General features: G+C 33.3%; 1 protein-coding gene across 5 annotated transcripts; it reads right to left on the reverse strand.

Annotated features, from left to right (window-relative positions):
* Nucleotides 1-25,447: 25,447 nt before the first annotated feature.
* On the reverse strand, nucleotides 25,448-51,168 carry Ald1 (fructose-bisphosphate aldolase). 5 transcript variants are annotated; one of them, XM_088226187.1, is made up of 9 exons: nucleotides 51,124-51,168; nucleotides 37,011-37,167; nucleotides 35,925-36,016; nucleotides 34,963-35,137; nucleotides 33,021-33,224; nucleotides 31,717-31,832; nucleotides 30,852-30,951; nucleotides 30,134-30,333; nucleotides 25,448-26,437 (listed from the first exon to the last, which is right to left on the reverse strand). In XM_088226187.1, the coding sequence occupies exons 2-9, from the start codon at nucleotides 37,120-37,122 to the stop codon at nucleotides 26,342-26,344; spliced, it is 1,095 nt and encodes a 364-aa protein (XP_088082313.1). In that variant the 5' UTR covers nucleotides 37,123-37,167; nucleotides 51,124-51,168; the 3' UTR covers nucleotides 25,448-26,341. The 5 variants fall into 5 exon arrangements, with proteins under 5 accessions (XP_088082313.1, XP_088082321.1, XP_088082292.1 ...); XM_088226195.1 differs by lacking the exon at nucleotides 51,124-51,168 and adding an exon at nucleotides 42,684-42,739; XM_088226166.1 differs by lacking the exon at nucleotides 25,448-26,437 and adding an exon at nucleotides 27,803-28,287.
* Nucleotides 51,169-52,205: the final 1,037 nt, after the last annotated feature.

The raw sequence follows: 52,205 nt of genomic DNA on the forward strand, positions 1-52,205 counted from the left end.
GGCACAATTTTGATTTAAGCACAACAAGGACTCTTAGCTAATCTCACAAAGAGATAAAACGAAAAACGAACCCTCTTTTCGAATATATAAATAGCTCAAAAAAGTCCGAAATAAATAACATGTGTCCTTATTTACGAAAAACGTTTGTTCAATCAGCTAATAGCATGCAAGCCAACGTTCAGGCAGGGCTACGTCTGGCGGGTCCGCTAGTTTCTTATAAAAGGGAAGTTTTTTTTTTTTTAAATTTTTTTATTTTGATAGTGTAATTATACATTTTTACAATTTAAAAAAAAAATCACTTGTTATATTTTTACTAAAACTAAAATCCCACCATGCCACTTTCTGTAGCTTGTTGGTGAAGATTATATTTATACTAACTTAATAATATTATTTACATTTATAAAAACAATGAATAACAGATAAAAATTAACAGCCGGAAAGATCAGAATAAACATGTTTATACAAATAATAATACATAAATTATTTTTTTGAATCCAATAAAATATATAAAAAATTTAAATATTTATAAATAAGCTACTATTCATGAATAAACTTTTGATCGAGTACTTGTTTTTCTAACCCTCGGGGTGCTAATAAATTATCAAATGTTGTACTAACAATTAATTTGCTGTGGTCATGTAGTTCCTCAGAAGTAGGTAATTTCTATAAAAATGTTTATTGTTTGTTATTGTCATTTTCGTCATTCTGTACCTACAGGGTCAAACTAAGAGGGCTAATCGTAGTATTTTTTTCATTCTTGATATATATCAACAGAGATGAAGAAACTTTTATTTTTCGAATTTCCGTTTCTTATATATTATATTTTTTTGAATGATTGATTGTGTCTGTCATGTACGGGCCCATTTCACACGTATCGTGCCAATCCATTTGGCCCGGTAAATCAGGTTAGGTGGATACTTATTTATTATGTTATTTTCCAGTTTGATTCATTTAGTGTCTACTCGCGGGTGAAAATTTTGCTAAAAAAAATCGAGTGAAGATTAATCGGCCTCGTGGTGTACTGGTTCGTGTGTTTACTTGCCGATTGATAAATGAAATAATGTAAAAAATAAAACATGAAACAGTCTTAAAATATTTAAGTTTGTCCAAATGTTTGTAGACAAGACTGGATTTCACCCCGTCGGGAGTCATTAAGGTTAACAAAATACAACAGGGATGGAGAATACCTTAAATAAGGGAATATGGAAGTCTAGGCATTTACAGGGATTATGACTTGACATTGGCTGTTTTAAGTAGCCACTTTATACACTGTATAACATTCACCATATTGCCTATGTTTGAACATCCATATTTCTTCAATTCTTCTATTTCTTGATTTTAGTGAAGTTAAAGAGCTTTATTGTTGTGAAGAGATTCATCTGACTGAATTATTTCACAAACTAGGCAACGCCTGAAAACAATTTTGCAATTTGATTGACATAAAATATTTCTTTAATTAGGGTTTTTTACAATAGAATATTTCAAAGTCCCCCAAAGGTAATTCAACGGATCAGTAGGAAGAACCGACCGATAAGAAACGGAAGAGTACTCGAGACGTAACACGCGCGGTTATTTTAAAAATATAAAACTTTAACAAATCATAGCGCTAATAACACGATAAATCTTCTCTTATTTTTTATAATTTTGGCTTAATTTATTATTCTTTCAAAAATATATAACAAAACCAATGAACTTCTCCATTAGATCACTAAGCAAGACATTATCGCTCTCTTCAATCCGTGCATCATATCCGAGGAGGGTGATCACACCTGACTCCAGGCATGGCTCATCTGTGGACAGCCTCCCTCCATTTGGAACGGTCTTATGCTCTTCGGTAGGCATTCGTCAGTAATCTTCTTCTTTGGCCTTCTGCCTTTCACTGCTGGATATAAGCCTCTTCCATATCCTTCAATTTCTTTCGGTCAGTTGCTGCTTGCAGCCAATTTTTGCCCCCTACAGCGTTTATGTCGTCGGACCATCTTTTTCGAGGTCTTCCGACGCCTCTCTTACTCCCCCAAGGTCAGTCTTAAAATTTTAGGAGTCCATCTTGTGGAGTCTTGACTCTTAACATATCCTGCTCATTGTCATTTTTGTCGTACTACGCGATCCACGATATCCGCTATTCTGGTTCTGTTCCTAATTTCCTCACTTCTTGTTCTTATACCGAGCATGGATCTTTTCATGGATCGCTGTGGACATTTGAGCTTTTCTACATTTCCTTTTTTAAGACCAATGCGTATGTAGTCACTGGCAGTACACATAATTCATATGTTTTCTTTTTCGTCAGTAATAGTTTTAATAATTCAGTGACTAAGCCGGTTGTCGGTTGACGTCAAAGCGACCTTGTCTCTTCGACACTTTCCAGGAGGATAGGTTTCTCCCAACTATCAGAGTTCGCCCTGGAAATGCGTCAAAAGAACTGCAGGATTATTTTCTCGCACATGAATGTAAGTCTTTCTTTTATATCTAGTTTCTGGAGTATATATATTTGAACGTCTGGCTGTCTACGGAATCCGAAGCAAGACACGCGCATCATTTAATAAGATAAAAAGAGACAGTGATTACCAGGCCATCATTTCCTTACCTCAGGTTACCTCACAGTGACTCGAGGGTGGTTTTTTACACAGCATATTAAGGGTTAATGTTGGAAGTACCGGTAGTCGGTACCAGCGCTGCGCTGGATGATCGACCTTTATATGCAGGTGTTTCCCGGGAGGCGAAATTCAAATTTGGAACTCCGGTGACGACCGCGTGTTTGGTTGGCTTCCCGCCAAAACTCACCACTGCCAAAATATACATCTTAATATACTCTGATGGTGTGGTCTATTTAACATTTGAAAGGTTTAGATAACGAACGGCTTAGCTTATTTTTTTTATTAAATTGAAAACATATTATACATAATTTTATATAATATTCTCAGAGAGTTTTAAAAAAGAACTCATTTAGAGACATACAGAAAACAATATTTATTTAAAGACGTTTTTATATTTTAAACTATAACATTATTTACAAAAGCAGAATAAAAATTATTATACAATTCAAATTAAAAGTGTATGAAAGATATTAAAAAATAACAAAATAAACATAATACTAGGTATGGAAATAAATTCAAAATGATGTATACATTATACAATCTGGGAAAGAAAAATTAAAATATATAAAAGTTTTAAAAAATTACATGTATGTATATATACAAACTGAACCAGTAAGAGAGGGCAAATGTAAAAAAATACAAGAATGAAAAATTAATTTTTTAAATTAACAAAATATGCGCACACCCAATACAGGTTAAAAAATATCAAAAACGTATTAAAATTACGTATACATAATACAAGCTAAAAAAGTATAAAAAAACAAAAATAATTTTTCAATAGTATTAAAAATTACATATACAAGCAAAAACGGTAGAATATTAAAAGTTATATGTTCAAGATGCGCATTCTCTGGATAAACAAACATTATTTATTCAAAGTCCAAAATAATGAAACAAACATTAAACATGACTTATTGTGTATGCAGATAATTGGTAGAAATTTGAAAATTCGGTAATGTATACAAAATAAAACGCTTATATTGGATATAACTCTACTTTTATCTTTTGAAATAATATGTGACGCGTTTCGTATGTTTAGAACATTATCAAACTGACTTAAATATTTACTAAGTTTCCTTGTATACTAAAAATAGTTCCCAATTGATTTAATCAAATCGATAAAATGTGACGAAATAATGTTATAAAATCTGAATGAATTTCTATCTTAGTTGACATTATTTATTTATTATTATTATTTACATATCAAAAGCATACAAAAATTAACATATAAATGATCAAGTCCTACTGAACTTCATAAAATGCAGTTCGTCAGCAGGTGCTTATAGTAAAGGTCTAATATACAGGTTGTTCTTTAAGCCCTGTCACATCCAAAACCACGATGATCAGTATGAGGAAGAAGACATATTGGCACATTAAAATATTTTTTTAGAATGAATAAAATTTACAAAAAAAAAAATCAAATAAAACAACTGGTTACTTACTTCAGCAGGGAAGAAACAAGGAGGAGGGAGGGGGAAGTCTGATACACTGTCAACCGCGCGGCCACGCCCCTCCTTTCTCCCCTACTGAAGTCAGCAACTATTTGTTTTTTTAAATATTTTTTATTTTTTTAAATTCTGCGTACTAAATATTGTTTTAAATATGCTAATATGTCTTCTTGCCCATACTGATCATCGTGGTTTCGGATGTAACAGGGTTTAAAGAACAACCTGTATATAATTAAACAGTAATAATTGTTAGTATATAAGAAAATATATTAGTTATTGACTTAACCAGCTTGCGCTGTCAGCATTTCACATGCCTGATGATGAAGACAAAGCGTAAACCGCCAACGAGACTATGACGCAAACATTAAATAACTATCCACTCCTTGTAAAAAATCTGGTCCTTTTCTAAAGATTTAGTAATCAAAATATTAGGTTAATCCATTGGGTTTTAACATATGTATTTATACTATTACATACGACATATACAATGTGCTTATGTATACATCATACATGATATGTATGTAAGATTTGTCATCGGCCTCGTGATGTAACGGTCAGCGCGCTTGCCTAGCAAGCAAGACGTCTCAGTTTCGATTCCCGACATGGTTGATATGAAATATTTATTTAAAAGGGTTTTTTCACACCAGTGGCTCAATCACAAATAACTATCGGCGTGCTAATAAGCGACGTGATAATAATTTTTCATCATGGTTGTTAGTTATATTCGCAATCACAATGGAACATCCCTGAACAAATTAATGTGTAATTAATGTAATTATTAAATGTCAAAATATTTACGTTTCGCGACGTATTATTCTTCTGCGCAATCACATATTCAAATCTAACTGGTGCAAATATCGAAAATATTCCAAAACTGCTATTTTAATTAATTTATTTATTATTTATCATGCTATTTATTGCATTTAACAGGTGGAACAAGAAAAGCAGTCGCCCTAGTAATTGTAATTTAATTTTCAATTTTTTGTAAAAGACACTCCTTTCTATTTTGCAAATGGATTATATTTTATTATTTTAAATAGTAAACGCTGATTTTTCGCCAATGAACTGTATTTATTTACGAGGAAAATAAAAAAAAAACAAATCGGCGCGAGCGTTGGCTTAGAGATTGCACACGCTTTGTCTTATGACTGCGATAACTTAACCATGTTCATTATTGTTCATTGTGATCGCTCAAATGCTTAGCACGTTTTTAAGCACGTCGATAGTTATTTGTGATTGAGCTACAGAATATTTCAAAGTCCCTGGGCCCCGATTACAATGGCAAGTAAACAGAGTTATCTTCGACTGTCTATAAAGATTTTTTTTTTTTTGTGTACGAAAATGAGTATATTTCCACGAACACTTAAAGTGTCTTCATCGGTTACCTATAATTGGACATTTTGAAAAGAAAAAATGTGTGCATATTCTGCCTTTCATACAGCGTAAGACTGATAATCTACCCTTCATGTAACAAAAATGATCAAGATACGCTATGATTGGTGTACCAATGCAGTGTCCTATGCACCATTCGGTGCCGAAAGGGAATGAGGAAGATTTATAAACTTTACTTTTTTTAATATTACTTTTAAACTATGTTTACAATAATAATAATTAACCTTTATTTATTATAATATACAATGTCATGAATACAAAAATAATAACAAAGGTATTCATGGTTAAATGGCGGACTTATTGCCACTTGCAATATCTTACAGTCTAACCAAAACTAAATAAAAAATACAATAATAAAAATTTATTTAAAAAAAAAAGTTTAGAAAACACAATGAGTTCAAACAGTATACAAGATTATGGGGTCTATTGCTTACATTAATTATAATTCATGCAATTTTAATAATTTAATTTGTACAAATAGGCAACAGCCGTTAATAAATAAATAAATAAACAAGTTCTGACCGTTTTTTACCAAATTTTATAATGAGAACCTAATTTTTCAAATATATTATACTGGTGACTGAAACTGAACCCGCCATAGCAATCCTAATTATTGGATCTTACTTTCCCTAGCAAAAGTTTTATAGTTTAGGAGATATGTCATTATACTTTATTGAGATTTTTCCAAAACTTGACCTTCAAGCATTCAGAACATTAAGTTTTTTCATTATTAGTCATCAGTCATAAACATTTGTGATTGAAATACGACTGAACTTTGCCCAAACTAGGGTTAAAAAATAAAATATTACTCTTTAAAATAAAATACTTAAAAAAACTTTACGATCAAATTCAACCTGAAATACGAAAAAAACTACGGTGTTTTAATAATTTATTCTACTTTAATTTAGTTATCTAGTTTGTTACCTTTTTTTTTTTTAATGCGTAATATCTTAATTTAATAAAAAACAGGGAGGGGGGGGACAGCTCTTTCATAGATAAAACCATTTCCATATCGTATTTTATTATATGTTTAAAAACCGGAAGAATTTAAATAGAATTTGGCAGATCGGTAGATTGCTCACAAAAACGTTAGATCTACCGAAAAATCAGAAGGGTTGGATACGCTGGTTGCTCGTATCCCCTGTTCAGAGTGGTTCCAGTGTAGTCTGATTCTAATTAGATATTTTGAAAACGTATTTAATTTAAAAACTACGTTTACCCATCGACATCGTGTCAAAAATGAAAATATAATCGTTGCACACAAACAGTTATTTATTTATTTATTTGTTTGACGGACTTATGCAGTCCATTATAACAATGGTAAATACAATTTCTTTTTTCATTTAAATTATTTATTGACAATTCTTAATGGAATTCCATTGTAATGATGTAATAACTTATATTTACATATGAGTTATTAATTTAAAAAATACTTGGTACACTTCCACTTATTTATTTTGACCAATTAGCGCTTTCCAGTAGCGTGTAGCAGTAGTAGCAGTAGCGCGACCAGTTTGAAGATGTCCATTAGAGGGTGAAAGCGCTAATTGGTCACAATAAATAAGTGGAAGTGTACCAAGTATTTTTTAAATTAATAACTTATTAGGAAATATAAGTTATTACATTATTACAATTTCTTATAAAAAGTACAGGCACTAATAAAATAAAATACAATGAAAAAAAATTAAAGTTAGGACAAAAAAAAATTACTACCTCAAGAAAAGATCCAATCTATCTTAGTTAATTATTGATCTATAAAGACTTACACCAAAAAAGTCCAGATCTTGTCTCGAGTTTACACAATCGCGACATTGGTGCATGCAAGCCATAGTTTGTGCTGTGTTGATCGAGGAACAGCACATCATTATTTTGCAACCGGCGGATCGGAACATTGAATCTAAACTCACATTAAGGCAAAGTCACAAAATTCAATTTTATTTAAAGCAATTAAAAAGTATTACGAAATGGAAAAAAATATTTATGAAGAAAAAAACATATCAAAATTTAAAATAATGGTCAAGACATGTGTGATAAACAATTTATAAATTAAATACATTTGCAATGTTATTATTAGAACACACATAACAATATGTATGATATGTGTGCCCTATTTTAAGATTTAAATAAAAAAAATAAAAATACACATTTAAACATTGCAAACTCTTTTCTTCTACATTTTATATTATTGAAAAACAGTGGACTTTTTTAATTGGCTTTATTATTTTTGATATATTCCTACTTTTTTAATGCAATTGCCGTAAACACCCTGAATAAAATAAAATAAAATTCTTATTCGGGATTCTAGTTTTTGATAATAAAAATAAGCACTACATTCAAATTTTCCTCCTCGACTCCAAAAGTGACATGTGTTCTAGATTTAGACCATCGAGGTTTTAATAAGTTTATTTCTGATTTATCGAACTTGTCACCTTGTATTTAGCAGAACACTTTTTCACTTCTAGGCCACTTTGAAGCTACTTCAAAGAGCGCTGATTTAATACAAAACCAGGTCAAATTAAAGCAAATAAAAGAAGCGTACTATTCTCATTCTGTCAGTGTGCAGACGGATGAAGAATACGGTTCTGTGTGTGAAATAGAACCGAAATCCTAGACGGGTGTTTTTGACTAGATGACTGCTCTCAAGTAAAAATCCTATATAAGGAATTCGAGTGAAGATAAGATAAGAATAGTAACATATATTTTTTTATATTTAACAGTTTCTAAGATTCTATTGTCGGTATCGTGGTGAAATGGTCAGCGCGTTTGCCTACCATGCAAAAGGTCTCGGGTTTAATTCCCGACATGGTTGACATAAAATATTTATTTAAAAGCGTGTTTCCACTCCAGAATATTTCATAGTCCACTGCGATTGGTGTACCAATGCAGTGCCCTATGCACCATTAGGTGTGGAAAGGAAATTATGATGAAATAGTCGAAGAATGTAAAGATTATGTAAGTTAGGTTTGGTCAATGTATTGTACATCGTTGATGCCGATCTATTAGGAGTGTCTTAAGCCTGTTGATTAGCTTATTTATTTTTTTTTTAATTAGAAGTTTGAAGTTGTCAAGTCCAGGGCCTCGATTATAATGGAAAGATAAAGACGTCCTACCTTCACCTTGACGGTATAGTTGAATATAAATTCCCTCTAGGGATTATAAAGATATACTACCGACCCCCACCTTTAAATTTTGGGTAAGTACATCGATATGAATCAAGGGGAAGCGTACGTCACGGTACACATATCTACGCTCTAAAATAACATAGCTTCAGTATGACGTCATAGTTGAAGATGAAAGTCTCCCGACCGACTAAAAAGGAATAGTACCGATACCCTCACCATCAAGTTTTGATGTAAGCACATCATTTTATACCGATGGGTCTAGAACCCCTCGATACGTTTATAAAGTGTCAACATTTTGTTCCGACGAGAAATTTTTCCTTTAATTACGATTTAGATTTTTTTAAAATGGTTTTGAGGTTGGCACTTTTTTTCTTAAAAGCCTATTAAAAATATGAGAGAGAAATAAGTAAGTTTTGAAGTCGAATTAAATTCCGACATAACTGTCACTTAAATAAAACAAACGCCTAGATGTGAAAATAATGTCGCTAGATTCTGCCCTATTAACAAATAAGAGTAACTAGCCGTTAGAAAGTTACCACTCTAAAAAAATAATTTAGTTATTATATTTTTTCCATATGTTTTACTATCTTTCCGAGTGTATGTATCGAGACGTTAAGAGAGCCGGCTTTGTAGTCGATCGGTAGATATATGCTGACGATCAGTAGGCATACCGTCTAGGTGATTTCCAAAAGTCATACAAAATTCATGTACGAGCGAGCACTTTTTGCTTGAATTGGGATTTTTTGGAGTTTATAATCGCTTTGAAGTGAGCACTTTTTATTACAGAAGCATATATTTAAAATGTTAATGACGTAAAGAACGCGGACTAATTGTTTGCGGTCATTCCATTGGCTTGTTTCGATCATATGATGTCGATATGACAAGTAGGTAGAACATACCGAGGGAAGATACAGATAGTACAGAAGTTAAGTATACCGTCTAGATAAAGATAGCGTTCATAATCGAGGCACTGGTCCCCTTAAACCAGCCTTTAAATTACATATTTTCTCTAAAATATTTTCCATCTCTGTTATAATATGTTAAATAAAACTACAGTTGAACAAAACCAGCCATCCTAATTGAATTATTGCCTTCCTAATAACGGTATACTAGTAAAATAACAAGGACGATTGAGTTTTTATATCTATTAATTACAAAACATCGAAATACATCTACCTCGATAAGTTACCGAAGTAGCGATACATAAAAACGGGAACAAAAGGAAGTATTTACAATGCGGAAACTGGATTCATTGTGATTTGTATCATTTCCTCTTTGGTTGAATGATTTTTTTTATTTATTAATTGTGTGTTTAGTTTTCGACAGTAGCTAAATAAGGTTTTTGTTGTGCCAGATGGGTTTTTCCATACATCAAGGTTAGTATAAAAAGCTTATTGGTCACATTTAGTCACGCTTGTTTAACGGTATAGCAAAAATAATAGAAAAAATGTATAAACAAACTGATGATATTTATACACTTTATGAGTTTTTGTTCAGTTTCTTGTATATTTTATCTTTTTCATATAATAGTCGTAATTGACCTATATAAATTTTAGTTTATGTTTATTTATTTATAAATACATTTCACATACTTATTTATTTATTTTACAGAAACAAACAGTCAACAATGATATAACATCATTAAAAATTCGGTTTAAAGACAGACCAAGAAGTTTCTAAATAAAAATCATGCATATTAAATTGTGGTACAACAAAAGGGTGTGTTTATGTGTATTTGTATGAGAGTAAGTGTATAGGTGTGTATGTGGGAGTAAGTGTTCAGGTGTGTGTAAGTGTGAGCATCATTAAATAGCAAGTGGGATCGTATCGCAGCCAGAAAGAATGAGTCTTAATTTATTTTTAAATAAATTAAGGGGCGTGTTAAATATATAGATTGATGAAAAAAAAGCATTGTAGTTAGAACAAGAACAATAAAGGAAAGAGTGTTGTGCATAGTTAGTGCTACAGACAGGCAGATGGAATAAATACTTAATTAATACGTATATTGCAACAGAGATAAAGAGCATTTTAGAAAAGTTAATATGGAAGTCTAGGCATCTACAGAGCTTATGACCTGTCATTGGCTGGTTTAAGTAACCACTTTACGCACTGTGTAACATTCACCATTCCGCCCATATTTGAACATCTATATTCTTTTAATGCTTTCGACTGTTGATATTTGTGAAGTTAAAGAGCTGAAACCTTTATTTAAGTGGGTGAGATTCATCTGATTTAATTATTTCACCTTCATACTAGGCATCGCCTGGAAATTTTTCAAATCAAACCGAACAAATATGTTAATATTAACAGCTCCCCAGGGAGTTAAATCCAGTCCTTCTCTACAAACATTTGGACAAATTCAAAATCTTGTTGACATTACTACTACTACTACTACTACCATCGCGCCATTTCCCCGAAGGGGTAGACAAAGAGAATGGACCGCCACACACGTCTATCCTGGCATATATTCCAAGCTTCTTCCACATTCGTACATCTTGTCATACATGCCCTTCGGTTCTTTCTGCTTTTGACATGACCAGAGTTAAGACTTAGGTTTATCTGATCATGCCACGTCTTCCTTGGTCGTCCTCGTCTCACGTTACCGTTCATTTTCGACATCTATATGGCGAAAATGAATAAGTCTATACTTGTTTTACCCTTCTTTCGTCGTCCATTTGTTCTACGTGACCGAACCATCTCAGAGACCCTTTCTTAATCTTATTTCATATACTTGACTCAGATTTACACTCTCGCCTGATTTCGTCATTCGTAACCCTGTCATACATTGGTTTCCCACACATTTGTCTAAGAGATCGCATTTCAACCGCGTTCACTCGGCTTTCATTCTTCCTCTGACAGTTCCATGTTTCACTTCCATACATAAGTGTTGGGACGAAAACTCCATTGTGGACTGCCAGTTTAGCATCGATTGACATATTTTTATTAGCAATTACTGTGCTTAGTGCGCCGTTTATTTTGTTGCCCGCATTCACTCTCCTTTCAACACCTTTGTTAACATACATTTCATGTTAAAAACACTCCAATAAATTTCGCTTGTACTAGGGGTAGGCTCAGTATACGAAGGGTCGGCAAGCCAGAAATATTAGTTTGCCTAATGTTGCAATCGGTTCCTATAAGGGTAAATGCCTGTTCTAAGAAACCGATTTATCTTTTAATATGGTTATCGAAATAGAAAAACAGTTATAGCCCAAAAGAGAAATATACACATGTACAGTATCTCTCTCTTCAATCCGTGCCTCATGTTGAGGATGGTGATTACGCCTGACTCCAGGCATGGCTCGTCTGTGGACAGTCTCCCTCCACCTGGAACGGTCTTGTGCTCTTCAATGGCATTTGTCAGTGATGGTTCTGATAATTCAGTGACTGTGCCGCTCCATCTTGTCGGTTGACGTCCACGCGACATTGTCCCTTCGACACTTCCCAGGAGAATACTTTTCTCCAAACTATCAGAGTTTCCACTGGAAATATGCCCAAAGAACTGTAGGATTCTTTTCTCGCACATGGATGTTAGTCTTTCTCCTATGTCCAGTTCCTGGAGAATAGATGCATTCGTACGTCTGGCCGTCCACGGAATCCACAGCATTCGCCGTCAACATTGCATTTCGAAAGCTTCGATTTTTTTCTTTTTAGATTCCCTCAGTGTCTAACACTCCACACCATACATGAACACTGAGAAAACCAAGGCCTTCACCAGTCTCTTTTTGGTGTTAATGACTATATTGCGATTCTTTCAGATCTTCACCAGCCAATTCATAGCACTTTTGGCATACAGTTTACGTTAATATACTAAATTAAAAATTAAAAGTAACCCATGTTCAACGAGTTTTTCTGAACAGTATGTCGTTCGCACTCTTTTCCGACGTCTCGGATCGAATTACAGCTTACATTATCAGGGTTGATTTGAGTATACATATATCACACCCCCAGAAGTATACTCTGGGTTGGTATTCTGAATTTTCTCTACCCCCTAAATAGTGATTAATTAAATGATTTTTGTTTTTTGAATGCAACGACACTTCAGTTAACACCACAATGATGTATAAAGCTGTTTTGTAAATTTTAAATATACGAGTACATGAGAAAAAAAAACATAGGATATAAAAAATAAAAAAAATAAAACAATAATATATACTAATTAAAATTTAATGTAGTTTTTACACGTGTTCAAAAAAATTCTTTAGATTTACTTTAAATTTATTTATTGTTATATTATTTTTATAAGTTCATTGGAGAGATTATTATAATTTTTTACACCTCTAAAGAAAAAGCTATTTTGACCATGACTTGTGTGGAATTTAGGAATTTTAATATTATGCTGGTATCTGATTGACTTATTCATCACAGATTCTTTTATTTTTTCTTTTTTATAAATTTGTATAATAGAATTTATTTTATAAAGAGTGTCTACTGTATGAACCTTAAATATTTCATGTAGACTTTCCGTATTGAATGTTGAGGGTTTCTTTAAAATTACTTTAATAATTAATCTTTGCACTATTTTAAGAGGGTTTAATATATAGTCAATATGCACTACCCCATCCTACAATACCATATTGTAACAAAGATTGTTCAATCGAGTAATAAGCTATTTTAAACACTTTAAATACTTTGTTTAGTCTAAAAAATATTCAGTACGGATGTACAAACCAGCTAAGGGAAAGTAACCCTGACAGAAAAATCCACCAGAGAAGGCAACGGGAAACCACTCTGGCCATCATTTCCCAGGAACCACTACGGCGAGTACATCCAACAAGCAGTTGTCCTGGCCTCGGAGTAGCGCAGGACCAAAATGCTTTCGCTGTAGTGATCACCAATGTCTCAGGACCTGATAAGGCAGCGCAAGAAGAAGAAGATATACTTTGTTACTATACTATTTTTTCCTAGTATGGTTTGGCGCGGAGAAGGATGGAAGAGGCCTACGAACAGGATAGGACGGCTACAGGCTGTATTAGAGGAAGAAGATATCTAAAAACACACCTAAGGCACCTACCTTAGTATTTTGACAATGTCTGATGCGAATTAACACGCTTGATTGAGAAATCAGAACGCCAGTCGAAATTTCATCTAATTCTTAAAACTGACAATAATTCTTATTTTGATTAGAATGCATTAAAAATTACAATTCAATTTAAGTTTTTCCATTTGTTTATTTGCTCGATAAAATCAAGGGTAACTCTAAACCTTGTAATCAATAATTGATTTCTCGTATCGATTTTTTTATCTTGAGAGATTAACTGCGGTGAGAATCATTGACACGATTAACTTATTTATTGTATATATTTTTTACGTTAACACTCATCATAAACATAAAATTTAATGGGTAAAAAACGGCTCAAGAAGCTGTTAATTTTTTGCCATCAATTAATTTATTCATATCAAAATTTATTTCAACAGAGAGGGAAAACATTTTTGAGAAGGGAATATGAAAGTCTAGGCATTTACAGGGCTTATGACCTGTCATTGGCTGGTTTAAGCGGGTACTTAACACACTGTTTAACTAACATTCACCATTTTTCCCATCTTTGAACATCCAAATTTCCTCAACTCTTCCATCTGTTGACTTTTGCGAAGTAAAAGAGCTGAAACCTTTATCACGTGGGTGAGATTCATCCGGCTGAACCAAATCACCCTCTAGGCAAAGCTTAAAAACCATTTTCCAATTTTTATACTTCTTTTACCTGGTAGTTAATTCAACAATGTTTGAGTATATCCAAATGCTTGCAGACTGGCTGGATTTCCTCCCCAGGGAGTTATTTATATTTAAATTTAAATAAGTAATATAAACTTAAAAATGAATAACTCCCTAGGGAGCTGTTTAAATTCACAAATATCAACAACAGGTGGAAGAATTGAAGGAATATATATGTTCAATATAGGCAGAATGGTGAATATTACACAGTGTAAAGTGGTAAATTAAACCAGCCAATGACACGTCTTAAGTCCTATAGATGCCAAAGACTTCAGCATTCCCTTCTCTAAAATGATCTTCATCTGTAATGTTATATTTTTAAAGACGCCCAAGAAAATATGGTTGCATATCAATCTTGTCGGGAATCTGACTTTTAACCAATTATACCACTGTGCCCCGACGTTTTTATTAATATATGTACATCCCTACGGAATATTTTTGAGACTAAACAATTAATTAATTCAACAATGTTTAAGTATATCCAAATGTTTGCAGACTGGCTGGATTTCCTCCCTAGGGAGTTGTTCATATTTAGATTTATTTCAACAGAGAGGAAAACATGGGCAGAATGGTGAATGTTACACAGTGTGTAAAATGGCCACTTAAACCAGCCAATGACAGGTCATAAGCCCTGTAAATGCCTAGACTTTCATATTCCCTTTTAAAAAATGTTTTCTCTCTCTGTTGAAATAAGTTTAAATAATGAACATGCTTAAGTTATCGCAGTCATAAGCCAACGCGTATGTAATCTCTAAGTCAACGCTCGTGTCGATTTGTTTTTTGTTTTCCTCGTGCATAAATACAGTTCATTGGCGAAAATCCGGCGTTTACTATAAAAATAATACAAATTGTAATGATACTAATGACATATTCTTAACTTCCTTTAAAAACGAAATTTCCAAAAAAAATCAAGTTATGATGTTGCGCCTTGAATCCGCAGCCGATATTATGCAGGTTATGTGCAGTTCTGTATGTAGGCACATTATAAATGTACACTGTATGGTCAACTATAATTTATTTATTTATTTATTTATTATCATTATATTACATACACAAAATTATAATTTATGTAAAGTTGCTTTGACTGTCTAACTAGGGTTATTTACCCCGTTCTAAAACAGTCAAAAAATATAAAAAACAGTAATCAATTTATAGAAACAGTTATAAAGATACAGGACAAAGTGAAAAACAAAGTAAAAAATGGAGTAAAAACATGGTAAAAAATGTAGTAAAAACATAGTAAAATTGTAGTAAAAACATAGTAAAATTGATAAAAAAATAAAGTAAAAGATGTAATAAAAATTTAAAACAATAAATACATAGTTAAAACAAGTTAAAAAGTCATGAGGATCTTAAAAATTAAATCAGTAAAAAACTAAATATATATATTACAATGTGCAACTGATTGACCAATATCAAAAGTAGATATATTTTTAATGATATGTATTACATTTGCATTTTAGTAATTTTATAAATTTTGTATGATTTATGTTATGTATAATATTTATGTGACAACATTTACAATATCAATATTATGTGGAAGCCTCTAATTGGACTTTGTAATATGTTTTTATAGTATAATCTTATAAATTTATACATGTCTCTTAGCTTTCCAATGTAGTGAAATAAGCAAAATAGTAAGGAGTATCTAATACAAAATTTTGCCATTATTAATGCGTAGATAAACGTATCGAGGGGTTCTAGACTCGTCAGTATAAAATGATGTACTTACATCAAAACTTGATGGTGGGGGTATCGATACCATACCTTTGTAGTCGGTCGGGAGACTTTTATCTTCAACTATGACGTCATACTGAAGCTATGTCATCTTAGAGCGTAGCTATGTGTATCATGACGTACGCTTCCCCTTGTTTCATATCGATGTACCTACTCAAAACTTGATGGTGGGGGCCCGGTAGTATTTCTTTGTAATCGCTAGAGCGAATTTATCTTTAACTATACCGTCAAGGTGAAGGGTATGACGTCTTTATCTTCCCATCATAATCGAGGCCCCTGGAGTATAATATCTACTTCATGTATGATATGTTTATTGATAATAATAATAATAAAAAAATCATGTTTTTAAAACATCATTCTGTAGATTTTAAATGTTAAAAGTTTGTGTAAGTTTTGCGAACGCGCCAGCTCTAGTTAATCGACCAAGTTTTATTTAATTTAAATATCGGGCCGCACTAATCTTCTAAACTACAACAATGGATTTATGACATGACAGACAACCGATTGAAACATTCATTGTTTTCCGGTATCCGAGAAAGATGGGACAAATGGGCGTGCATACATCGGTTTATTAGTTTAAGGTCACAAATCACACACGTCAATTATTAAAAGCCTTGGCCTAATCACGCCGAAGATCGTCTACCTGGGAGGCGGCAATAAAGGTGCCTTTTCCGTACCTATAAGGACACGGGAAACCCACATTAAGGGACTGACGAATGACAGTTACCTTACAATAGAGCCTTCTAATAGTTTTACAGATAAATGCCATTATTGCCTCATCTATTTTGCATATTAATTTAACAGTCAATCGATGGTTAAAACGTTAATGATTAAATTACCATAAGGAAGTTTAACTTTGAAAATATACGCAGATACACAATGTGCCACAACTTTACTATTTAACCAATAGTATGTAGGTGAAATAATTCAATTAGATGAATTTTACCCGCATAAATAAAGGTTTCAGCTCTTTAACTTCACAAACATCAACAGATGAAAGAATTGAAGGAATATAGATGTTCAAATATAGGCAGAATGATGAATGTTACACAGTGTGTAAAGTTGCCACTTAAACCAGCCATTGACAGGTCATAAGCCCTGTAGATGCCTGGACTTCTATATTACCTTCTCTTAAATGTTTTTCATCTCTGTTGTAATATGTTAATATAAACAGCTCCCCAGGGAGTTGAATCCAGTCCTTGTCTACAAAAATTTGGACAAACTCAAAATATTGCAGATATAAATTTGTTGCAACTGACGGAAATTTGTTGCAACGGACGTTTAAACATAGGCAGAATGGTGAATGTTACACAGTGTGTAAAGTGGCCACTTAAACAAGCCGACGACAAGTCATAAGCCCTGTAAATTCCTAGACTTCCATATTCCGTTCTCAATAATGTTTTCCCTTTGTTGCAACAAATTAAGATAAAAAATATACCATTGATAATTAAAAAATGGAACATAAATATAAACTAAAAAACATACCGATAATATTATTAATTGAAGCATAATATAAACTAGAAAATAAACTATATAATTTAAAAGTACTAATAAGATCATAAAAACAAATATAAATTACAAAACATAAAATATAATGTTTAAATAAAAAGAACAGGAGATATATATAGTTATAAACGGCGGCCTACGTGGTGTAGTGGTCAAGACGCTTGACTCAAACGGAAGGTTCCGGGTTCGATTCCCGCGAGAACACAAAAAATGATATGATTTTTTTCAAGCCTGGGTGTTCTGTGCTGTAATTGGGCCTCCTGGCCTGTTGTGGTGCAAAAAAAGTGAAAAATTGATTCACAAATTTGTTGAAAAAAAAAGTCTGACTAAATTATGTGTGTGATTGTGATATGAATAGTTTGGCTTCGCAAATGTTAAGTTTGCACTGTCAAATACTTGTATAATTTATTAATATACTCGTATAACGGATTCCCGTTTTAAAATTATTTGGAGAGACAGTTTTGAAGCTCACTATTAATAAGATGGGTAGATTTCTGTGAAAAGTTTATTTCATTTATTCATTCATTCATTTATTCATTTATTAATTTAATCATTTATGCATTTACTCATTTATTTATTGATTTATTCATTAATTAATTCATTCATTCATTCTACCAATTATTCATTCATTCATTCATTCTTTCATTCATTCATTCATTTATTTATTTATTTCCTTTTTTATTTATTTATTATTTGTTTATTTATTTATTTATTTCCTTATTTATTTATTTATTATTTGTTAATTTATTTATTTATTAATGTATTATTTTTTTTATTATTTATTTTATTTTTTATTTTTTTGATTAATTAATTGATTAATTTATTTATTCATTTATTTATTTATTTATTTATTTATTTATTTATTTATTTATTTATTTGTTTGTTTGTTTGTTTGTTTGTTTGTTTGTTTGTTTGTTTGTTTGTTTGATTGTTTGTTTGTTTGTTTATTTGTTTGTTTATTTATTTCATCGGCTTACGCCTTTGACAAAGTATAAAATAATATTAAAAACAATTATAATGAAACAAAACATCTGAACACAGTATTGAAAATAAAGATACATGAAATAAAATCAGCAGAAAATAAGGAGATAATAAAAAATAAAAAAATGAGAAAAATTATAACATAAGTATTCAGCAAATTAACAATAAATAAAGGGTTTAAATATTAAAAGTATTGAAGTAACAGAGGCAAGGTATCGTAGCATAAACAGTAAAACAAGTATAACACTTAGTACATTTTTATAATTTAGAAAAGAAGTTATAAAAAAGTAATGATTTTAATTTGTATAAAGATAAATGAAATAAATCTCAGTTTCCATGTTTGATTGCTAACACTTGGAACCGTGGAAAAGATGAGTATTTAGCATAGTTTGAACTATGCAAATCAACAGCAAAAGAAGTATTTTGTCTCGTCCCACGCAGTCTCACATAAAAATTCACACAATTTAAAAGTTCGCGACTGTCAAGAACATTATTTAAGAATTTGAAAAGCAGCACTAAATCTTATATTTCCCTTCTATCACTAATACATATTAATTTTAACTGCTTCATTAAACATTTAAAGTTAATTAAGCTATTCAATTGGAATGTTTAACTTGAAATTCATAAATCTTAAAAACTTGTGTTGGACCTTCTCCACACTGTATTTTAGTACCAATAAATGTTTGAGTTCCGGTGGAGATTTTTGGCTTCAATACCATCATAACATTATACCATCATAGTATTCACTCGGTACCAACTCGTTCATTTTTAACATGGAACTTATCTTATTAATATTTATTTATCTTGCTTATAATGTACACGGTTTAACTCGCTCGAACGATTTTTACTATGATCTAAATGCAGGTATCATTTTTAATTGTACATTTAGGCCGGAAATAGATTAGAATTTTTCCGTACGATGCGATAGTCCGACCCGAGTGTCAGAAAGCGTTCAAAATTGAAATTCACATCCCATTTTTTACTTTTTATTTAAAAATAATAATAATCATGGTTTATTAACAAAAATTACAATTTCTATATTTACTACATACATACTGAGGTAATAGATTTCTCTGGATTATGTCTAGTCTGCCTAACTAGGTACAACCTGTTTTAAGGCAGACATTTTTATACAAAATAAACAATAACATGACTACCTATAAGTTAATTTATTATACAGTTACACAATATTGATTTATAAATGTATTATTTTAGAAGGTTTTTAAGTAAATTTTCCGATTTTTGGCTACCTAAACCCAGTTTTTACAAATATACTTAGTTGAATCCGGGTCATGGTTTTGCAATCTTTGGGTAACATATTTCATATTTTGGGACTCCAAAATCTGAAATTTCTTTGCCCGAATCCAGAGTTTGTGGTAGACCCCATGACCCATCCTTTAGTTTGACATCTGGTAGTGTGGGAGTGCTTCATTTGGGATTTGGTAGAATAATTTACTTTCACAAACATTATTATTCTAGAGATATACAATTGCCTTATATTTAAAATCTCGAATTCCTCAAACAAATTGACGTTGGGGTACCTGAAGGGCTTTTAAAAAAAAGTTAAACATCGATTTTTGAGCAGATTCCAGAGGTTTTAATATTGATTTATAAGTGCCTCCCCATCCTATTATGCCATAAGTTATAAGGCGGCCTACGTGGTGTAGTGGTCAAGACGCTTGACTCACGCACGGAAGGTTCCGGGTTCGATTCCCGGTGAGAACACAAAAATTAAAAATGTGATTTTTCTCAAGCCTGGTTGTTCTGTAATGTAATTCACCACTGTAATTGGGCCTCCTGGCCTGTTGTGGTGCAAAAAAAAAAGAAAAAAATGAAAAAAAAAAAAAAATGAAAATTGAGTTACATAAAATATAATATAGTTGTTTGAGTTTAATTAGGGATAAGATACTTTATCATCATCATCATCATCTTTTAATGTCCACTCACATGTGAAAATATTTATCTTTTTATTTTAAAAAAAGGTGTTCCTGAAATAAAATTTGAAATAGAAATTTCTCAGGTATTTATCAAAATAAAATATCAATGTTTAAATTACAAACTTCATTATCAATTTATTTATTTATTTCACAAAAATCTTTTTATTTTTTCTTATATCTCACTGGTACAACCCGTGTCGCGGCATTCATTTTTTAAATTTTTTTATTACGTTTTAGTTAAAGTAGTTGGTATTTATAATAATACGAGTTGAACCCGGCAATGGTTTGCTATTGCTAGATTAGAGTACATACTCGTATATATTACATACTAAATGAACAGAATCAAATGTTTAAAATCAACAATTATTGTATTTAATTTAAATCAGATATGTATATATATACATTATTCTTTTTGTGTTTCGGTTTACGTAAAAAGTAGTGAGGGCAGGAATTTTTTTATAAATAGGTATTTGAACATTGTTTTCCTGTCACTGTCTTGCAGATGCCTCCCTGATGCTGTGCAAAAAAGACAACTGCATGGCGGACCTTTTATGCCTAACTGAAATACACAAAATAGACGTTTCGCTGTCCCATTTTCAGCAGCTCAAAACTGAACTGACAGTTCTACCTTTCGTGGTAAAAGTACAATATTTTATTTATTTTATTTTATTTATTTCGAATACAAACAGATGTACAGGTTAAATGAATATTTTAAAAAAAAAAATTATATAAAATGTATACATAGTAGGGCCTGCCATCCAATTATATGTATTCACTAAATAATACTGTAATAAAGCGATGACGGCTTGAAGTTTAAACTATATAAATAATAAATATACTATATATTAAAATAAGATAAATATGGACAAAACAAGGAGATAGTGGAAAGGAAAAGAAGGAAATTGATAAGGAGTGGTAAAGGATGATTGAAGGAAAGTGAGAGTGGAAAATTGCATTTGATTTAATGATTAAACGAATTATGAATGAAGAGCATGAATCAAGCCCATTAATTCTCTTCTGTACATATTGTATGGAGTGTTAAATATATCAAGACTATTAATTTTTTTGTTAAATGTTTCACATATACGAGGGATTGTAGAATGTTTCCGATGATTAGTTTTAAATTTACGAATATAGAAAATATCAGAGAGTCTAGTTGGCCTGGAGGGGACACGGTAAGCAAGTAGATTAATGAGTTCCGGGGAATCGAATTTATTATTGACAATTTTATAAAGCAGGAGCTGATCAAACATATCTCTTCTGTGTGCTAATGAAACAAGGTTATAAAATTTTAAAGTCATATGTTACGTTATGTTGAAATATTATTATCTTATTGCCCCCTTTTTGCTTCCAATGCCCCTGTACTTTCCGCAAAGCCAGTATTGCCTTTTTGGTTCACTTCAGGGCCCTAAGGGGGCGTATAAGCTCAGATTGGGAGCCTGTGGTGTAGTGGATTGTGTTTGCTTTGAAACTAACATAAATATGAAATTATTCCTTCTGCTGTGACTTTAGAAGCGTGTCCACGTGTATGAGTTAATATTGGCACTTGTCCTACAAACTGATTCACGGCTTTCAGTATTAATGAAATTCTGCAGACTTTGTATTTTGAACCAAAACTGAAAATTAATTGTACCTGTAACTGTAAAATATGTTTATGTAATTGTTCGTAATTATTTACTCGCTAAAACTGACAAATTCTTTCAATATATCACACACGACAAACAACAAAAATTAAATACTTAATCGAGAATTTGAAAAAAATTAAAGATGTTTTGTAAAGACGCCCAAATGTTTGCAGACAGGCTGGACTTCCTCCCTAGGGAGATATTGAGATCTAAATTTGTTGCAAAAGACAGGGAAAAAGTTTTTTAGAAGGGAATATCGAAGCTAGGCATTTACAGGGCTTATGACCTGTCATTGGCTGGTAAAAGTGGGGACTTTACATTTGGATATACTCAAAACATTGTAAAATTGACTAACTGGTAAGAGAAGAAGTATAAAAAGTGGAAAATTGTTTTCAGTAGTAGGTGAATTGATTCAGCCGGATGAATCTCACCCACATGATAAAGTTTTCAGCTATTTTACTTCACAAAAGTCAACAGATGGAAGAGTTGAGGAAATGTGGATGTTTAAACACATGCAGAATGGTGAATGTTACAGAAGATGGCAGATTTCAAAAAGAACTGGGAGTGCGGTTAGAAGTAGCAGGCGCCACATTCAACACTTTGAAGGCCATCTGGAGATCGGATATTTACTCAGTTAAAACCAAATGCCGCCTATATAACGCCTACATAACACCTCTACTTTACAGATGCGAATCGTGGCACCTCACTAGGGCCCAAAACCGTACAATTCTGAGTTTTGAGAATAGGTGTCTCAGAAAAAATTTGGGTGTGCGGTGGTTTGACTTTGTGAGGAATGAAGTAATAAGAGAACGGACGCAGCAAACTCTGGTGACAACTGTCGTCTAGTGGAGGCGATACGGTTGGCTGGGCCACATATTGCGGATGCCTCCTGAGAGCCTTAACCACGCTTGCCTACTTTACAAGGTATCAGGTTATCGGCGTCCTGGACGTCCACTGCTGACTGTTCGTCGGCCGTTCATGTCAGAACTACAGGACGAGAACCTGACTTGGGAGGACGCAAAGGAGTTGCATTGAGGCTATTTGTGGGTACCATATGCTCCAACTAGGAAGCGGACATGGAATGATGATGAATGTAACACAGTGTGCAAAGTTACCTCTTAAATCGGCTAATGAAAGGTCATAAGGCTTGTAAATGCCTAGACTTACAAATTCCCTTCTCAAAAATGTTTTCCTTCTTTGTTGCAACTAATTTAGATTTTTTAAAGTTTTGGATTTCTGAAATTAATCCCCGTGTAACGTGTCAAGTTCTCTTCTGTTCTTCTCAATTAGTTCTGCCGATTAGCCCATTGACGCTTAGTACACCGTAAATCTTCCACAACTCTCTTATCATTGGTAAATTCATATGAACTAGTGACGTCGTTTAAAGAGTTCATTTTTATTTTTAAAAATTAAAATGTTTTTTCCTACATTTTCAAGAAACTTTACCGTATAATTTAATCCTCCGTTCCTGCCGCGCATAAAAAAACATTTTTAGTATAGAATTTTCCGTAGGGCTGACGTTCCTCGTTGAGAAAATTCAGACCGCGTAAAAATAATGTTGGATTCTGATGGCGCCATGTAAAAGTGGTATATACACATTTCTAACTTCATTGTTCCACTGTTTGCCTGATGAAAGGCGCACTGTGAGAAAAAACCAAGAGAGACAGACTTAAATATTTATATATTTCGACGGCTTACGCCTTTGACAAAGTATAAAATAATATTGAAAAACAATTCAAATGAAACTAAACACCTTGATCGCACCACTTGCCCGTTAGCAGATGCACGCTCGAATTGCTGGTTCGCAGGATGCGATATCCTTTATTTGCTTTGCCACAGAACCCTAAATACAATGACTGCAATCACCTACCTTTTTCTGGGTTCTGGCACTTTTACTGTCTGGAACTTCTGTCGCGGCGGTCAGGATCAGATCCGATCCTGTTGTCAGGAAAGAGGGGCACTTGACGAATTACGCAACACGGTGGATTGAATAGTTATTGATTGCAAAATATCTTCTTTGCGATCGCGGTGAGAATATAAAATCACATGTACACGTACAAGCCCAGTTCAGTTGTTGTTATGAAGCCGGAACAATATAGGTACCCACGGTAGGCAAATGCAACATCTTAACCAGGGCCCCGCAGGTAGTAAATAAATCCGAACGCCTCATCCCAGCAAATGTGCTATATATATATATATATAGTTGTGTGCAGAGTTAATGTGGTGTAACCACACCTGTACACAAGTATGGATACATTAAATAAAATCATCAGAAAATAAAGGAATAATAAAAGAAAATTAAATAAGAAACTATAAAATAGGTATGCAGCAAATTAATAATAAATAAATAGTTTAAATATAAAAAGTATTGAAGTAACAGAGGCGATGTATCATAGCATAAACAGTAAAACAAGTATAACACTTAGTACATTTTTTATAATTTAGAAAAAAAGTGATTAAAAAGTAATGATTTTAATTTGTATAAAGATAAATAAATCTAAGTTTCCATTAACATATTACAACAGAGATGAAGAACATTTAAGAGAAGGTAATATAAAAGTCTAGGCATCTACAGGGCTTATAACCTGTCAATGGCTGGTTTAAGTGGCCACTTTACACACTGTGTAACATTCACCATTCTGCCCATATTTAAATACCTATATTCCTTCAATTCTTTCATCTGTTGATGTTTGTGAAGTTAAAGAGCTGAAACCTTTATTTATGCGGGTGAGATTCATCTAATTTAATTATTTCACCTACATACTAGGCAACGCCTGAAAATGTTATTTTTTCAATTTCTATACTTCTTCATGGACCAGGTGGATTTATCAACAATATTTTGATTTTGTCTAAATTTTTGTAGACAAGGACTGGATTCAACTCCCTGGGGAGCTGTTTATATTAACATATTACAACAGAGATGAAAAACATTTAAGATAAGGTAATATAGAAGTCTAGGCATCTACAAGGCTTAATGTCAAAAGCCATTGAGAGGTCATAAGCCCTGTAGATGCCTAGATTTTGTCTTGAGTTTACAATGTGACAATGGCGCGTGCAAGCCATTGTTTGGGCTGTGTGTGTTGATCGAGGAACAGCACATTATTTCGCAACCGGCGGATCGGAACACTGAATACCACTCGTTCCAGTAACGATGGTACATCAATTAAGCCATTCAGCAAATCAACTGTTTGACTTTTGGAAGAGGTGCCTTGTCATTATGTTGAAGATGAGGGGATTCAAGATCGATGGACCTGATGGACTCCTATCTTTACATCAAAATATTCACTATAGTCTGAAGGACTTCTGACCCTGTTTCTCAAACATGCAATCAAAATAAATGAAATTCAAATTGCTGATTGCAGTCTAAGAATAAACATTAAAAATAAATACGCAGATTATGTTTATAGAGGTTTTATTATATTTATAAGTAAGTTACATACAACAAGGGTGATTCGAGTGTTTTGGGGACCTGCATTTCTCCTGTGTTTCAATTACATACAATTATTATTATAAATTGATCGAAATTCCTACACATAAAACTAGACTTTATTTCCAGTACATTTAAAATCAGTAAAATTAAAACACGCATCCTATTTAAAAATACATGAAGAATTTTATGATACAGATTTTACTTCATTTTAAGGAAAACCACGGGCGCCAAAAAAATTAACAATTATTACTACAACATCATAGTTGTGAATTATTTAAGCTAACCGTCTAACCTCCAAGCAGTAATTGATTACATAAATATTTCAATATAGTAACAAGTCGGAACAACAATAGATTTTCAAAAATATAAACAACTGTAAAAAAATCATGAAAGCGATTATGTATAATAAATAAGAATGATAGTTTTAAAAGAAATGTTCATAGTTGAAAATTTTTCCATAGATGTCACTTCGGTAAGTAAAAATAAAACATTATTTGATCGAGATCAATGAGAACAAGACACCATCTGTGAGTTTCTGATACGTTTTGCTCATTTTAACAATAATTAAAGTGGCAATACTAGAAAGTAATTATTTTTAAATTAAATCATCTTTAAATGGCTTGCTAAACTTTTAGCAGGTAACTAAGATAAATGATAATCTTTGGTGAATTATTTTCCAAACATCATTTTAATTCGCTATGTTGCCAACAGATGTCAACGCTACATTTTAAGAAACGAGTAAGCCATTCAAGAGATAATGAATAATGTTTCCATGGCATTTATTACTAAACATTTTGCGTACAAGTTTGTGGCAATGTTTTGACTATTTTTAGTTTATTGCGGTATGTTCTAGAAGGATTTAGTAGGCGTGGTTCTGAACGAACAAGGATGCGTCAGCTCCCGCACCCACAACTGAACCGGCAACGTATTTACCCAGAGAAGCGTCTCCGTTGGCCTGAAAAAATACAGAAAAAAAGGTAAACTTACGATGCTGGGAAGGTCTTACGAAGGTAATATAGTACGCAAAAGATCATTTTAAACCATCACGCTGTTTTGATCGACTCCTGCGAAATTCAGTTCATGGTGCATCAGTAATTAAACCCCGCAGTTGTGATGAAATGCACCTTTGCATTCCGAGCATGTAAACGAGTTACTGACACCCACTGGTTCAGGACAAACGGTGCACATTGCTGAAGCCATCATTTGTATTACTGACAGGCACAATATTAATAAAAGAGTTTGATTTTCGATAATTTAAAAAGATTTACACAGTGAAACATCAATTCCGAAACAGACAAGTAAATCCGAAATGCGTACTTTATTAGTTTAAAGAAAAATAAGAGTGTAATTTTGATTTTAAACTAGTAAAAACTATATTTATTTGCAGAAGATTTAAGCGTGGCACTAAACTCTAAACGATTACAGCATTACAACAGATGATATAATATGAGTTTGTAGAGATTTTTCGTCTTTTCAATAGAGGTGTCTATTTTTTTTAATTAACAAAGAGCCACAGCACATCATGTAAAAATAATGTATTTTTTCCTCAGTTGGTTTGGTTGTGTGGTGTATAATTCATAACTTCCTTCCGTATCCTTTATTTCCCACCTGCTGACAAGCCTCTAAAATAGACCCGGTTTGAACCTCGGACCCTTGATCTGCGAGACACTACGACGAGTCATCATTTTGCACACTGCGTAACAGCCACCATCTTGTCTATGATTACACATCCATATTTCTTCAGCTGTTTCCATCTGTTGACTTACGTCAAGTAAAGGAAGAAATCTGTTGAAATATGTCGCACCCTCAGAAGTACTTACGAGAGCGCAAGTCTTAGATTTGTCTGTTTTGAGTTATGAATGCAGTTGAAGAACATATTTTTCCTCCTCAGGAGAACATTCGTGTATCTCTATGATTTATTTTGAGGGAGGTAAACCACTAACTTCATTGACTACTTAAAATATTGCTGATATAAAAAGGCCTGACTACATAGACTACTTAAAATATTGCTGATATAATTTTTTTTGACTAATTGGACATAAAATAATACTGATATAAAAAAGCCCGACTACTTGGGTTTACTCAAAATATTTCCGGCATAAAAAGGCTCGACAACTTGACTTACACAAAATATTGTTAATATATAAAGGATCGACTACTTGGACTTACACACAATATTACGGGTATAAAAAGGCTCGACAACTTAACTTAGACTTACACAAATATTACTGTTACAAAAAGGCCTGTGTGCATAAATTTTATGAAAGGAGAAGTGAGGTTAGGATTGGTTAAAATAAAAGGACAAAATAAAGCAAAAACATAAAACATGAAAATATTTATTAAAAAAAACAAACATGAAAAAATCTTAAATGCAAATCTGTATAATTTGGATTAATATGCATGCTTTTTAGTTTTGAAAAGGCAGATTAAAATAACATCAATATAAAAAAGTAAAAATAATTCACACAAAAAGTGTAAACAGTGAAAACTATTTATTAAAAAAAAAAAATACTAGAAAATTTAACATGTTGGAATATAAATAATTTTAATATTTATATTTGAAGCACTTTTATTTCAATTTGAATAAAAAAATGTTACAACAGGCAGTCTTTTCAAAATGGAATAGTGCTGAGATTTCTTTTGTTTTTCTATGAAATCAAAAACACAAACATAAATTGGAATGATAACAAATACAAAATTGTTTATGAACTAGTAGGCGTGTGATTGGACAAAGTTAGATTTTGAACCGGCCAAAGAACCGATTGAGCCAGGCGCGTATTTGCCTTGACAAGCTAATCCATTAGCCTGCGGTCGATTGAAATTTAAAAAAAAGATAGCAATGATTGAATGGAATATAAATGTTTTTAATTTTTTTTAATTTCACAATAAAAAGAGGTTGTTAAATGTGGTGTCGCATTTGTGGCACAATGCGTTTGTAGGTGGGCATGCATTGTGCAGAAGACATCGGGCAGGAAAAATGAAAATGCAAAACAAATAGAATTAGAAAAATTAAACAAAATTACAGTTATAAGCATTAGGAAAAAAAACAATTATAGTCCTTAAAACATAACATGATTAGAATGACAGTTGTCAGCAAAAGTGACGACATTACTTTGTAGTAACGTCTAAGGAGTGATTTATATTGACACACGAAAAATCATTAGTATCTGGCATGTTAATTAATATTTTTAATACAATGCTTGACATATAAATCAACATAAATACATAAAATCATTTTTAAACAAAAAAATATTAAAAAAAAAACCTAATTATTAACGACGTTCTTACAAGGTTATATCATTTTGCAAAAACGTTAGAGATGGGACAAATTGATCGAATAAAAAAATAATTCATTTGATGTTGTTCATGAAAAAAGTATAAATGTCTTATTTTTTGGTGAAAAATTGGCTTGTTTTTGCATTAAAGTATCAATTTTCGGAAACAGAGTTTCGTGTTTACATTTAAAAAAATGTTAAAATTGATTTGATCGGTACATGATCAGTGATCAGTAATTGACATTAGTTTGGCAGCTGTCATTTTAATCAAGCTATATCTTAAGGACTATAGTCGAGCTTCGTTGGGCCTTAGTTGGATCTGTTGAGTGCATAATTTTTTTTTTTAAGTGAAAGCAAATATTATGTAAAACTACAGGGTCCTGCAAATGATCTACCAATTTTAAATTGGCGCAGAGGCCAATGGACGAAGCTTTGGAATTGTTTTAACTTCCCGAACCATTTTAGTTTCCATCATGGCGTGGAATGGTGTGAATGTACATTTGTAATCAAAACTTTTTAATAAATAGCGACTCTGTCACTGCTACACAACGGTTGTTTCGTTAGCATTTCAAAGTAGGTGACACAGAAGAATACCCAAGTGCTATGGAAGGCGGAAGTCTTTTAACACAAGCCAAGGACAATTGCCCAACTAAAGGTTGCTTTTTTGTCGTACAATCACATCAATACCAGAGGCGATAACTCTGCGAGTTATGAAAAATTTCAGGGGTGTATCATCATTTTTAAAACAAAGTTATGTCAATACGAAAACAAAACCCCAAACCGCCTTATTTCATACAGTAAAATAAAATATAAATTACGATACTTGTTTCATTTTTTTGCGTTTCAAAATCGGTAGATCATTTTCACAAACCCTGTACAAAATAAAAATTAAAAAGCGTGCAAAATTAAATTAACTATGAAGAAAAGATTAATTTGTAAATAAAGGTAATAGCATTAAAAGATTTTGTGTTGAAAAAATACTGTTTTCTTAGGAACATGATAAAAATTTTTTATTTAAATGTTAACAATGGAAAACAAACTTCTGAAAAATGCAAGTAAATATGTCTACAAACACTGGATATTTGTTAAAATGTCGAGTATATCTGGTTGCTTTTTGTCAGCTACATATGACAATTGTCAAAAATCGAGCGTATCTGGTAGAAGCCTGCGACATTTGACGGTCATTGAAAATCTAGCAAACATGGGAGCAAATCGCCATCGTCAAAATACATTTTTAAAACCTAACTTATGGCGGCGTCAAACTTCCGCATTGCAAAATATTCCTTTGGCACGTGGCACTAGTGAGGTCATATTATTATTTCAAAAAACGTCGTTTAAAAATTTACATAATAAAATGAGCCAATTCTGGCACTAACCTTGGCCCTCTTGAGCAGTTCTTTCTGCGCGAGCGGAACGTTCTCGGGCTTGCCTGCCCACGCACGCAACACGGAGGCTTGCAGAGCGCGTCCGTAGCTAAAGGTCAGCGCCCACGGCTTGCGGCCGATGAACTTGTTGATGGCGTCCAGGTTGACGGATGCTTCCTCCTCTGACTGCCCACCAGACAGGAAGGTGATACCTGGACAAGGATATTAATGATGATGAATCAACTCTACCGGAAGAACTAAAAGGTTCAAATTGGGCAATAGCAATCTAAAAGATGCACCTAAATCTGGTCGGTTTTCAAAATTTGACAATGACATATTAAAATCCCCGGTCGATTCAGATTGATCATTGCGGAATTACCACAGAAACTCAAATCCTCATGGTCAACTGTGCAGTTACATTTACATTGCATCGGCAAAACGAATTGAAAGGGAATTTGCGCAAAAATGCGCGATTTCTTTGTGGTACTTCATTATTTCTGGACTGGACTGGATCTAAAGCTTAAACTAGAATATCTTGCATTTAAATATCAATTGGTCGAAATACTTGCTGTATTTAGTGTACCAATGTAGTGCTATTGAATCAATAGGGGGCAAAAAATTATATGATGGCGACGACTTAATCGAAAAGCAATGATTTATACCTTTATGGATTAAATTACAGAGGGGTGTGGAGAATATGAAAGTACATATTTTTTATTGAGACTCTTACCAACTACGGCGGCAGGAACGGTTCTCTGCAGAGCGGTGACGGTGGCCTTGGCAATATCAGCGGCAGTGTACTTCTTGGAGCAGGACTGGCCGGCTGTGACCTGGTAACACCAAATAATTGTCATTGCTCTATTCAACTTCATCTGATATGACTGCATTTGTCTCTGAAAGTCTTTTTAAGGGCTACTGAGGTTGGCTTGCCACCCGTTTACGCTGGGACGGCCGATTGAGAGGAAGCAGGATGTCGAAGCCGCACTATCCCCTTTTGTACCGGGTCAGTTACACATTTAATATTAATATGAATTAAAAAAGTTTATTATTACGCTATAATAAACCTTTTTAGTACAAATAAAACCATCACGCGGAGATGCATAATCATCACTGAGAATGAAAATTCATAATCATCATAATATGATCGTAATTAATCATTACTAGCCAATTTGTAGCATTCATGGAGGAAGACACAAATATATGTTTAAGAAACTCATAAATGTTGATATTGAAGTCACCCAGTTGTAGTAATTACCCCACAATATGTGGAATAATTATGTTTTTGTGTTAGCTCTATGTATATGGTAGTGTTGTGTTGTCCTCGTGTCAATATTGTGTATGTCAGTTACTTTTGTTAGTGTAATGTCATTATTCTCAACGTGTTCTTGTGCTTTTATTATTTCTTTATTTTGCTAAAGACGATGCTCATTTTTTACTGTTTTCCTGTAGTGCGATTCTGAACGCTTTCTAGGGTAAGCTGGCATGTAATTTAGGTACTAATTACGTGCTAGCAACGGTTTCTCAACCCTCTAGAGAGTCTCGAAAGTCTCGTGATCTCGGCGAGTGCCAGAAAGGGTGATGGGGATGGTGCTTACCATGTTGGGCTTGAGGAGTGTTCCCTCGAGGTAGACATGGTGGTCACTGAGCGCCTTGTACACGGCGGCCAAGACCGTCTCAGTCACCTTCTGGGCGCGATCAAGATCATGGTCACCTGTGGTGAAAGAAATTTAAGATTATAACATTATTACCAAAAGAGCATAAAAAATTTGTACAGCAATAAAACATTCTAACCTTGTGTGCGAAGCATTTTATTGAATAACCTGAAAACTCCTTGGCCTACAACTCGTATGGTGCGAGTCACTCGCCTGAGCAAATGGTCATATAAAAACGCCGTAACTTTTTGCCTACTATTTATCCACGGAAGTATTTCCTGAGCAATAGGGTTGTTGATGGTTGGAATAAGCTGCCACAAGATCTGATCTCAATGGGTTCAAAAATGGACTACAATTGTTTCGGAAAAGTTAAAGTGCGACAACAACAAACTTTCGTTTAAATAGATTTAAGCATATCAGCTTTAAGCTGCTCGCTTAAAATTAATAATAATTATAATTTATTAGGGAAAAAAATAATACTTTCTCACAAACAAGGAAAAATATACTTGATAAAACAGATTTCAGAAACAGAAAATACGGAACAAAATAAAACACATTTTAATAACATTACTGTCATTCATTGTTCAATAAAATTCAACACATACTGTTAAGTAATCTAATTTCCATAATTTGTAAAAATAATCATCCAATTTAAGCATGTTATAGCAAAATATAACTTCATTTTTTGAAAAAAATAATAGACATACTAGCGGAAAAATTAAAATATGAATACAAGCATGGGTAGAGAGTAAAAAGGGTCAACACATATCGCAAGAAATTTTTAATGACTTTGGAACTTTTCAATTTGTGTTTTTAACATTAACATCTTTTCTTAATGGTGACAAAATATGAAGTAAGCAAACGCCTAAATCAGCAGATAAGATTGAATACGGGATAATGCTGAAAGAAATCTTTGAAAAAATTGACCTTTTGCATTATTCATTTGAAAACAAAACACCAGATGGCCCGGATAGGCATCTGACTGAAAGAATGATAATATTGATATATCAACTCTTGTATTTTATGTAGACTCGTGCGACATCATAGTACAAAAGGATTAAAGGTAGTTAGTTCCGCACAACAATTTTTCAGTGTTCCTGGACTGACAATGGAGGTGTAGGCTTACCTTCCGTGCGAGAAAAACGATCCAGATACGCAGCAATTGAAGAGCCAATGCCGTGCCCCCGCGTCGCCGGGTGCGGAAAGGGAAATAATGAAGAAGGTTTATAATAATATAATTAACATACCATCGGGGAGAACCTCGGGTTCCACGATGGGCACGATCCTCTGGGATTGGCAGATGGAAGCGTAGCGAGCCAACACGTTGGCGTTCTCCAATATGGACTGGTAAGAGGGAGTGTTCTTGCCGATCTTCAGCACGCAACGCCACTTGGCGAAGTGGCAGCCATCCTTCTTGTACTGGGCGCAACGGGCCGCGAGGTCATCCAGGCCTGAAAAATCACAATTTTATTTATGAACTTAAAAAATTCACCTCTGTCTAGGGGGCGATTGCATATCAATATCTTCAATGGAATGTATCCCAACGGTATGCTTAAAGTTTCTACTGCAGTGAAACTGGGAAATTACGTCCCCAAAATTTGCATTTTCCCAAGATAATTATTGAAGTTCTATTGAATTTTGTATTTCTTAGTAGAGATGGTTAAAAAAATGTAACTACTATTTCAAAACAGTTACCCTTCCAAAACACTTAAAACAGTTTCACAAACTCACCCACTGCACTAAACTGTTTTTTTTTTAAACGTCTTCACGTAACAGCTTAATTTGTGAAATGGCAACTGTTATTGCTATTTTTATGAAAAACCTGAAATGCCCATCTCTATTTCTTAGTACATTTAAAACCCAGTTGCAAGTTTTTTTTCCCACAATTAACATAGGAGAAATATGCTATAGGTACCGGCTGAAAACTGACAGCTCAAGAGTCTGAGTTAGTATTTAGTCTCTATTATTATTATTATGGATAACTTATATAGCGCCATTTTCGTAATATAATTCCTCAAGGGCGCTTTACAAAGTGATTATATAAAAATATAGATTATATTTTATTCTGTTTTAATTTCAGAAAAACAATGTACTTTGTCACCACATGCTAAGGATTTATTCAAATGATATTAGAGAACAAGTGGGTTTTAAGTTTCTTCCGAAACATCACTTCACTCTCACAGTTTCGCACCTCTGCTGGGAGAGCATTCCATGCCGTGCGCGTTCGGGGAATTTAGTGCGCTGGCTCTATCATTATACCATAATGTTGGTCAGAAAAAAAGTAATTTTAAGGACTGTTTTATGGACTCTTATTATTTATTACACTAATATTCAAAAAGTTGAAATAAAAAAATGGTTCAAGCATACCTTTATAATTTTTTTTTAATGAAAAAAAAAATATTTTTCACTAACCTCCAATTAAATGTTGCCTTGAGTTACATTTTTTAGTCAGTCCCTTTAAAAATTCAATTTACCAGTTTTACTGTACTATTTATCAAGGAATTAAGAATATTTTTCTACTGACAAGTTGACATGTGTTTAAAAGAACCTAACGCTATTCTTATTCTGAAGAATGGGAGTCAGCGTAATTTACTCGATTGCACGTGACGGGCCCCCGTAAATTAGTTCTCGCCCTCCAAGTCCAGGTCTTTAAAGAGCCTGGCCACTGAGTGGAGGGTGAGTGTTCTCATAATGATATATCTTCTCCTCTGAGCCCAGATCCTTAAAGTATCGGGCAATAAGGTAAGTGGCGAGCGCTCTAACATCGTCAGGTTTTATCAGTGGTCGCCCGAGGATGCAAGTTCTTTTGTGATATAAAGCATCACATTCACATAGAATGTGTGTAGGTGTTTCCTCACCTGTGCTGAAGAACCTACATCTAAAAGTTTTAGAAAGCAATCTGCAGTGCCCTGTAAGGGCTCTAGTTATAATCTAAATTTGGTTTCAAACTTAACACTAACTATATATTTTTTTTTTTAAGGCGGCAACATTCCTTTCGTAGTGTTGCTATTGCACCTTACGGCGTAGCGCACATTGTTACCTCAACTGTCAAATGATCTGATGCATGCGTTGTGACTACCCTAAATTCTCAAATCTTAACAGTCATATTAATTTCCCTTTCGTGTTAAAAGGGCATATGTGATTTAAAGTAGCCATCTCAAAATTACGATCAAGTCATTAATATCTTACCCTGGGTGGTGCACTCATCTTCAGATCCCATGAGTGGGACGACACCTTTGTCGACCTTGATTCCGGGAATGATGCCTCTCTTGTTGAGCATCTCCACGAGGGGAGTACCGTCGGCTGCCTTCTGGTACAGGGTCTCCTCGTAAAGGATGACTCCTGAGATGTTCTCGGAGATGGCCTGAGGGACAAAGAATAACCATCAAATAGGGGCAAGTGCCGATGAAGAAAAAATTGTTATAATAAACGTATCAATGGATATCCTTTATAGTACATGTTTTTCTATAAACGTTGCATTTGCATTTAGGCAACTATGAGGTTTACCATTTTTTTTATTCAAAATTTGAACAAACTAATTTGATACTTCATGGTTGATAGTGATGTGAACTTTGTTTTCACATTTGATTGTTTTTATTCAATCTAAACAAAATATTTCATTTGATTACTAAATTTCTCCGGCGTATAATAAAGACACGTCACTACTTGCTGTGTATCAGATTAAGCTATTTTTGTGTTGCTCCACCCCATCCCGTGTTTAACTGTTATAGTACAATTTTTTTTTAAATTAATCACACAATGTGATACGTTCTACGTAGCGTACAAAATTCATGAAAAAATATTTTTGAATTTTAATACGCCATAGACGTAATTCTGAGAAACAAAATACGTGTTAGATGTACATGCCGTCCAATATTGTTCTATAAAAAATCTATTTAGAAAACTAAAATCAACATTTCGTGGATTCAATTTCGGAGTCAGCTCATCCTTGAGTAGAACTGTTGGGTGACCGTTCTTAGAAAATTAAAACTATGGTGATTTGAAACTGACTGCACTCAATTTCGGTAGTTTGGTACTTGGCTTCTTGCAGAATCGAAAGTACATCGAGGCTGATCTTTGAACTTTCATCGGGAAAATAAATTGGCAGAATTTATTTGGACAGCTGAAAAGAGATATGAAAATGTACTAACACTTTCGGTGTTGAAAAGCAGTTCCCTGTAGTTCCGGCGGTGTTCTTCATTATTTTCGACTCCAATGTCCTGGAGACGCTTGCCCATTGTGCCTGGAAATAAAAATCACTTAATTTACTATGATAATTTGAAATACATTTGTATATAATACTAAACAAATCATTTCTGCGTCAAGCCGGATAACTCCATCTATGAATACCAAATTAAGCTCCTCGCTACTATCCGTGGCCCTGTTATACGGGGCATATTCAGAAACTAAGTGTACTAGATTTTTATTATTTTTTTAGAAAGTGTATTTAAAAAAAATAACAGGATATTGTTGATACACTTGTTAATTTTTTTCCACATAATTGCCGTCAAATTCAATGCATGGGGCAAAAGCATTTTTATACCCCTCACAACCTCTTTCTGCACCGGCTCGTCGGTTGAAAATTTAATTTCACCCGTGTGTGCCTTCAGGGTGGTGAAAAGGTGATTATCTGAAGACACCAAGACAGCGGAATATGGGCGGTGGTTTAAAACATCCCAACCATCTGAGTCCAAGAGCGCCTTGGTGGCTAAGGCTGTGTGACTGTTGTATGGCGAAAAATAAAAGTAGTTATTCGTATTGTGTATGTAATAAACTTGATAAACTTTCGTGTACCCACAAGGACCACCAGACTCCAACACATGTTCCAGTGTGAGTACAATAGGACAAACTTTACCCACCATTCTCCCCTCCCCCAGTGAGCATCCACAGAACAGCTAATAATTATGCTGAGCTGTTGGTCTTGCTCCACACCACTCCTGCTGCAATCAAACCAGCTATCCTATGCATCGAATGGACATCCCCTCAATTCACCTCTTTTTAACATGTTTCTCTACTCATCTTCACTTTATTTCCTTTTTCTATCTTTTAAAAAAAATTATTACATGTTTAGTGTAATAGTAATAATTTTATTTTATGTTATTTTCTATAATGCTTTATGTTCTTATAACTGAATATTGCAAGGGCCCTCTGGGCGTTATTTAAATAAATTAATTCATCTTTTTAAAGCTAAATGTTTGAGAAAATGCAAAAAATCGATCTCAGCCCACCCTACTTACCGGTGGACTCATCAGCAGCAAGAATTCCCTTTCCGGGAGCCACGATGGCATAGGCGATCTTCTTCAGCTCCTCCTGGAGCTCCACAGAGGGGTAGTTGAAGTATGTGGTCATCTTGAAGGGTTGAGATTAGGAACTGCTAATTAGAGAACCGAAGAACTGGAAAGATGAAAAAGCTCAGTAAGTTAACAGTAGTTTTTTAACAGCAAAGTGCCTTGAAAAATAAATGTGAACATCTGGATTATCATTTTCTAAAAGTGCTATGGTAATATGGGCACTTGCAATACCGGGTGCCAGGCCTGCCAACGCAGCAAGCTAACACGTCACCAGCAGCGGCAAAACTAATTCCAGCGTTGGTTTCGGTTGTCCCAGCATGACATAGTTAACGACTCTCAACATTAACGTAATAGAATCAATTTACATTGATTAATTTGTCCATCTCTAACGTTTTTGCAAAATGATGTAACCTTGTAAGAACGTCGTTAATAATTAGGTTTATTTTAGTATTTTTTTTTAGTTTTAAAGCTGATTTTATACATTTATGTTGATTTATATGTCAAGCATTGTATTAAAAAAATTAATTAACATGCCAGATACGAACGATTTTTCGTGTGTCAATATAAATCACTCCTTAGACATTACTACAAAGTTATGTCGTCACTTTTGCTGACAACTGTCATTCTAATCAATTATATTTTAAGGAATATAGTAAATAATGTCAAAATACTAAAAGAAAGCTCACCGTTTTTTTTTATTAGCGCATTATTATTAGTGAAATAAAAATCGATAACACGCGATTAAAAAACACGGCCAAATTAAATACAAACAAAAGAAATAATATATGTCAAAATTATTTTAGACTACATTTTTAAGTTTTGTTTAAGGTTTCGGTTAAGGATTGGCCGAAAGGTGACTCCGACTGGCGACGGTGCTGCACTGCGCTAAACCTGACTTCAGACCAGGGAAATATTCACGACGGGATCCTGGTCTAGTACGTGGGGCCAGGTTTATCAAACAGTGTTGTTTTTTTTATAATTAAAAATAAATAAATATTAGAGTTCTTATTATACACTCAAGTATTTAAACTTTCAGACCATTTCCTAAAAGTCGTAAATAAATTGTGCTGGAAAAAAAGCAATCGAGTTGTGGTAGAGTGGGATTTGAACCTGGGACTTTTGGTTCGTGAGTCCACAATAATATCACGGGACCACAACCTGGGGGATTTAGTGGCTATGTGATGTTTTCTTCTTTATTCCCTTTCCACAACTAATGGTGCATAGGGCACTGTACTGGTACACCAATCGCAGCGTATCTTGATCATTTTTGTTACAAGAAGAAGGGCTGATCAGTCTTACGCTTCAGTTGCCAGTCCTATGAAGGGGACTATGAAATATTCTAGTGATGAAACATAGATATAAATAAATATTTCACATGAACCATGTCGAGATCTCTTGCATGGCAGGCAAACGCGCTGACCATTACACCAGGAGGCTATGATGTCACATGGGTATAAATAATACAGCTCCGAGTGTAAAAAGAACCAGAACTCCGGACGAGCGTTAGAGTCAATGTGTGTAGTGGTTGGGGCGTTCGCTTACCAATCTTGAGAACCCAGGAGGGTTCAATTCCTGGAAGGGTGGACGTGAAATATTAGTTTTAAAAGTGGTTCTACACTTAAATATTTCAATGTTTCTAGACTGGCGCATGAAGTGTAAGAATGATAACCTTACTTTTCTGGTATGCCCTATGCACCAGAGGATGATAGATAAAAATAAAAGGGCATATGTGCAATTATTAAATATATAAATATTATCAGGAATTATACTCAGATATGATTTATTTTTTGAAATCTCGATTTCTACACTACATTTTGACAAGATAACATTCATTGGGGGTTCTGGTTGTATTCAACAAACATAACTGTATTCGTCATACACCCGGACAAAGCGAAATGAGTTTGAAAAAATCGAAGATTTACGATGCTAATGTTGATGGGTGTAAAAAACAGGATACTGAACATGACTAAATTAAACAAATTCTTTAAAAAATACACGTATCAAGTCAGAATAATCGGCGCGCGTGCACGAGAAGATGTAAGAATTTAGAGGAAGCGATGTCAGTATGCAAAGCTAAAATTATGTGGCGTTCCATACTCTCTGCCTACCTCTACGGTGAAACGGCGTGATGGATTGCTGACGAAATTCTTGTTTTTGTTAATATCAATATGAATAGTTCTGCATCATTTGAATAAATCCTTAGCGGTGACAAAAAATATCGTTTTTCTTTAATTACAAATTAAAAAAGTTAAAATTCAATTTATTTCTTTATATAATCACTTCGTAAAGCGCCCTCGAGGTATAATATTACGAAAATGGCGCTTTATAACTTATCAATAATAATAATACAGTAATCGTACAACAAATTATTATACCTTTCTTAAAAAATTCACACATCGTCACTTACAACATTTAAATTTTCTCATGGAATTAAATCAAACCAAATAAAGGCGTATTTATTTTCAGTGTATTTGATTACAGTTGTACCTACATAGCAAATATACGGATAAATTATATTTGTTCTGATTTATTGATTAGGTGTTCTATTTTGGCAGTTCATATTTATACGCATTATATTTGAAAGACACGAACTATTGCGTCGAATTTGATCGCTTCAGATGACAGTCCTGTTAAACGGCGAACTTTGCGAAAATATATTTATAAAACGAATATTTTATATCAACTCTGTCTGGAATCGAGCTCCAAACCATCGCATGGTAGCTTAACACGTAACTACTAAACTACACGGCGGACAGAAATGTAAAATTATTTAATCTAAAAAAGTATTAAATATTTCCAGATCACCAAACGAAAAGCCGACCCCTGTGACTTGCGCAGACGATTTCTTGCACGTATCGCTGTGTTCAGGTCACCCTATCGACGAAAATATTTTCATAATAATTATTTAGTGAATTATAGCAAATAAATCATAAAAAAGTCATCGCGTGCGCTTGGCTTTGTTATGCGTAGCTCTACGTCGTTCACTATGGCAAAGACTTTTAAAATCCTTTACTGTACATTAGTGCGAAGCAACTTAGAATATGCATCACAAATATGGAATCCTATGTACAATGTGCAGATATCACGCATTGAAAATAGTCAAAAAAAATTCGTAAAGTTCATGTGTTTCCGGTTGAAACTTGAGTTTAAATCTGACCAGTATATTCATATATGTAAAAAAACATCACCTACTGCCTCTGCAAAAACGTCGTGAAATAGCGGATATAATTTATTTACTTAAAATTGCCTCTGGTTCAATTGACTGTCCTGAACTACTTTGCAAACTTTCTATCAATGTTCCTTCCAAAGTTTTAAGAAATAACCCTCTTCTTCACATACCTCTTGTTTCATCTAATTATAGGCAAAATTCATATTTATGGCGAACTTTTAATAATTTTAATGTAATAAATAAATCATTTAACATAGATTTATTTGAAAATCTTAATAACGTGCGGCGTTTGCTTTCGAAATAACTCGTAGTATTTTTTTCTTTTCTTTTAAATTTACATTTAATTACTATTCATTTTATGTTCGAGAATCTTTTTTAACTTACTGTGATGCTACTTGTGAAAACCTGTAATTGGCTTATTTGTTATTCGTTTTGTTATATAAATATGAGATAATTATGGCTGTTGGTTATCCAAATAAATAAAAATAAATAAAATAAATAATTATTATTTGGATGGGTCGTGGGGTCTACCGCAAACTCTGAATTCGGGCAAAGAAATTTCAGGTTTCTGGGCCCCAAAATATTCAATATGTCAACCGAACATTGCTTTTGCAATGCTTTTGCATGACCCGGATTCAATTAAATAAATTTGTAAAAAATTGGTTACTGGGTTTAGGTAGATAAAAATCGTTAAATTTACTCAAAAACATTCTTAAATAATAAATGGTATAAATTAAATTGTATAACTATATAATAAATTAACTAGTAGGTCAAGACTTTGAACTGATAGATGACTTTGTGTACCTCGGCTCGCTTATCTCCAACAACGGCAGTTGCAGACCTGAGATTGGTCGCAGGATTCAAATGGCCAAAGAAGCAATGAACCGTTTAAAGAAGATTTGGCGAGATCGAGGTATATCAATAAACACAAGAAAGCGGTTGATGGAAGCCCTGGTATTCTCCGTTTTCCTATATGGGGCTGAAACGTGGACAATGCGTGCCTACGAGAGGAAGAGGATCGAAGCATTCGAGGCGTGGTGTTGGAGAAGGCTGCTGCGAGTGACTCGGACAGCCAGAAGGACAAATACATCGATACTGGAAGAGCTCCATATTACAACTCGTCTATCAGTGGCGCGTTTGAGAAGGATACTGTCTTTCTTTGGACATATTGCTAGACGTGAGCCAGACAATCTAGCAAACGCAAGAACGTCTGGCCGAGTTGAAGGTAGGAGAAGCCGGGGTAGAATCCCATATAGATGGACTGACCAAATAAAGGTGGCAACGGGGCTAAAATTTGGTGAGTCAGTTTGCCGGGCTGAGGACAGACTGGAGTGGAACAGACTAATCAGAAGTGTTCATGGTGATCACGATCCTCCGCATTGAGGGACCGACTTGGAAGAAGAAGTATAATAAATTAACTAGTAGGTAGTAATATTATTGTATAATTTGCATAAAAATGTCTGCCTTAAAATAGGTTGTACCTAGTTAGGCAGACTAGACATGATCCAGAGAAATCTATTGCCTAAGTGTGTGTGTAGTAGATAAAGAAATTGTTATTTTTGTTAATAAACCATGATTATTATTATTAATAAAGACTTATTTGGTACAATCCAATTAATTAGCGCCTACTGTATCGTCTTTGTGGTACTGAAACTAGGCCAAACAATAAAGGTTTTAGCTCTTTAACTTCACTAAAATCAACAAATGGAAGAATTGAAGAAATATGGATGTTCAAACATAAGCAAACTGGTGAATGTTACAGTGTGTAAAGTGGTCACTTAAACCAGTCATTGACAGGTCATAAGCCCTGTAAATGCCTAGATTTCCATATTCCCTTCTTCAAGGTATTCTTCATCCCTGTTGTAATTTGTTAATCTAAATGACTCCCGAGGGGGTGAAATCCAGTCTTTTGTCTACGAACATTTGGACAAACTCAAATATTGTAAAAATAAAGTGTTACATAAAGTTATTTCATTTTAATATATTTATTTATTTTGTTATTTATAAATTTATTGCAAAAAATACATATACGTATACACATATACTAGTATAATCTGTTATAATGTTTAATTGATTTTAATTGAAAACGAGGAACTAGAATCCCAACCATCCATGCGCTCTATAGCAGCAAGACGTGCTGGGATATTTATTAATTGTACAGCGCCCTTGAGGTGATTTTTACAAAAATGGCGCTATATAAATTATCCAACTATATAATGGTTTTCCTACGTTTCAGCTCCTCTATAGCTTGGCGCATTATTCTTCGAAGAACTAACCCAAGTATCAAATAAATTATACACTTGTTTACTAATCAAGTTGTGACATAGTGTCAAAAAATGTTTAAACCGCTCTCATATAAAATCATATGTGCCTGTTGTTCTACGATTATGACGATTTGACATACCCTTTTCTGGTGAAATGGCCGAAAATAATATTTTTTCCAAACTTACTTGATAATATTATTTTTATATTATCGCCGCACGGTTATATTAATTTAATTAATACTGATGCAATAACACAAGCGAGCGTATATTTAACCAAATGCATCTAAATTCAAGGTCCAATAACAAGAGCTGTGATTGGTGGAAAGGGAGGCGCGTCAGACAGGCCCCCGACAACTTTCGGCGCGACAAAATGTCGATAAACGGGTTTGTTGAATAACAGTGATTACACTAAGACCTCGTTTCACACGGTTTCGAAATAACACGGTCTAAAAATAATACTGAAAAAATGTTGAAAATGCGTAGTAGAAATATAATGAGAAAGTTCGGTGCTGTGGGTCCTTAAAACATAGCTCGATTAAAATTACAGCTGCCAAACTAATGTGACTAGTGGTGGGGAAGTACTGATCACTGAGCACTGACCATGTACCGATCAAATCGATTTTATCAGTTTTTCCATGCAAACATGAAACTCTGTTTCCGAAAATTGATAAAAAAAAACGCAAAAACAAGCCTATTATAGCGTGTTTAAGACAATAATTCACCAAAAATAAGACATTGTATACTTTTTTTCATGAACAACATCAAATTAATTATTTTTTTATTCGATCGATTTACATTGATCAATTTGTCCTGTCGTCTAACATTTTGGCAAAATGATGTAACCTTGTAAGAACGTCATTAATAATTAGGTTTTTTTTTTTTTTTTTTTAGTTTTATAGCTGATTTTATATAATTATGTTGACTTACTACAACAGAGAAGAAGAATATTTTAGAGAAGGTAATATAGAAGTCGAGGCGTCTACAGGGCTTATGACCAGTTGTAGGCTGGTGTAAGTGGCCACTTTACACACTGTGTAACATTCACCATTCCGCCCATATTTGAACATCTTTATTCTTTCAATTCTTTCGTATGTTCATGCTTGTGAAGTCAAAGAGCTGAAACCTTATATTATTAGAATTAGATTAATCTCACCCGCATAAATAAAGGTTTCAGATCTTTAACTTCACAAATATCAACAGATGAATGAATTGAAGGAATACAGATGTTCAAAAATTGGCGGAATGGTGAATGTTACACAGTGTGCAAAGTGGCCTTATAAACTAGCCAATGACAGGTCACAAGCCGTGTAGATGCCTAGACTTCTATATTACCTCCTCTAAAATATTCACAATCTCTCGACAGCATTCAATAAACTTTCATCTTTGTTTTTCACATTCCATACTTCGCTTCCGCACCAGGACTCCATTGTGAAAGGCTAATTTCGATTTCTAAGACAAACATTTATTTTCATTGATTTTAGTGGGACCCTGCTCCCGAAATAAAACGCTGTAAATAATTAATGGAAAATGCTTTATTTATATAGCGTTATATCCTCTCTGCCTACCCCTACAGGGAAACGGCGTGATAGCTATGCACTCTTTAACACAACACTCTTTCCTCTATCGTGCTTGCTCTAACTATAATGCTTTTTTTCATCTATTGATATTTCATTGAAATTATTTATTGACAATTCTTGATGGAATTCCATTGTAATGATGTAATAACTTATATTTACATATAAGTTATTAATTTTAAAAAAAATTGGTAGACTTCCACTTATTTATTTTGACCAATTAGCGCTTTCACCCTCTAATGGGCATCTTCAGACTGGTGAATATTATACAGTGTAAGGATAATTTATATAAAACTAAATATTATCTTAAGTGTAGGTACATTTAAAAATAAGTTGAAAAAGATACAATACGCATTATTTCAATGGAACAGAGTGAGACAAATTATTGAAACATGTGTTGGCGGTGTACTTTAAGAGAATATTCTATTATATATGAAAAATATTTATTGTTTTATTACAATGCACAGGGTCTAACTAAGGGGGCTAATAAGGGTGAGTTTTCTCACTCAAAACCGAAATTAAAAAATAAAACAGAATTTTCTGTACGAAAATGTGTATATTTGTATGAAAATTTTAAGCATGTTGATCGGCTACCTGTATTTGAACATGTTTTAAAAAGTAAATTGATATGATTATTCAATTTACCATACGGAAAATTTGAATTCAATTTAACGACAATTACATTTTTTTTTTTTTTTTTGGCATTTTTTTTTTTTTTTTTTGCACCACAACAGGCCAGGAGGCCTAATTACAGTGGTGAATTACATCACAGAGCACCCAGGCTTGAGAAAAATCACATTTTATTTTTTGTGTTCTCACCGGGAATCGAACCCGGAACCTTCCGTGTGTGAGTCAAGCGTCTTGACCACAACACCACGGAGGCCGCCTACTTACAACTAACTTTCCTCTGTAAATTGGTTACAGGTCCAGGCTTTGTAAAAATTCCAAGTTCAATGCTGTCGACGAATGGCGAACGAGGTATTGGGTATTTACTATTGACACTTGGCAATTCTCGTCTTTAGTTCACTGCCAAGTGGGTGATGCCAACACACACTGTCAACACAGATTCAAGTTACGTAATGACATTTGCAATGAGCCCGATTATAACTCGCCAACGAGACGAGTAAAAACAATTGAACAGATAAATTTAAAATGTTTGAGAAGGCACACGCAAGGGAAGGATTTTTGGACCTCAATTTTCCTAAGAATAAATAATTTAAAAAATCTGTGCTTCTTTGATGAGATATACATTTTTAATTTACGAATATTTAAATATTACAACATACATCCTACAAAAGGTAAAACAGAATTCTATGCATCCACAGTGCTTATGACCTGTCATTGGCTGGTTTAAGTGGCCACTTTACACACCCTTCTGTAAGATGTTTTTCATGTCTGTTGTAATATGTTAATGTTAACAGCTCCGTATAGTCCTTAAAATATAGCTCGATTAGATTGACAGCTGTCAAACTAATGTCATTAGTGATGGGAAATTTCTGATCACTGATCAAATCGATTTTATCAGTTTTTTCATGCAATCATAAAACTCTGTTTCCGAAAATTAGCATATTATAGTGTGTTTAACACAATTATTCACCAAAAAATAAGACATTTATACTTTTTTCATGAACAACATCAAATGAATAATTTTTTTATTCGATCAATTCGTCCCATCTCTAACGTTTTTGCAAAATGATGTAACCTTGTATGAACGTCGTTAATAATTAGGTTTTTTTTAGTTTTAAAGATGATTTTATCTATTTATGTTGATTTATGTGTCAAGCATTGTATTAAAAAAATTAACTAACACGCCAGATACGAATGATTTTTCGTGTGTCAGTATAAATAACTCCTTTGACGTCACTACAAAGTTATGTCGTCACTTTTTCTGACAAATGTCATTCTAATCAAGCTATATTTTAAGGACTATAGGTGTTTAAATCCAGGCCTTCTCTACAAAAATTTGGACAAACTCAAAACATTGTTGATGAATCCACCTGGTTCAAGAAGTATAACAATAGAACAGTATTTTCAGGTGTTGCCTAGTATTTAGGTGAAATAATTCAATCAAATAAATCTCACCCGCAACAATAAAGGTTTCAGCCCTTTAACTTTACAAACGTCAACAGAAAGAAGAGCCGAAGGAATGTAGATGTTCAAAATTAGGCTGAATGGTAAATGTTACACAGTGTGTAAAGTGGCCACTTAAACCGGCCAATGACAGGTCAAAAGCCCTGTGGATACCCAGACTTCTGTAAGATGTTCTTCATGTCCGTTGTAATATGTTAATATTAACAGCTCCTTAGGGGGTTGAATCCAGTCCTTGTCTACATAAATTTGGAAAAACTCAAAACAATGTTGATACTAAAACATGTCTAGCAAAGTTAATTGCTTTCACAAAGAAACCCATTTACGGGCTTATAGCTAATTATTATAGAATCAATGAACTAAAAACAATTAAAAATAATATATCAATAAATAAATTTAAAGTAAATCTAAAGGAATTTTTTGAACACGTGTAAAAACTGCATTAAATGTTAATTAGTATGAATATATTATTTTATGTTTTTTTCATTATTTATTCTGTTTTTTTATTTTTTTTATACTCGTATATTAAAAAGTATATAAACTCTTATAAATATAACTACAACAGTGTAAGTCACTCTCCAAGCACAAGAGTTAGTCTCTTTGTTTGGAGAGTTACAGTGATAACATTTACTAGATGTATAAAGGTAGATCTGTATAGAATTTTTAAAAAACATGTACCTTTTATGAAATTTATTAATAAAAATAAATTTTAAAACTCATCTCCTTCATTTTTTATTTTTTGATAATGATCCGGATATTTGGCAATCCGGATGACTGGAGTTCTACTGTATAAGTATATTTAAAAATGTGTAATAGGAATTCATTGTGACATTATACAGATGTGTATTTTATTGCATACTAGCGCCAAAAGATCTAGCGAGATCGACTGCAGTAGACGACATACTTATCTAGTCAACTCGCGCATGCGCTAATCGTCGCCGTACACATTTTGTTTTGCACGAGCTTTTACCCAAATTCCAATTAAAAATACCAGATCTGGTGAAACCCTGGCTTCAGCGAGACAGAGCAGACAATACACAATCCGTAACCTCACTCCGAATGTGAGTACTAGCAGAATACTGTAAAGAATTTGTATGATTTAGTTACATACAACGAGCGTACAATGTTAGTGCGTATAAAAAAAAGCAAGGGAGGATTTAGCTTTCTGAAGCGCGGACTTCCATTGCATATATAGTCGCTTGTTTACAACATGCTAGACATATTATATTCCTAACACATAAAGGTACAAGTTTACTAAATGTAAATAAATGCGATGCTAATGTTTTTAGTCTAATATTCGATTCCTGGCTATGTTGACATGGAACACATATTAAATAATAATTTTTCAGTGCAGTATAATTTTTGAACTGGCACCTATAGTGTAAGACTGCTTATCTTGCCGTTGGAACTTAATTAATGACTGAGATGAGCTATATTTAGTGAACAGAGGCAGTGCCCTATGCAGATATTCCATGCAAGTGAGGGACTAATGTGTTAAAGAAGTAGGGAGACTTCACGTCGGCCTCGTGGTGTATGGTTAGCGCGTTTGCCTACCATGCAAGAGGTCTGCGGTTCGATTCCCAACATGGTTGATATGAAATATTTATTTAAGTGTTTTTACACTAAAACATATTTCATAGTCTCTAGACTGGTACCCGAAGCGTGAGACTGATCATCTTATAATAGAGAAAATCCAAAAGAAGTTTCTGAGATATCTCTACATGAGAGAGTGCGGGTATTATCCTTGACTCTACCCGATCGAGTTTCTCCAGGGTATGCTTGGCTACAACAGTTTAGAGATTTTTATTTGACTACACATTTTTATCGATTGTTGCGCGGTATGATCGATAATTCTGAAATTATGATAAGCATTGGTTTGTATGCTCCTGATAATTACCTAAGACAGCGTCAGCATAGATTGTTTCATATTCCGATATTCAGGACCAACCTGCCTATGGTTATGCCTGTTGGAAGGGCTACCGCTATGCTAAACAACATCACTCTGGATATTGATCTGTTCCATGTATCCGAAGGGGTTTTCCGGAACAGGATTCTCCTACTACTTTGACATGAGTCTCTTTTGTGTATTTTTTTTTTTTTATAATATGTATGTATTGAATATATTTTTGTAATGTATATGTTATATTTAAAATAAATGAATTGAATTGAAATCTTACCTTCATGTAACAAAAATGATCAAGATGCGCTGCGATTGGTGTGCCAATCCAGTGCCCTATGCACCATTAGGTGCGGAAAGGGAAAAATGATGATGATGAGCCTTAAAATTTGACATCGCATAATGAGTTAACCCAAAATTTGAAAATACACGGTAGATATGCTCAAAAGTTATTTTAAATAGGTATAGATCGAACCCATATTATCATTTCTATAAAAAAACAACATCATTTAACATTGGAAGAATAATATTTGTTCACTTAACAATAAAATTGATAAAGGTATCATGAAAGGTCAAACAAATTTTAATCTTTGTGCGTTCCGTAGTTTCTTAGATTAAAAAATTTAAATACACAAAACAAATATTATGAAAACAGTCAATATTAGTTTGATAAAAGTAAGACAATACAATCAAGAAATATTTAAGAACTTCTTATTTTTCTGCAACGCAAAAATATATGTGGTTAGTAACTCATGGCAAATAAACAAGATTTATGATTTCATTACCGAAAAGCCTCCATCTTAGAATGGACGGAGCCGTATCAGTTGGAGAGTGCATGCATCAGACTAAAGTAGGCATGCGGAGTTACTTAAACAATATTTTATTATGTTAATATTAACAGCAGTCAGCGCCTTTGCCTATCATGCAAGAGGTCTTGGGTGCGATTCCCAACATAGTTGATATAAAACATTTATTTAAAAAGGTGTTTTACATCAATATTTCACAGTCCCTGGACTGGTACCTGAAACGTATGACTAATTATCTTAACTTCGTGTAATTAAAAAAAAAACAAGATACGCTGCCATTGATAGGTACCTGTACCGCAGTGCTCTATGCACCAAGTGCGGAAAGGGGATGATAAAGATGCAATTCTTAAATAAATTTTTAAAATAAGGAATTTCGTTATTTTTAAAATTTCAATACATCCAATTCATATGTTTATTTTATCAATTTGTGTATATAGCCACTAGCCCATAATTCCAGAGTGTAAAATTAGTGTTTTGTTTATATTTCTCACATCAATTATTATAATGTTATTTTAATTTGTTGGTCAAAATTAAAAAAGAAACAAAAAAATTAAAACAATTAAAATGTGTTTATTCTTAGATAGATGCATGAGAAATATTTCAAATGATTATTTATTAGAAAGACAATAGTGATTTGATGATTTTATATGATTTATTTATTTATTTTATTTGGGATTTTTGCAGCTATTACATAAAGAAATAAGTAGAAATATATTAACAATACTAGAGCCAATTAAAAACATCCACTGTAAATCTAATAATACATAATATATAAGAAAAGCGTTTACATAATTGTATGTGTGTGACGTTTGTATTCATGTGTGTGTATGTGAAAGTGTGTATGTGTGAATGAATGGGGGAGTGTTGAGAAGTTGAGTGTGAAAAACTTCATGCCTCATTGGAGGTCTTCGATTCAACAAAACTCACTTTTCATGTTCTTAAAACTTGTATGCGACAAAGACAGGTAGCGCTATTTTATACCTACGAGAATTATAAGCAATTATATCGTAGGACGAGATATTGTGTCCCTACAAAAAACTGTCAGCAACAAGTGGCCCAGTATGTTATAAACAAATAAGATTTATTCGAAACGTAAACTGCAGTTCAATCAGAAGTGAAATATTCTAAAATGTAAGAAAATGTGTAAGTGATATGTCTCCAGGGTGGATCCTATGAGAAAAGTCTGGGTGAATGTGTTACCACTTTGCAGTTAACAAATATTTAAACCTACTTATGTTTTAATTTTTTAAAATGTAAAACCACGACGAGGGCATTATATAAAAATTTTCTAAAAAATGTTCTTTAGCTTCCTTTTCTATGATTTTACACCACTGATTTTATTTTACATAGGAACAAGTACATAATGAATCACATTTTTTAAACGTTAAAGTTGGTATCTTTTTTATATTAATGCATTTTCTCCCAAATATGAGTTGAATACTTAAGAAACTAAAAAAAAATTTAACTATATTAGTAATAACAGTCATAATTGGTCAATAAAGCAGACAGGTTGTAAGTATTATCTGTCTTGTGTAGAATATAATGAAGGCTATTGGAAATGGCAATTAGCCATCAATAAAACTCATTAAGTGCACAGTTCTTGTAATACTTAGCAATAAACACTGAAGAATTATTGATAAGCAGTTGATAAAACATTAGAATTCAGAATAAGTAGATTTAATTAAACATTGTCCTTCAAAGGTCAAAACCAAAGGATTTGAAGGTTAAACATTTTATTAGAAGACGATTTTATCAGCTGATTTTTCCCGTGAATTCGATCAAGTTACGAATTTCGATTTTCAATACGTACGCCCTGCAATTGTAAGTAATGTCAAGACAATGGCAATGTACTGTCGAATTATCACTCATATCTACGTACTTATTTTGCATAAATTATTGGTTTTAATACGAAGAAAGTTTTAAACAGTAACTACCGATTGGATATTATATAAATATCATGCAAGACGTGTCGAAATTGAAAGGGAGTTGGCTGTAACACCATTTCACATTGATATAACCTACAAAGATTCCGGGATAAATGTATTGATTAATCACAGAGAAGACGACATTAGCCCCGAAATAACTGCGTATATTTGGTCTGGGGTGCCATAGTCAGATGGAACCGATAAAACCATTAAAAAACCTCACAAAAAATAACCAAATTTACGAACTAATTTAAACATTGACAGGAGATCAAATATGAGAAAAAATAACGTCACTTATGGTATTATAATCCGGTAAATCATGTTAAATTCACTCACCGAGCTAAAGAAGCTTGTTCGCTCGAACACAAATGAAAACTATCTGGGTGAACTCTGGTCTCTAAAGTGGAGAACTCTTCGCCAAAGGTCGTTTGAAGGTCCAAAGAGACTTTTGTAAAATCTGACTGAAAATGTGAAATATTTAAGGCGCCCATCTGGCGGACATTTTCCAGATCAAGTGAAAATGTATTAGGTAAAACAGAATGCTGCATTGATTAGTTCGTAAAGTAGCAATGTAGTGCAGAGTTTTTTCAATAGATGTCATTGAAAGAGTAGTGTGATTTTAGCTAATCGTTGTTCTACTAACCATATGTGTACTAAAAATATAATATTACAATATATTAGAAGCAAACTCATTGTGAGATTACTAATTGTAATTATCATGCTTCACTAACTCAATGGAGAATGCTAAGTTTGAGATCTCAAGTAATATTATTGAAATCTGTTTTTGCAAGATTTAGAGACGGTTTGGAATGACGTTATTATTTAGGTAGGTAGGTAAAGTTTTGTGTATTGTTTATTTTGGCAAATTTTCGTTTTTGGTAAAGATTTCTAAGTTTACTACTAATAGCCATAAAATCGGGAAAATTAATTTGTTCTGATTTTAATCGTAACTCGTACAGTTTTTCGTACCTATATAAGTACTTTGCTTTTCTTCCCGTTTTCGCCATTCCCGCCTAATTTTAAATTTAATTTTGCGTTTGAAAAAAGGATTCATATAAAGATGGGCCAATCGTTATTTTTTTTTCATTAATATCGATTGTTTCTGTTTTTCCAGAAATAATTATAATTTCGCAGGAATACAGGAAATTGTGCAAAAATGCGGGAACTTATACACAAGCGCTTGGAAATGCCTTGCTTCTCATGCTCCGTGCGCCTGTTACAGATATTTTACTAAAAACTCGTTTCTTTGTACCAGATAAAATTTGTTAAATAATACTCTAAATGCATGAAACCATTTTATAATTATTAAATGTTCTCTATAATTTAAAAAAGACATTTTGAAAAAAAACGTCACTAGAAACACGCGACATGTTTGGCCTTGATAGTTGTGACTTCAATATTCGTGATAATGTTCTCAA

Source organism: Micrasema longulum, unplaced genomic scaffold (genome assembly GCF_059751315.1).
Source record: "Micrasema longulum isolate JH-2025_06_02 unplaced genomic scaffold, ASM5975131v1 h1tg000039l, whole genome shotgun sequence".
Taxonomy (NCBI): domain Eukaryota; kingdom Metazoa; phylum Arthropoda; class Insecta; order Trichoptera; family Brachycentridae; genus Micrasema; species Micrasema longulum.

Excerpts from the sequence above, each read along its gene's own strand:
- Ald1 (XM_088226187.1), bottom strand. The coding sequence starts at position 37,122 with ATGACCACATACTTCAACTACCCCTCTGTGGAGCTCCAGGAGGAGCTG. Across the intron at positions 36,017-37,010 it reads TGCTGCTGATGAGTCCACCG|GCACAATGGGCAAGCGTCTC; the intron begins GTAAGTAGGGTG and ends TTTTATTTCCAG. Across the intron at positions 26,438-30,133 it reads AACTGCTCAAGAGGGCCAAG|GCCAACGGAGACGCTTCTCT; the intron begins GTTAGTGCCAGA and ends GTATTTTTTCAG.